This window comes from Erythrolamprus reginae, chromosome 1 (genome assembly GCF_031021105.1).
Source record: "Erythrolamprus reginae isolate rEryReg1 chromosome 1, rEryReg1.hap1, whole genome shotgun sequence".
In the NCBI taxonomy this organism is placed as follows: domain Eukaryota; kingdom Metazoa; phylum Chordata; class Lepidosauria; order Squamata; family Dipsadidae; genus Erythrolamprus; species Erythrolamprus reginae.
The window spans coordinates 31,739,800-31,811,888 of NC_091950.1; the positions used below are offsets into that span (position 1 = coordinate 31,739,800).

Sequence of the window (72,089 nt, forward strand, 5' to 3'; positions counted from 1 at the left end):
GTTTTATCTTAGGATGGATATATGTTTATCCCAGGCATGTTTAAATTCAGTTACTGTGGATTTACCAACCACGTCTGCTGGAAGTTTGTTCCAAGGATCTACTACTCTTTCAGTGAAATAATATTTCCTCACGTTGCTTTTGATCTTTCCCCCAACTAACTTCAGATTGTGTCCCCTTGTTCTTGTGTTCACTTTCCTATTAAAAACACTTCTCTCCTGAACCTTATTTAACCCTTTAACATATTTAAATGTTTCGATCATGTCCCCCCTTTTCCTTCTGTCCTCCAGACTATACAGATTGAGTTCATTAAGTCTTTCCTGATGCATTTTATGCTTAAGACCTTCCACCATTCTTGTAGCCCGTCTTTGGACCCGTTCAATTTTGTCAATATCTTTTTGTAGGTGAGGTCTCCAGAACTGAACACAGTATTCCAAATGTGGTCTCACCAGCGCTCTATATAAGGGGATCACAATCTCCCTCTTCCTGCTTGTTATACCTCTAGCTATGCAGCCAAGCATCCTACTTGCTTTTCCTACTGCCCGACCACACTGCTCATCCATTTTGAGACTGTCAGAAATCACTACCCCTAAATCCTTCTCTTCTGAAGTTTTTGCTAACACAGAACTCCCAATGCAATACTCAGATTGAGGATTCTGTTTATATCTGTTTATATAAACAGAAAAACAGAAACAGCTCCCTTTTTAAATGTGAAAGGTATTTTCTGGTACACACAAGGCACAGGTTAAATGCAATCCAATTGCTCACCCAATAACTGGGAAATTGAGTCCAATTCTAAAGTCCAGAGAGTCCATACACAATCTTGAACAGCACAAAAACCACGATCTTGATGAAACAATGAATCAGATCAGGTTGCACTTTTATCTGTAGCACTAATTACAGCAGCCCCACCCAACCACAGGTGGCCTCATTTTCTCTTGTAATAATCCTTCAGTTGTTGTCTCCTATGTATCACTATGCATGCGTGGATGTGTCATTAATTCTTGTTCAGAATCCAAGGATGATACAGATGATTGATCTCCTCCTGGGCTGTCTGCCAAACTCCCCTCTTCCCTGTCACTCATGCTTCCTTGATCAGAGGAGATTTCGTCGGCAGATTCCATCGGGAGCAAAACAGGCCTGCGGCATATGGATGTTTCCCCCACATCCACCTGCACATTCCTTGGGGCAGGAGCTGGGCCAGAGCTAACCACTACACTATCATACATGGTGGACTTGTCGAATGGCCAAAAAGTTTTAGAGTAAAATTAAAAATTATTTAGAACAAATAACCAATTTACAAATTCCTCTGAAACCAGAACTATACATGCTCAGAATTATTAGGCAAAAAATATCAAAAGAAGGTCGATACTTAATAATACATATAATCACTGCAGCCAGAATTACCTTTGGGCAAACATCAAGTAATATCCCATCAACATTAAATAAAATTTATGAAATCGCTGAGATGAATAAAATGACAATGGAAATTCAAAAAAAAAAGACAACACAGAATTCTACCAAACTTGGAATAGATGGTACAATTGGATTAACCAAAAAAATACTTTCTAGGGGAAAAATTGCTTCTTCTGGTCAGGGAACAAATTAAGTTATTAAGGAGAGGTACCACTGTATTTTGTATTGGGTGGGGTTTTTTGTTTGTTTCAAGGCTAAACAAAAACTTTCACAAAAACTGTTAGAAATAAATCTTTCCAAGTTTGTTTCTGAGCTCAGAATGAAGAACAAAGGGAATTAGCTACAATATTTTTTTGGTCTGTAACACATACTGTACTTTTCCAGCCCCAGCCCCACCCAAAGTGGATGGAAATGTCCGTGCATCTTATAAAGGGAATATTGAGGCGGGGAGGGGGATTTGGTGCGGCACTGATCAGCTGTTCTAGGTGATGAACAGGCCATGGTGGAGGTGAATGGACTGTGGCAAACGGACCATGGTGAATGGACTACAGAGGCAACAAACAGGCTATGGCGGCAGAGGTAGATTCCCCTCCCCGTCTTCCTCCTCTAAAGCTAATGTGCACCTTATAGTCCGGAGCATCTTAGCCCACAAAAAATACAATACTTGGAAGAGGTTAAGTTTATTTCTGAGGGTACAATTGACTTCATCTGAGAGAGCCATGGTGAACCCTCCCTAGAAAGGAAAGTCTTGTCTTTGTCCTTTGAAAGCATCCCTGCTTACCCTCTAGGAATTCCAACAAAGTGAACTTAGTTGAGGTTCTTCTAAAGACAGGCACCCTGCTGTGTTGTGGTTTCTGTTTATTCAGCATCTTTGTGGTAAGGATATTTTATTATTTAAGAAGCAGGATCCAATCTGGGTTGGTCACTGGGACCAGGTTTTTTTCTTTCCAACTTTCAGGCTCTTGCCGAGTCACAACTTTACGGGACTTCTGCGTGGGCTTTGGACTGTTCTGTGCATGGTATTTATATAGCATTATAGCATTTAGACTTATGTACCACTTCATAGTGCTTTTACAGCCCTCTCTAAGTGGTTTACTTAGCATATTGCTCCCAACAATCTGGGTCCTTATTTTACCCACCTAGGAAGGATGGAAGGCTGAGTCAGCCTTGAGCCAGTGGTGTGATTTCAACTGTTGAACTACTTAGCTGAAATAGCCTGCAGTGCTGCATTCTAACCTCTGTGCCATCCCGGCTCAGTGGTCCTATTGTGTGGTTTTTAGATGTAGATTGGGAAGTTGATGGCTGTTGCTTCCTTGTGCTGTCAAGCCCTTGTCTCATAAATATTTGTTAAACTGGGGATAAATAAGCACACCTGTTGATTGATGAGGGGGCCTGTTTCCCAGGCTTCAATCATTTCCCAGCTGTTCTGCCTGCTCCTCTAACAATCTTAGTGTTCTTGTTCATTTATCTGCCTACAGCTTATCACAGGGTCCCCAAACTTTTTACACAGGGGGCCAGTTCACTGTCCTTCAGACTGTTGGAGGGCCGGACTATTAAAAAAAAACCCTATGAACATATCTTATTTTAAAGTAAAAAACAAAATGAGAATGTACTATTTAGAGAGCTGGAAGAAGTCTGAAATTCATATATGTTTATGTTTTGTTTTTAATTTTTTTTCATTAACATCTGATTGTAGGTTTTCTTGGCTTATAGAAAAATGTATAAAGAAAGAAGGAAGCACTTTGGCATAATGGTTAATAAGTTAGAAATATAATAATAATAATAATAATTTATTGGATTTGTATGCCGCCCCTCCCCGCAGACTCGGGGCGGCTAACAACAATAATAAACACAACATGTACAATCCAATAATAAAAAACAACTAAAAACCCCTATTATAAAACCAAACATACACACAAACATACCATGCATAACTTGTATGGAGGGAATTTAATTAAAAGAAAATGAATGTAACTGGATGACAAAATTAGAAAAAAAAACTTTTGCAACTTTTTTGATGATTGATATTAGTTACTAACCAAATACCGCATTTTATTCATAGAAAATTAGATGGAACACTGTGTTGTGTCACTCACCCGCGGGCCGGATAAATGGCCTCAGCGGGCTGCATGCGGCCCCCGGGCTGTAGTTTGGTGACCGCTGGTTTATCAAATACTCCATCAACTCCCCAATCTACATCTAAAAAGCTACACACAACAGGCACCCTATGAATACCACACTCAGAACAGCCCAAAGCCCACAGTGCAGTTCCCTGAGGATGGGCTCCCCCATGAGTCTGAAAGCCTCAGGAGACCCTGGTCTCAGTGACCAACCCAGATTGGATTTTGCAACGCTTTCCTGGGACACACCTTCCTTAAGGGATGTTCAATAGAATAGCTTGGCACTTCTGCCACGTTTTATTTTGTATTTGAATCCATTGCAATATCTCTTTTGTCCTGCACAAGGAAACAACAGCCAACAACTTAAAAGGTCGTTTTTAACCATTTGCCCTTATAAATGATGGGAAGAGTGATTGGCGGCAAGACGTGATTTTCTTCCCATAGATCCTTTCTCATTATAGGCAGTGCAAGGAGCAAATTGCAAGTTCAGTATTTTGCATATTTCTTTTCCCAAGGTCTCTTTCCAGCATGCGAAGAAGAGCTAGCATCAAATGCTTTATTGAAATTCTCATTAAGATAACATTAGGAGGAACCGAAAAGATAGAACAAAGAAATTAGGGAAACACAAGCAATTTTCTCAGTAAGTAGAAATAAATTAGGCTGTGCATCTGGTCTGCTATGTAGTATAGAGGAAGCTGCTTCTAACTTGTGTTTTTCTATCCCTTAAATTTTTAAAAAACATTGTGAGATTTTACGGTAAAAACTGCCTTTGAAGCAATCTGTAATTACCGGGTCAGTGAACTGTTTACAGCCATTAATAATAAATATTGCTAACTCAGCCAGAACTTGCTCCAAAAGTGATAAAGGACATTCCTTCCAAGCTCTTAAAGTATACATCTGTAGGTTTGGGAATATGTAGGGTTACTTAATACATTCTTTAAAAAACAAATGTGCATTTAAGATTTCACTCTGAAAATCAGGATAATAGACCTATTCTCAGTAAAAGTCCAAATGAACAGATCCATTAGAAATACCTGTGGAGTGGCTTTACCTGATTATCTGGGAACAGTTTGGTCCTGTTGAACCCGATGAGATAGACAGGATCCTCAATGCTGTCAGTATCACTATAGGTAGTCCTCAACTTATGATCACAAGCCCAAAATGAAGATGAAGGTTCATTCTTCAAGCTTGTGCATTGATTTCCGAACATTTTGTTACCATCTTCAGCAGAGCTTAAGGGATATCAGCTTTCTTTCTTTATAAGGGCTTATAAAATGAGGGTCTTATGATGGGTCAGTGAGTAGCTTTGGGTCTTATGATAAGATCATATACAGCTGACCTATCACAACATTTGACACACCCACAACTGAAGCCCTTATAAACAGAACACTGACATTCCCTAAACTCTGCTGAAGATGTTACCTAGCCTGGTAACGAAATGTTTGGAAGTGTTCATCCTACTTTATCACTGTCAAATTTTCTTTACTATGTGTTGTGGTTCAGCCTGAGGCTGCTCAGGGACCAGCTGTGTTTCTGCTGGCTCCAAGCCCGGAGGAGGATGACAGCAAAGAGGAGGGGGCTGAGCAGTCGGACAGGGGAGGGGACAGCCAGGAATGGGATGAGGATGAACAGCATGAGAGCCCGGGGGGGGGGGCTCTCCCCAGCCAGTAGCTTGGAATCATTAGGGGATGATGCACAAGCTGTCATTGACAGGCGACAGAGACCTTCAGAGCAAAGAAAGGAGCAGTTAAAGAAATATTATCACCACTGAATTAGAAACAGCTGGGTTTGGGTGTGGTCCTCATCAGCAGGGTTTAAAAGGCAGGCAAGCCCTTGAAGCCATGTGGAGTGTTATCAATTGGAGTTACGGTGTCCTGCTTTGTTCTCGGCGTCTCTGTTCCTGGCTTGTGGCCCAGCAGTTTGGAACACCCGTGGGAGGTGTAGGTCTGCTATCTACAGCCTCGGCTTGGCAGCAAGAATCCTGTATTGCTGCATGGACTTTTGCCTTCGTGGATATATCTGAAGATACAGCAGTTTCCTGTTTGTAAGGACATTTTCTGTTACCTGTGTTTTTCTTGAATTTTATAAACTGCCTTTGCCTTTTACTGGTGTGTTTGGCTTCTCTTTTTGGGTTGGTATTGGCTTCCGGAGTGACCCAGACAGAACACTATGTAAGTTAATATTATTTTATTTTATAATATTATTTCACTGAAAGAGTAGTAGATCCTTGGAACAAACTTCCAGCAGACGTGGTTGGTAAATCCACAGTAACTGAATTTAAACATGCCTGGGATAAACATATATCCATCCTAAGAGAAAATACAGGAAATAGTATAAGGGCAGACTAGATGGACCATGAGGTCTTTTTCTGCCGTCAGACTTCTATGTTTCTATGTTATTTATGCACCTGAAATAACTCCTGTGAGAGCTAGTCACAGGTGTTAAATGTACATAGATTTCCAGAAGTAATATTCATTCGTAAATACAGTACAGTAAAATTATTTTCAGTGGGTTCTCCATGGGAATTTTTTTTTATGAGAATTGATTATTCTGTTACTTACCTTCCTCCCTGTCAGTTGCCTTCAGTGACAATGGCTCACTGTTTTTTGTACTGTATAGTAGTTTTTGACATGTTTTTTAAAAAATTATAATAAGTATGCAGTTGCTGGTGACAGTGTTATCAGTGTGTTATATATTATGTAATGAATATTATTGACTTAGAAAAGGCAGATTTTCAGAAAACCTTATTCCCTTAAATAGAAAGTCCAGAATAGTTATTTTACTACTTTCATTTCTCTAAATTGTTAAGAATGTAATACTACTAGTTTATACATTGATGAGTAGCTGTGTTTACATAATGTATTACTCTAGATTTATTGAACATACCAGACATAAACTAAGCATAGAGTGGACCAATACAATTTCAGTTATATTTTATGTATCCAGTTACATCGTAATTGCCAAATTAAAAAGGTATCAAAAACATTTAAAAGGTACTAAGTAAGTTTAATACAAAAATTTATAAGTAGTGTTGGGCGAACCCAATGAAGTTCAGGTGTGGCAGGTTCAGACGAACTTGTTGGCGGAGTTCGTGTAAGTTCGCCAAACCCGAACCCGAACATTCTGGCCCCGCCCTCCCGTCTTCTGGAAATAAACCCACGGTCCAGGAAGGAGTCTCTGTGACGTCAAAGTCCTGCCCCCGGAATCCCATCGTGGGATTCCCCACTTCCTTTTGGCGCAGCCGCGCCTTTTCCGTAAAAATAAAAGGAGACAGGCGGCTGTGGGCTGCCCTGGGCAATGGGCGCAACAGGGGGAGAGAGCCGCGCCACCTCCGAAGAAGCCATCCCTTCAGGACCCAGCCCCAACTGGAACGAGGAACCGGCTGGAGGAGACGACCCAATGGTGAGTGAACCCATTCCCCCATTCCTCCCTAAGGCGAAGATTAAAGTAATCACCACAGGGGAGAAGGGGGAAGTAAAGGCCCTGCTAGACACAGGATGTTCCAGATGTCTAATCAACAAAGCAGTAGTGCAAAGATTAAAAATCCAAACCAAACCTTTAGCTAAACCCATCCGGTTCCAACAAGTGGATGGTTCCCTCGTAGGCGGGGTGCCAGCCATGCTCCTAACAGAACTAGTTGAGTTACAAATAGGTCGACACCGTGAGTTCCTGCGGTTCATAGTTGTCCCCCAAATGTCAGAAGCCATCATCCTGGGTTTGGTTTGATAAATGGATCCCCACTATAAAGTGGGAGGATGGATATCGCAAGCTTTTCCTCTGCACAGGGACTACTCCTCCCACAGAAAATGACAGGAAAAGTCCTTTCCCCAAGAGAGAGCAGATGGGCCCTCAGTAGCCGCAACGATGAAGGAAAGGACACTGCCAGGTCTCCAAAAGGTACCCCTTGAATACAGAGACTTGGAGAGAGTTTTCAGTGAGGAAGATTGCAATGAATTGCCACCTCACAGACCCACAGACTGTGCAACAGAACTTGAGCCAGGGGCAGATCTCCCAAGACCTAGAATGTATGCAATGTCACCAAGGGAGATGGAAGAGCTGAGAAAGTACATAGACACCAACCTGAGAAGATTCATTCAGCCTGCAAATTCCAAAATAGCAGACCCAGTGCTCTTTAAGTAGAAAAAAGATGGCGGCATTCGTTTGGTAGCAGATTTTCACAATCTAAATGCAGTGTGCGTACAGAACACTTATCCCCTCCCCCTTATGAAGAATCTACTCAATCATCTAGCAAAGGGGAAAATATTCACCAAGCTGGATTTAAGAGAGGCTTATTATCACATCAGAATAAAGGAAGTGGACGAGTGGAAGACAGCTTTTAATTGCCCATTGGGGAGTTTCCAATTCCGTGTCATGCCATTTGGCCTAAAAAAAGCCCCCACGGTATTCATGCAGTACATCAATGAAGTATTACACGTCCACCTTTACGAGGGCGTCCTCGTGTATGTAGATGATATGCTTATCTATATTCAGAACCTCTCTGACCACGTCAAATTGGTGAGGCAAGTCTTGAAAAAACCTTTGGCTGCTAAGCTCTATGTGAAACTTCCCAAATGCGAATTTCACAAAGCTTCAGTAGACTATGTGGGATATTGCATCTCAACCAAAGGCAGAGAGATGGACCCAGCCAAGGTGAAGGCTGTGCTTGACTGGCAAGCTCCCCACACGCGCAAACAACTGCAGAGTTTCTTAGGATTCGCAAACTTCTATCGACAGTTCATTCCAGCTTTTGCTGAAGTTGCTTTGCCTTTAACTGAACTCCTAAAAACTGGGTCCACTCCTACTAAGCCCAAACCTTCTCAGCCAATTAGGTGGACAATGGCGTAGCTAACATGGTTCTGTTAATAAATCAAGCTCTGATTGAGAGAAATGGACTGGGACTTGTTTTATTTCTCAGATGCTATTTAGAACGCTGACACCACCTGAGTGAATGGTTAGAGCGTTTGCTACCACCACCACCACCACCACCTCCCCCCCAACAGCTGTAAAATTCATCTATGTATATATATAATCAGGTATATTTTTATGGAAAAAGTTTGTGTATAGTTTGTGTTCGAATCCTGTCAATGGTATAACTGGTGTTGCCCATCAATAAAATTATTTTTGGCACAGATGTTTTCTGGAAGCCTAAATGCATGTTCCTTCCAAGGGGTGTCACCTTTTGAAAAGCTGAGACATCCAGGTGTATTTTTATGGAAATATTTGTGTGTGTCCTGAGTTCGAATCCTGTCAGCTGGCAGAACTGTGCAGCTGGCCAGGAAAGCAGTTATTTTTGGCACAGATGGTTCCTAGGAGCCTAAATCCATGTTCCTTCCAAGGGATGTCACCTTGGGAAAAGCTGAAATACTTTGCACCAGGCAAATTGGGTTCGGGTTCGGTGAACTTACCCAAACTTTGCCGCAAAGTTAGGCCGAACTCGCCGCACCCAAACTTCGTTGGGTTTGCCCAACACTATTTATAAGCACTGTTGTTGGAACAGAAAATATAGATTCTTTGCTATTACAAACAATACTCTTGACATTTATTGTACATGTATCGGACCAGAATATCTCCAGGACCGCCTTCTGCTGCACGAATCCCAGCGACCGGTTAGGTCCCACAGAGTTGGCCTTCTCCGGGTCCCGTCGACTAAACAATGTCATTTGGCGGGACCCAGAAGAGCCTTCTCTGTGGCGGCCCCGACCCTCTGGAACCAGCTCCCCCCAGATATCAGAGTTGCCCCCATCCTCCTTGCCTTTCGCAAGCTCCTTAAAACCCACCTCTGTCGTCAGGCATGGGAGAATTGAATTTTTTCCCCTTCCCCCTAGGCTTATAGAATTTATACATGGTATGCTTGTTTGTATGAGTGGTTCTCTTAAATTGGGGTTTTTTAGATTACTTTTTAATATTAGATTTGTTACATTGTTTTCTTTATTGTTGTTAGCCGCCCCAAGTCTTTGGAGAGGGGCGGCATACAAATCTAATAAATAAGTAAATAAATAAATAAATGTAACTTCTAAAAACATTATTTTACTTTCATTAAAAACATAATTACCACAGCTACCTTTTTACATAATCATCATATTTTCTTAAAATGAAAGCTAATTTTCTCTATTCTGAACATTTGAGAGAACAGAACTGTGGAACAACTTAATCAAACTCAAAACAGGCTGGAATCAAAACTCAGCTGTTTGCAGATCATTAAAAACATCCGTAGCTATGGAGTTGGGGCCTTGATCAGGTGGCTACGTGGAAAAATATGTATCCTCCTCTTCATCAGACGGTATTTTTTGTTCCACTTCAAAGAGATTCTTCACTCCTGCATCTATTGCAAGATAAGAAAAAAACCCAGGGATGATAGTATCCAAAATAGTCCCATATAACACCATCCTCGGATACAATCCTATATTCAACATAAAAAACTCAACTGATCTTGAAGAAAGTCTATACTGCATGAAAACCCATCCCAAACCAGCAAAGTTAAAAAGAGACTATGGCAAACCATATGCATAGATATTCACAAATCCCAGGAGTTAGGACTGATTAATTTACCGTTTTTACAATTATAGAGAATTACAGAATAGAAATAGAACAGAACAGAATAGCAGAGTTGGAAGGGACCTTGGAGATCTTCAAGTCCAGTGTTTCCCAACCTTTTTTGAGCCGCGGCACATTATTCACAATTACAAAATCCTGGGGAACATTGAGCGGGGGCGGGGGGGCGGGAGGCTAAAAAAGTTTGGACAAAAAAACCCTCTCTTTCGCCCTATTTCTCTCTCCCTCCCTCTTTCTTTCCCTCTCTCTCTCCATCCCTCTTTCTTTCTTCCTTCCTTCCTCTCTTTTTTGCTCTTTCTCTCTCCCTCCTTCCTCTTTCTTGCTTTCTTTCTCTTGCTTTCTCTCTCACACACTCTCTCCCTTGCTTTCTCTCTCTCTCTTGCTTTCTTTCTCTCTCTCTTTCTTTCCTTCTCTCTTTCTCTTTCTCTCTTGCTTTCTTTTTCTCTCTCTTTTTCTCTTTCTTTCTCTCTCTCTTCCTCTTTCATGCTTTCTCTTGCTTTCTCTCACACACACACTCTTTCTCTCTCTCTCTCCCTTGCTTTCTCTCTCTGTCTTGATTTCTTTCTTGCTTTCTCTCTCTCTCTCTTTCTCTCTCGTGCACCACGCCGGCAACAGAGAGAGAAAGAGAGAGAGAGCGGAGAGAGAGTGGAGGGTGGTTTGCCGGTCCCCGGCCCCCTGGATCAGCGGCCCCGCATGGCCCCAGCGCGGACTCCGCCGTCGCCTTCACCTCCGCCTAAGAGGCAGCGGCCACATTCACCCCCTCGCCCTCCCAGGCATCCATGGCGCTCAGCGCCCGGCCACGCGCTGCCTCCACCTCCCGGTACCCTGCCCGAGAACGGGTGGTGGGGCACCACGAAGGGCAGCGCTTGAAGGCCACCATGGCGCCGTTGTCATCACGGCGCAAAGCCACGCAGTCCTGGATCGCTCGCTTCTCCGTCCAGCAAGCCAGCTACCTAGGAAAGCGGCGCACTGTTTAAACGCCCACTTTTCAAACGCGGCGCTTTCATGGGCAGCCGACTTTGCTGGCCGGAGAAGGGAGCGATTCAGGGCTGCGTGGCTTTGTGCCACTTCAAACATTTCTGCGGCTTAGAAGCAACAGTGGCCGGCGCCCTCCCACCGGGCCCCAAAAGCTCACTTGCCATCACCGCCAAGGAAGCACCAGCCAGGCCGGGCTCGCGGCACACCTGACCATGTCCCGCGGCACACTGGTTGGGAAACACTGTTCTAGTCCAACCCTGTTTAGGCAAGAAACCCTATACCAATGGTTATCCAACATCATCTCAAAAGCTTCCAGTGTTGGAGCATTCACAAGAGCAAATTACCTCTGTAACTGGTGGGGGGCAATCTAGCGTTCATAATTATGGATTTCAAATTCTGAATATCTTCACTTAAAATTGAGATTTCCCACCCTGGGAAATATACTTGGGGAAAATACAGGTAGTAAAATTGGGTGCCTAAATCTGGAACCATTAATTAACTCTGCAGTCACTAAACCTCATGAGCTGCTTTGTCTGGTGGCTTCATGTTAAGGCTTGCAAATGAATGGTGCAGAAGATAATATTTTCAAAATTACAAATCCTGAAACATGTCGTGTACATTACTGCATACTGAAATGATGCTCATATATGCAACAGATGGCTTCATTTGTGGACTACTATTTCCAGCCCTTTGTTTGACACAGGCTGTCCTCAGTTTTCAAAAGTTGGTTTAATGATCATTTGAAGTTACGATGGCACTGAAAAAAGTGATTAATGATAGTTTTTCATACCTGGCCATTCTCATGGTCACATAATCAAAATTCAGACGCTTGGCAACTGACTCAATTATGACTGTTGTAGAGTCCTGATCTCATGCAATCACCTTTTGACAAACAAAGTCAATTGGGAAGCCAGATTCACATAACAACTGTGTTAAGATTTAACAACTGTGGTGATTTATTTAATAACTGTGGCAAGAAAGATCGTAAAATAGGGCAAAATTCACTTAACGTCTCTTAACAGAAATGTTGAGCTCAATTGAAGTCATAAGTCGAGGACTACCTGTACTACCCTCACATCCATATCGTGCACAGAAATGTCTTTGAAACCTCTCACAGCAGGAATAGCAATAGCACTTAGACTTATATATCACTTCACAGTGCTTTTACAGCCCCCTAAAAGCGTTTTACAGAGTCAGCCTACTGCCTCCAACAATCTGGGGTCCTCATTTTACCCACTTCAGAAGGATGGAAGGCTGAGTCAACCTTGAGCCTGGTGAGATTTGATCTGCCAAATTGCAGGCAGCTGGCAGACAGCCGTAGTAACCTGTAGTACTGTACTCTAACCACTGTGCCATTACAGCTCTACAATATATAAAGCCAAGACTGTCCTTTCCTTTATTTGGCAATGATAATGAGAAACCTCTAGTGATATCCAACCCCTAGGTCCCATATCTTTTTGGACTGTCAGAAACATTTTAAATGTTGAGCACAAATTACAAATAGGATGCTTGTCTATTCATAAAATATCTGTACCTTTTATTTTGCAATCTGCAGATTTCCAACTTTGTCACATTATTTAAAATTCTTTTTTTAAAGAACTTGGCAGTCATACAGGTAGATGACCAGGATTGGGATCTATGTCCATTGCTAAGCAAGGAGTGATCTGCTGTTAAAATGAGCCAAAATCAATTTCAACGTTTTTGCCATGGTTGTTAAGCAATTCACAGCAGACATTAAGCTTATCATATAGTTGTTGAATGAATTTGGCTCCCCCCCCCCCCCATTGATTGTGTTTGTTGGAAGCTGTCTGGAAAGGTCACAAACAATGGGGGTTTTTCTATTTTCAGATTAAGTATTTCGTCAATCCAGAGTCCAATTATATTCCAATAGATCTGAGCTTTTGTGCATTGCCACCATAAGTGGAAATAGGTGCCTAGTTCTTGGTGACACTTCCAACAATATGGTGAAAGTTTATTATTTAGTTTTGTTAGTTTTATTGGGGTAATGTGCCACCTGTAGAACATTTTAACTAAATTCTCTTTGTAGGACGTGGCTATGGTTAGTTTATAATTTCTGCTCCAGAATGTTTTCTTTTGGGCATTATTAGACAAAATTTGCCTAAATCCCAAATACATTTAATTGTCCATTTAACAACAGCAGCCAGACTAACCTTTGTGCAGTGGTGGAAAAACGAGGAGATACTTCCAAAAGACGCAATAATAAAAAAAATTAAATACTGCGCAGAGATGACGAAACTAACTATACTAGTCAGAAACGAAACATTGGCCACATTTAATAACTGTTGGGATTCTTTCTACAGCTGGTTAGAAAAAACAAAATTGAGAATAACATGCCACAAGATGGATACGATGGATATAAACTCGACCAGTTACAAATCTGGTATATAGCTCTCTTGTACTTTATATAGTAATAAGAGACTTTTGATATATACAGATGGAATATTCACTACTATTCTCTAAAATCTCTACACTTAGATTAATTTAACACTTGCATTTATCTACTTAGATGACTAATCTGAACCATGGTAATGAGCTAATAAAATAGGAATTAGTTCTCGTTTTCAATACAGCTCCCCCGGACATTCGCCAAACCCTTTACCCTTTCTATCTTTTCTATGTTCTCTGTCCTTCCTATCTTTCTGCCTCCTCCTCTGTACCCTCTTCCCACTTACTTCTTTTCCCTCTCCTTTACAAGTTTTTAAGTTTGTACTTTGTAAATTGTTATATTACTCAACTGTTTTCTGTTTTGACTATTCTTTTATGTTTTGTACATTTGTATGATTTGTATAATAAAAAAAAGAAAAAAAAAGAAAAAAAAAAGAAAGGTCACAAACAATGATCACATGACCAAGGATACTGCAATTGAGATAAATATTGGTTGCCAAGGACTGATTTTGGTTTCAGGGTTGACCCTGGGGATGCTATGACTTTCATAAGTGCAAGGACCAGTTGTCACTTTTTTCCGTGCCATTATAATGTTGAACAGTCACCAAATGTATTATTATAAATCGAGGACTAACTGCATTGATGCTGCCATACTGGAGACTCCCACGTTTAATCCTAAATAGCGACCACATAGTATAAACCAAGTGAAACAGGCCTACCTTTAAAAGAAAGGACATTTGTTCTTCGAGATATGGGAGTAGTGCACACTGCCACAGCCTAATGGAAACAAAAGATAACATTACTTTCTGCAAGCAAAGAGCTTGTAGGAAAGCTTCGTGGAAAAACAAACCAGCCACTGAACTGCAGATCAGTCGATAAAACCGTGGAACAGTCATTTTATGCTCCTCTCTAATACTTTTAGGTTACTTTCTCGGGTTCTCGGGTCGCTCGGATCCGGGCGGACCTCGACTCCAATTGTATAGCAGTATCGGCTGACGACTGGGGCTCGTCCTTGTCCATCTGTCTGGGAGGAGTTTGACTTGGTGACACCTGATGAAGTTGACAAGGCCATTGGAGCTGTGAGTTCTGCCACCTGTTTACTGGATCCGTGTCCCTCTTGGTTGGTTTCGGCCAGCAGAGAGGTGACATGGAGCTGAGTCCAGGAGATTGTCAACGCCTCCTTGGGGAGGGTTCCTCTCTGGCTCCTTATAAGGAGGCACTTGTGCGCCCCCTCCTCAAGAAGCCTTCCCTGGACCCAGCCGTGCTTAATAACTACCGTCCAGTCTCCAACTTTCCCTTTATGGGGAACATAAGGTGGTGGCACTCCAACTCCAGCGGTCCTTGGAAGAAGCCAATTATCTAGGCCCTCAGCAGTCTGGATTCAGGCCCGGCTACAGCATGGAAACTTCTTTGGTCACGTTGATGGATGATCTCTGGCGGGCCCGGGGCTTGTCCTGTCCTGGTGCTTCTTGACCTCTCAGCGGCTTTCGATACCATTGGGGTTGAGAGTGGGAGGCACTGTTCTCCCGGTTGGTAGCAGTCAGTGTTAGTGGGGGGAGTCAGAGGTCGACCTCTAGGTCTCTCCCTTGTGGGGTGCCTCAGCGGTCCCCTCCCCCTTGCTATTTAATATCTACATGAAACCGCTGGGTGAGATCATCTAAGGACATGGGGTGAGGTATCATCAGTATGCCGATGATACCCAGTTATACATCTTCACCCCATGTCCAGTCAACAAAGCAGTGGAAGTGATGTGCCTCCTGGAGGCTGTTGGGGTCAAGAAGCACCAGGACAGAGGATAAACCCGTCCCGAGCCCGCCAGAGATCAACGCAACCAAAGCAGTTTCCATGCTGTAACTGGGCCTGAAACCAGACTGTTGAGTGCCTAGATAATCAGCTTCTTCCAAAGACCGCTGGAGCACCACCACCTTCTCAACAACCTTCCCCATAAAGGGAAGGTTGGAGACTGGACGATAATTATTAAGTATAGCTGGGTCCAGGAAAGACTTCTTAAAGGGGGGGGGGCGCACAAGTGCCTCCTTGTACGGAAACAGGAAGGATATGCGCATCTTGCCACCTTGAGCGCCACTTTGTAAGTCTTAATATGAGCTCTTATAAGTGTTCGATCGGATTCGGACTTACTCTTCCTCCTTCGCTTCTCTAGACGTCTCTTTTGGCGTTTCAACTCCCAGAGCTCATTGTTGAACCATGGAGCTCGACAGGGTCTAGTGCCACAGAGAGGTCGCAATGGCGCAATCCGGTCAAGAGCCTCCACTGCAGCCTTGTTCCAGGCCTCAGCAAGAGACTCTGCTGAACTGTGGATGAGTGCATCTGGAATAACCCCAAGCGCCCTCTGAAAGCCCTCTGGGTCCATCAGGCCTCTGGGGCGGAACCTTCTAATGGGTTCCGCCTCCCTGTGGGGAAGGATTGGAGCCAGGAAGTTGAGCCTCAGTAGAAAATGGTCTGACCATGACAAAGGCAACGTTTCTAAGCCCCTTAGTCTCAGACAATTACTCAATTGCTCAGAGAGGAATACCATGTCAGGTGCCTGCCCCCCCTTATGAGTCGGACCCTGTACTACTTGAGTCAGGTCCATGGCTGTCATGGTGGCCATGAACTCCTGCACTAGCCCAGAGGCTTTATCGAGCGACGGCAGCTTAAAGTCTGCCAAGACAATAAGTCTGGGGAATCCCACCGCCAGCCCGGCTACCTCCTCGAGCAGCACAGGCAGGGCTGTTGACACGCAGCTGGGAGGCAGGTACATGAGTAACAAGCACACCTGAACCCCGAAGTCCAACTTCACCAGGAGGGACTCGCAACCCGCAATCTCTGGAGCAACGAGGGTACGCAGGCAAAGGTTCTCCCTGGCTATTATAGCCACTCCTTTCCCCCTTCCCTGGGGTCGGGGCTCGTGCCATACCCGAAACCCGGCTGGGCAAATTTCAGAGAGAGGAACTCCTCCCTCCGGGCCCAGCCAGGTTTCAGTCACACATGCCAGGTCGGCCTCCTCATCCAGGATCAAATCCCGGATGAGGAGAGCTTTATTTACCACCGACCTGGCATTAAGTAGCAGCAGCCTGAGCCCAGGGCCAGAATTACACTCATCACCAGTGCCTTGAGGTGAGTTCATGGAGCCGGAAGAAGGAATCACTACTAAGCAGCGATCCCTCCTTCCCCTGGAACAGCTAGCTCAGTGGCTCCCACCATATCTGCCTCTCCCCAGCAGCACCGGGATGTTCCGACCCTCTGTCCCCCCAGAGGAATGTGCCCCATCCCCTCCTGTATCAGGTGTGCCAAATATTTCATTCGTACCATATCTATTCATCACATCCAAACCATAGTCCCATCCCCCCATCCCCCCCCCATTCAATCGATTCCATTCATAATAATCATAGGCATCCATCATTAACCCCCCCAATAATTAATTTAAAAATAAGTTAATTAAAATACCAGTACAAAATCCCATTTCATTCCACCATCACCCAAGCATATATAATTTAACCTCCTTAAAAATTAACTAAAAACATAAAACATAAGACATAGGAACATAAAACAAAACATAGCATAGGAGTGGTTGATTAGCTTATACAGTGTTCCCTCGATTTTTGCGGGTTCAAACTTCGCAGAAAGTCTATACCAGTTTTTCAAAAATATTAATTAAAAAATACTTTGCGGGTTTTCTCCCTATACCACGGTTTTTCCCCTCCCAATGACGTCATATGTCATCGCCAAACTTTCGTCTGCCTTTAATAAATATTTTTTTAAATAAACTTTAAATAATAAACATGGTGAGTAATAATGGAAAATTGCAATTTAGGGGTTTAAAGTGTTAAGGGAAGGCTTGTGATACTGTTCATAGCCAAAAATAGTGTATTTACTTCCGCATCTCTACTTCGCGGAAATTCGACTTTCGCGGGGAGTCTCGGAACACATCCTCCGTGAAAAGCGAGGGAACACTGTAGTTCTAAAAGAAAAAGAAAAGAAAAAAGAAGCAGCGGCAAGAGGGTGCCCATCTCCAGGCTGATTAAGTTCTTATTAAGAAAGTCCAGTGCCAATAATAAGATAGTCTCTTCAGTGCTGGCCATTGCCACTGACCCACACTCTGTGGTCCTGTCTCTTTACCTTGATAGAATCCCAGGTTCTTCTTTTCCTGTGGCAATCCCGGTTTTCGTCGGTCGCCCTAGTTGCCCTCCAGTAGTGGTTAATCTTATTGGGCGACATCTCCACCCCCCCACCCCCCACCTTCTGGATGGGTGTCAACAAGCTCAAACTCAACCCTGACAAGACAGAGTGGCTGTGGGTTTTGCCTCCCAAGGACAATTCCATCTGTCCGTCCATTACCCTGGGGGGGGGGATCATTGACCCCCTCAGAGAGGGTCCGCAACTTGTTGGTCCTCCTCGATCCACAGCTCACATTAGAGAAACATCTTTCAGCTGTGGCGAGGGGGGCGTTTGCCCAGGTTCGCCTGATGCACCAGTTGTGGCCCTATTTGGACAGGGAGTCATTGCTCACAGTCGCTCATGCCCTCATCACCTCGAGGTTCGATTACTGCAACGCTCCCTACATGGGACTAACTTTGAAAAGTGTTTGGAAAATTCAGATCGTGCAAAATGCAGCCGCGAGAGCTATCGTGAGGCTTCCCAGATTCGCCCACGTTTCTCCAACACTCCATGGCCTGCATTGGCTGCCGATCAGTTTCCGGTCACAATTCAAAGTGTTGGTAATGACCCTTAAAGCCCTACATGGCATTGGACCAGAATACCTCCGGAACCGCCTTCTACCGCACGAATCCCAGCGGCCGATAAGGTGCCATAGAGTTGGCCTTCTCCGGGTCCCGTCGACTAAACAATGTCGTTTGGTGGGCCCCAGGGGAAGAGCCTTTTCTGTGGCGGCCCTGGCCCTGTGAAATTAACTCCCCCCAGAGATTAGAACAGCCCCCACCCTCCTTGTCTTTCGCAAATTACTCAAGACCCACCTATATCGCCAGGCATGGGGGAACTGAGACACCCACCCCAGGCTTTTATATTTTATGTTTGGTATGTATGTGTTGTATGGTTTTAAATGATGGGGTTTTATATGTCTTTTTCTCTTTTAATATTAGATTTGTTTCATTGTTATATTGTTTTTTATTATTGTTGTGAGCCGCCCCGAGTCTTCGGAGAGGGGCGGCATACAAATCTAATAAATTATTATTAATTATTATTATTATTCTATATGCAGGCAGATAAATTATTATTTATTTATTTATTTATTTATTTTTATTATTTAGATTTGTATGCCGCCCCTCTCCGAGGACTCGGGGCGGCTCACAGCAGAGAAAACAAATCATAAATAATCCGAGCAAGTTTAAAACATTTAAGATTTAAAACATTTAAGATTTAAATTTTTATTATTATTCTATATGTATGCTAAAGTTTCTACATTAGGTTAGTGAGTCAGTAGGTAAACGACCAAAAATTATTTTTTCAAGGCTGTGACTAAAGAAAAAATAATAGTTAATGGAAAATGGCTTTACAAAAGGTCTTCAAACTTGGCAACTTTAAGACTTGTGGACTTCAACTCCCAGAATTCTCCAGCCAGCATAGCTAGGAGTAGAAGTTCACAAATCTTAAAAGTTGCCAAGTTTGGGGACTCCTGCTTTACAAATTGTTTTTAGGACGGGGCACCTCAGAACCACAAAGGTCCTCTGAAGAGGTTCATTAAGAAATTTAGTTGGTTCTTGGTTCTGACCACCTCATGTCTTATTTTTTTCCGTTTCCCATTTTTAGCTGTTAATAAAGCTGTTCGCTTCTGAAGTAGCTTTGACAATTATTTTTATTTATTTTTTTTTGGGGGGGGATGTATTGTTACTGAGAAAATAACCAGGACCTATCAATAGTTTTAGATTCCCTCGGAGATCAGAAAAATGCATGAATTATTTTTTTAAAAGATGCAGGAAGCTAATTTGTCTTCTTATATGATAAATGAAAGAAAGGCATTACCGATTTCTTTACATTCGTCCATGTCCGTCCTTTGCTTTTTGTATTTTTTTGCATGTGGAAGACACATCTATCAGAGAGTTCCCTAAAATAAAAACAATTTAAATGGAGAATCTGTCTATGTGAATGTATCTAACTTACTTACCGTGTTTCCCCGATAGTAAGACAGCGTCTTACTTTCTTTTTACCCCCAAAAGCCCCCCTACGTCTTACTTTCGGGGTATGTCTTATATTGGGAAAAAATTGTCAAATTTTTTGTTTTAACCATAAAATTAACATTTATTAACAACCTGAACAGTATTGTAATCACCACTGTCTCTTTCCTTTCTCTCATTCCCTCTTTCTCTCTATCCTTTCTATCTCTCACTCTTTCCTTCTCTCCCTCCCTTTCTCTCTCTTTCCTTTCTCTCATTCCCTCTTTCTCTCTATCCTTTCTACCTCTCACTCTTTCTTTCTCTCCCTCCCTTTCTGTCTCTTTCCTTTCTCTCATTCTCTCTTTGTCTCCTGGGGCTGACTGTGCCTGCCCTGCACCCCCCACCGCGGAGGGAAAGCATTTGGCATCGGCACCCCCCCCTCCACGAGCAGCAAAAGCCTAAGCATCGGAGCCGAAAGGCAAACAGCGCACCCCGCTGCTTAGGCTTTTGCTGCTCCTGGAGGGGGGGGGAGGATTTTCTCTTCCCCGCCCCCCCGGCAGCCAAACGGCGCTGAGGCTTTCGGCATCGGCGCCCACCCCTCCAGAAGCAGCAAAAGCCTAAGCAACTGGGCACGCTGTTTGCCTTTCGGCTCCGTCGTTGAGGCTTTTGCTGCTCGTGGAGGGGAAGGCGCCGATGCCGAAAGGCAAACGGCGTGCCCCTCCGCTTAGGCTTTTGCTGCTCCTGGAGGGGGGGGATCGGCGCCCACCCCTCCAGAAGCAGCAAAAGCCTAAGCGGCGGGGCGCGCCGTTTGCCTTTCGGCGGAAGAGGAGAGGGAGTGGATCGGGCGGGCGGGGGCGCCTTCTACTGCCGGCGCCTCCCCCCCCCGCGGGCTGGCAGGGGGATGGGGACTGTGCGCCCATGGAAAAGGGTGCGCGGGGAGGTATTTTGGGGTCCGAAGGCAAACAAGACAGGAGTTGCCATGGAGAGGACTTTGGAAGTGACGCCGGCTGCTTTATAATAATAAATTTACTCAGCGGTAAGTTCCGCGGTGTCTTTCAGCGCTTCCTTACAAAAATGGGGGTGGGGGAGAAGGAAAGAAACTGGTACAGCAGCCGGCGTCACTTCCAAAGTCCTCTCCAAGCAGAGGATGCTACCTCTCCAAGCAGAGGATGAAACCACAGCCGGCTCCAGCGGAGGCAGAAAGTGACTGCAGCAGCGGCCAGCGGACGCTCGTAGACTGCCGGCGGCGGCAAAAGCAAGCGTAACGTAGAGAGGATCCGGCGGCAATACCCCCCGTGTTTCCCCGAAAGTAAGACATATGTATTACTTTCGGGGTATGGCTTATATTAGCCGACCCCCCTGAAACCCCCGATATGTCTTACAATCGGGGGTGTCTTACTATTGGGGAAACACGGTACTCCCAAGAAGCAAGAACTTTGCTTGTCAGGCTGTAGCACAACTCGCTGCTTATTCTTACCACCCTCCCAAGAATCTGTTGCTTGCTATCCTTTTCAGTATTTCTCTTCCTGCACTTGCCCATCCCAAAACAGCATATTCCAGAATGCTCAAATGTCCACATAATCCAACCTGCACGAGTCAAAAAGAGGGCGGGGAAAATATTTACTGACCCCTCACATCCTGGACACAAACTGTTTCAACTCCTACCCTCAAAACGTCGCTACAGAGCACTGCACACCAAGACAACTAGACACAAGAACAGTTTTTCCCCCGAATGCCATCACTCTACTAAACAAATAATTCCATCAACACTGTCAGACTTTCTACTAAATCTGCACTTCTATTCTACTAGTTTTTCTCATCATTCCTATCACCCATTTCCTCCCATGTTGACTGTATGACTGTAACTTGTTGCTTATATCCTAAGATTTTTATTAATATTGCTTCTTCATTGCTTATTTGACCCCTAGGACAATCATTGCGTGTCGTACCACATGATTCTTGACAAATGTATATTTTATTTTATGTACGCTGAGAGCATATGCACCAAGACAAATTCCTTGTGTGTCCAATCACACTTGGCCAATAACATTCTATTCTATTCTATTCTATTCTCCTTGTTGCTAGACTCAGTCCTATCCTTATTGTTGGAACAGTGTGTGTTATGTGTGAATTTTACATGTCAGCAGTGACCTCAGTGAACCTAGAATGAGCTCTGCTCATAAAAAGGCAGCTACGTTTGACATTCAAAATAATGAATAGAATCTATCCAGAGTACCTACCTATCCATAGATTTCCCCGTGCCAGGGGTGATATGGTCACCTTGGGGTGTCTTCATCCAGGGGAAAATAGCTGAAGTGGGTGTAATAGGACGTCTGTCTTTCGACTGGAAAACATCTCCCTCTGAGGCCACGCATAACTGTGGCAACTACAGATCATATCTTGGTTATCAGCAGAAAGAGAAGGTGTTTGCTGTAAGTTTCCTATATTATCCCCATCCAAGAGCATCTTTCCATTTCATTGCCCCCATTAGAAGATGATGCATGTATTATAAATTATCCATAATTAAAGTGGTGATAGAATTTTTAGTTATTTAGGTGAAAGTAACAGTTTCAATAAATGAAGTGGGCCTTACCAACAGGAAGAGTTACATAGGTAGGGTAATGATTATAAAGTTGTTAGAGTTTTGAGGTTATGAAGATTTTTAAGAAGAAAAGGCCCAGTAGCAGATAGCAAGTTGAGTGAAGGATAAGCAAATAGAAAAGGCAGATGCCTAATCTAATAAGTCTACACGATTAAAGTAGAAAATTGTTTTTTTTTTAATTAAACCTGTTTTTTTTTAAAAAATTCTCAAAGGACCAAAAATTTTCTGCTATAGATGGACTAAATTCCAGTACAAATAACACTTCACGTATAAATAACACTTAGAAAAGCAGAGTAAGGTCATAGGGTGGGTATAATTTTTCTATATTTTCTTTCTTTTGTAGTTTCTTCTACTAGCTACCCACAACTAAGAGTGTATTTGCAACTCTCTGCAATAGCTAGAATCCCAATGAATACCAGATATTTTAGGGAATGTCTGTTGTAAGGATATATTCAACATCTACATGAAACCGCTGGGCGAGATCATCCAAGGACATGGGGTGAGGTATCATCAATATGCGGATGATACCCAGCTTTACATCTCCACCCCATGCCCAGTCAACGAAGCGGTGGAAGTGATGTGCCGGTGCCTGGAGGCTGTTGGGGCCTGGATGGGTGTCAACAGACTCAAGCTCAACCCGGATAAGACGGAGTGGCTGTGGGTTTTGCCTCCCAAGGACAATCCCATCTGTCCGTCCATTACCCTGGGGGGGGAATTATTGACCCCCTCAGAGAGGGTCCGCAACTTGGGCGTCCTCCTCGATCCACAGCTCACATTAGAAAAACATATCTCAGCTGTGGCGAGGGGGGCGTTTGCCCAGGTTCGCCTGGTGCACCAGTTGCGGCCCTATCTGGACCGGGACTCATTACTCACAGTCACTCATGCCCTCATCACCTCGAGGTTCGACTACTGTAATGCTCTCTACATGGGGCTACCGTTGAAAAGTGTTCGGAAACTTCAGATCGTGCAGAATGCAGCTGCGAGAGCAGTCATGGGCTTACCTAGGTATGCCCATGTTTCACCATCACTCCGCAGTCTGCATTGGTTGCCGATCAGTTTCCGGTCACAATTCAAAGTGTTGGTTATGACCTTTAAAGCCCTTCATGGCATTGGACCAGAATATTTCCGAGACCGCCTCCTGCCGCACGAATCCCAGCGACCGATCAGGTCCCACAGAGTGGGCCTTCTCCGGGTCCCGTCAACTAAACAATGTCGGTTGGCGGGCCCCAGGGGAAGAGCCTTCTCTGTGGCGGCACCGGCCCTCTGGAACCAACTCCCCCCGGAGATTAGAACTGCCCCTACTCTTCCTGCCTTCCGTAAACTCCTTAAAACCCACCTTTGCCGTCAGGCATGGGGGAACTGAAACATCTTCCCCTGGGCATGTTTAATTTATATATGGTATGCTTGTGTGTATGTCTGTTAGTATATGGGGTCTTTTAAATCTTTTAATTTTAAATTTGTTAGATTATTTATGATTTGTTTTCACGTGTTGTGAGCCGCCCCGAGTCTTCGGAGAGGGGCGACATACAAATCTAAGTAATAAATAAATAAATAAATAAACAAACAAACAAACAAACAAACAAACAAATAAATAAATATACTTTTTGGACTAATCTCAAGATGTAGTCATAAGCCACAATTCTATAAACATATTTCTGAAGTCCAACACAAAATAAAAAATGGATTTATTTTACACCATCCGAGCCCAGGAAAAGAAAAACAACTTTCCATCTTGTTTTGAACATTTTCTGCATCCTGTCTGATGGAACCCTGGTAGAAATATTCCAATATAAACAGTAGATATATTTACTTTTGTGTCCCTAGGTGTGGAAGCAAAGATGTCATCACGGTTATCCTTGGGCATCTGTTCGAGGAACATCCGCATCTGTTTTCTCCTTTTCAGGGTGCCCACCCTTCCCAATGGCTGTTTATCTATCAGCAAGAATGATACAAACTAATATGGAAATTCTTTTTTTTTTGCAAGAGGATGGAAATTGTAGACAAAGCTTAGAAACCACTTTTTAAAAATCCTGTGGTTTTCATTAATCTGAACTTTTAGATTGGAATTTTGTTCACTCCCTACACTAACTGTGTTTAAACACTACCCCAACAAACACCATTTTAAATACATAGTTTTGTGCATAGCCACCTTTTCCAGCAAGCGAACAATAATACACACAAACACCTCAATATTACCTGAGCATCTTTGCCCCAAATTCTGAAAATTTCTCCCGCTATTTTCAGGTAGAAATTCCAAAAGAACCGTTGTACCTACCTGAACGGTCTTCTCGATGCACTGGAAGGGGAGTCCAACATGGGTAATTCTCTAGTCCTATTGGTAGAGACTGAGTTTAAATTAACATATTAACTAGGCACTGTCCCTTGCCTGCCCCCATGAGCTCAGTTTTAAAAAATGAAAGGTAGTATGAATCAACAATAAATTTATTTGAAACAAACATAGAACTTAGAATAACTAGAAATTCCGAACCCAGAGTCCCTGAATCAAACACAATGCTGGGTGGGTTTGGACTCTCCTTCCAGTGCATCAAGAAGACCATTCAGGTAGGTACAATGGTTCTTCTCCACTGCATCTGGAAGGAAAGTCCAACATGGGATATACCCAAGTTCAAGTTCCATGGGCGGGAGACTGCAGATTCAGGGTCGTTGGAGAGGAGCACACCCTATGCAATACTCGTCTCCCAAATGATACCTCTGCAGAAGCGTAAGAGTCTATAATGACGGATAAACGTAGACGGTGCGGCCTAAGTCGCTGCCCGGCATATTTCGTCAATGGATGCCTGAGTTGTCCAAGCCGCTGATGTGGCCGCACTGCAGGTAGAATGTGCGGTGACTCCTTAGGGAGGAGCATGAACCTTTGCCTTATAAGCCTCACAGATACAATCCCGAATCCAGCGGCTGATGGACCGTGGTGATACCCCAAGTCCCATTGTCTGCTGTGAAAAGGATGTCTCCAATTTCCTGAATGGTTCCGTCCTTTTGATGTATATATTTACTGCTCGTCTAACGTCCACCTTGTGCCACCTGAGCTCTGCAGGGTGGTTTCCATGTGTGCAAAAACCAGGCAGCACAAGTTCTTGCTTTCTGTGAAAAAGCGAGTTAATTTTTGGTATAAAAGCTGGATCTAAACGTAGAACGAGCCTGTCCAGGAGGAACAAGCAAAGGTCCGGATGTACAGACAAGGCTGATAGGTCAGAGACCCTCCGGGCTGAAGTTATTGCGAAGAGGAAGGCCATCTTAATGTACAGAAGTCTAATAGAGATTGATCTCAGGGGTTCAAATGGGGGCCCAGTGAGAGCCTTCAGTACAAGTGATAAGTCCAAGGTCGGAAATCTATGTACTGGAGGGGATTGCTTGTTTGAAGCACCCCGGAGGAAATCTCTCACCCATGGATAGTAAGCCAAGGACTGGTACTCCTCCATTCGAACCACGGTTGAAAGTGCCGCCACTTGCCTCCTCAGGGTGTTTGGGGCTAAGCCCCGCTCGAGGCCAGCTTGCAAGAATTCAAGCACGGGAATCACCAAAGCTGTTTCCGGATTTATCTCCTTGTTGCTGCAGAATGTGCAGAAGGCCGACCATGTCGCCTGATATATCCTTGACATAGACGGGCGACGGGCAGCTTGCATTGTGAAGATGATCTTGTCAGGCAACTGATGACCTCTCAGCCTGTTCCTCTCAAATGCCAGATGGCTAACTGGAGCCATTGAGGGTCAGGTGATAAATGGACTCCTGGCTGAGGGAGATGTCCCTGTCCGGAATCCTCCATGGGGGGGGGGGGGATACAGACAGTGTCACTAGATTTGAGAACCACAGGCGTCGGGGCCAGTGAGGTGCCACCAGTAGTATTTCCGCCCGCTCCTCCAGTATTTTGTCAATGACTTTCTGTATAAGATTTGTTGGCGGAAAGGCATATAAGAGGCTGCGTGGGCAACTGGAGAATAGGGCATTGATTTTCTCCGCTCCGGGTGATGGAAACCGGGTGTAGAATCTGGGGATCTTGAGGTGGGTCACAAACAGGTCCACCAGCGGAGTGTCGAAGCGAAGAGTGATCTCCTGAAACAGCTGTGGGTCCAACCACCACTCTGTCGAATCCAGAATAGCTCTGCTCAGCCAGTTGGCTTGGAAATTGTTGGTAACGGCGATGTGCTCCACAGACAAGGAGGCTAAGTTGTTTTCGGCCCAATCAAACTACTTAAGACCCACCTATACGGCCAGACATGGGGGATTTGAGACACCTTTCCCCCAGGCTTATTATAATTTATGTTTGGTATGTATGTGCAGTTTGGTTTTTAATTATGATAGGGTTTTTAGGGTTTTTTTAATATTAGATTTGTGCCAGTATAATATTGTTTTTATCGTTGCTGTGGTCTTCAGAGAGGGGCGGCATACAAATCTAATAAATTATTATTATTATTATTATTATTATTATTATTAATGGAGGCCCCGCGTGACATAAAATTGTAAAGCCTCCTCTTGAGTCCCGATGCTGATCTGCACAGGCAAGGTGTGAAAATGGATGGGCCCAGGCAACAACACCCGACCATCAATGGTTTCAATAGTCAACGAAGGGTTCACAGAACACAATGGCAACGAATGTCCCTGTGCAAACTCCTCATCCAGGAAATTCGTGGTGGCCCCCGAATCCACAAGGGCAAGAGCAGAAATCGATTGAGTACGCTGATCTACCAGGAGCTTGACATTAATCGTGAGATGACGGTACGTTCCGGGGTTGTTATCCGAAGAATCCTTAACCGATGAAATGCCAGCCCGATCTAGCATTGCCACCAAGGCAGGCCACCCTCGTTTCCCGACTGCACATCCGGCGGGGAAACCAGAGGCATGGGGACAGCCATCAAGGAATCCGGAAATATGGTGGGAACATGAGTTGATGACTCTGGGAGCTGTCCTGCAAGAGGCGGCGTGGCAACAGGAGTACTGGGAGGATTCGAAACTGCGGCAGCAACCGTGCTCCTTCGTTTGCAGGGACAGGCATTCGTGAAATGACCTGCCCCCACCGCAATAGAAGCACTGGCTTGTTGCACATCGCTGTGCTCTCTCCTCCGGGGACAAACAGGGTCGCATGAAGTTCACTTCCATGGGCTCCCCGGCAAGGGCATGATACGCTAGACGAAGAGGCAGAGCAGGCAGGAAGCGACGGGGTACAGGAACTGGGGTCGGCATGGGCATAGCAGACACCCCCCACCGTGGAGCAGGCACTGGCTTGACGCCTGAAATGCAGGGGGAAGGACCGCCCAGCCCGGCACACCTCTTGAGCCAGCAGCCAAGCCTCAATGGCCAAACAATGCTGCTCCAGCTCATCCAGGGTGCCCGGCAGGGCCTTGTGCACCAGCTCATCAAGCATAGTCTCTGACAAGCCATCCTGAAACGCCTCCATCAAGGAGGCCTCATTCCACTGCAACTGTCCACTGAGGCTACGATAGTCACTTAAATATTCCACTAATGGGCACGAACCTTGTGGCCGTCTGCTCCCGCACTGGATCTGAAAATTGCCGGCCCAACTGGGCGCAAAAGGCAGTGTAATCGTGCATTATAGGATCATCTCTATAGGGCATGAGTGACTGTGAGCAATGACTCCCTGTCCAGAGATCATCCATCAACGCGACCAAAGCAGTTTCTGTGCTGTAACTGGGCCTGAAACCCGACTGTTGACGCCCTAGATAATCGGCTTCTTCCAAGGACCGCTGGAGTTGGAGCGCCACCACCTTCTCAACAACCTTCCCCATAAAGGGAACGTTGAAGACTGGACAGTAGTTATTAAGCACGGCTGGGTCCAGGGAAGGCTTTTTGAGGAAGGGGGCGCACAAGTGCTTCCTTATAAGGAGCCGGGAAGGACCCCCTCCCCAAGGAGGCGGTGACAATCTCCTGAACTCAGCTCCGTGTCACCTCTCGACTGGCCGAAACCAACCAAGAGGGACACGGATCCAGTAAACAGGTGGCAGAACTCACAGCTCCAATGGCCTTGTCCACTTCATCAGGTGTCACCAGATCAAACTCCTCCCAGACAGATGGACAAAGACGTTTAGCCCCAGTCGCCTCGACTGACTCATTGTCAGCCGATACTGCTATACAATTGGAGTCGAGTTCCGCTCAGAGTCGATTTCCCTCTTGTCTTGGGGTTGTCATGGTTAAGGGTGCATGATCCTCAGGTGGTGTGGTCGCAGAACATCGTCACGTTTCCCAGTTTACAATGTGAACATCATCACGTTTGTGCCTCACAAGGGCCCATTATCCCCCGCAGCAGTGTTACCCAAGGGTCGCACTGAGTTTGCGGATGTCTTTAATGAAAGAGGCGGAACGCATGCCGCCACATTGCCCTTATGATTGTGCCATAGAACTGTTACCCGATGCCAAGTTGCCAGCTGGTCGTTTGTACTCTATGTCGGAACCTGAACTAGTGGCCCTCAAGGAGTTCATAGATAAAAATCTGGCGAAAGGGTTCATCAGGCCATCAACCTCCCCATTGTCAGCGCCCGTCTTGTTTGTGAAAAAAAAGACTGGGGACTTACATCTGTGTTGTGATTACAGGCGCATGAACGCCATTTTGGTGTGCAATCGCCATCCCTTGCCACTGATTCTGGAATTAATGGAACGTTTACGAGCTGCCACTGTTTTTTCCAAGATCGACCTACGCAGCGCTTACAATTTGGTTCGTATAAGGCCAGGGGATGAGTGGAAAACAGCATTTGGCACCCGATACGGGCATTTTAAGTATACAGGGATGTCCTTTGGACTCACCAATGCCCCGGCTGTTTTCCAGCATTTGATGAACGATGTATTCAGGGACATGTTAGACCATTTTGTGGTCATATATCTGGATGACATTTTGGTGTACTGCTTCTCCAAGTCCAGTCATTTGGGACATTTGCGACAGGTTCTGCTCCGGTTGAGAGAGCATCGTTTATATGCTAAGCTGGAGAAGTGTCAGTTTCTGCAGACCACCATAGAATTTTTATGTCATGTCATTTCTCCAGGGGGCATAGTCATGGACCCGGGCAAGGTGTCAGCACTAAAAACCTGGTAACCCCCAAAGAGAGTCAAGGATGTGCAGAGGTTGTTGGGGTTTGCAAACTACTATCACACATTCATACGAGGGTTTGCCCAGTTGACCGCGCCTTTCACCCGGTTGTTGCAAAAACAGAATTACCCATGTTGGACTCTCCTTTCCACTGGAGGAAAAAACGCAAACCCTTTATTAATCTTCAAACAGGAAAATACTTGCCTAATTTTGCAAAATTCAAGTGCACTTCTAAACAAATAAGAAAAATGCTATGCCTTTACTGAAAGTTTACATAGACTCCCACCCTTCCATTCTTCCAGAACAGGAATCTTGACAGGTGTCTGGCTTTGCATGGAAAAAGACAGGGAAGAGGTCAGGACCTGTACCTAGTTCTTCCTTTTTCCTAGGCTTGGAGGTCTTGCGTGGGTCCCGTTTCTTCCCTTTCTGTTCTGCCAGGTATTTTTCTTGGCATTCTTCAGCAGATCGTGTTCTCACAGTCTTTGCCACATCCATCCAGAAACCACTTTTTTGGGGGGGGAAAGATGCCACTGCCCTATAAAAACGTGAAGGATTCGGTCAATTACATTATGTTATAACTTTGGTGCTGATCGTATGAAAGCTAGACACTATAAAATCTAAAAGGGGAGGTAGAAGAGAGAAGGAAAAAAAATCAGGAATTTGAAAAAAAAAAGTGGGAGTTGTATATGAGGAAAATCATTTATAGGATTGGGTAGGGCCCACAGTCATTCAGGCCCCCATCACCTCCCATTTTGATTATTGCAACGCACTCTACATGGGGTTATCCTTGAAGAGTGTTCGGAGACTACAGATAGTCCAGAATGCAGCCGAGCGAGCCATTATGGTCCTACTTCAGTACACCCATATAACACCAAAGCTTTGCGAGCTGCACTGGCTACCGATTAGTCCAGTGGTTCTCAACCTGGGGGTCGGGACTCCCTTGGGGGTCGAACGACCATTTCACAGGGGTCGCCTGAGACCATGGGAAAAGACAAATTTCCCATGGTGTTAGGAACTAAAGCTTCTATTCTGGCGCATTGGAAGATATTTTTACAATCCGGCCAATCAGGCGTTTACAGTAGGGATCTCCCTCTGACCTTCCTGCCAATCAGCTTAAAGCTCTGTTGGGAGAATTGGCTCTAGGCTTATGATTGGGGGTCATCACAACATGAAGAACTGTATTAAGTGGTCGCAGCATTAGAAAGGTTGAGAACCACTGGATTAGTCTCTGGTCACAATTCAAGGTGTTGGTTATTACCTATAAAGCCCTGCATGTCTTAGGACCAGACTATTTCCGGGACCGCCTCCTGCCGCATATTTCCCAGAGACCAATAAGATCTGAGGGTTGGCCTTCTCCAGGTCCTGTTGATTAAACAATGCAGGTTGGGGGGCTGCGGGGGAGGGCCTTCTCTGTGGCTGCCCCGGCTCTATAGAGCCAACTTCCCACCCTCCGCCCCCGATGACCGCACTGCTTCCATCTTACTGGTCTTCTGAAAGGCAGTGAAGACCCGGCTTTGTCGGCAGACCTGGGGGACCGTGAATACTATCTGTCACAGACAAATTGTATTGATTGGATAGGTATACAGTGATCCCCCGAGTTTCGCGATCTCGAGCTTCGCTAAACGCTATATCGCGATTTTTCCACCCGGAAGTAAAAACACCATCTGCGCATGCGCGCCCTTTTTTTCTATGGCCACGCATGCGTAGATGGTGGAGTTTGCATTCCCCGCCGGGCAGATCAGCTGCTGGGCGGCTTCCCTGGGTCTTCCCCCTCTTGCTGGCGGGAGGGCGAGCGGCGGGCATCAGCGAGGAGCCGGGGTTTCCCCTTTGCGTGGGCGGCCGGTAAGACCCCAGCGCCGCTTCCCAGCTGAGTCCTGAAGCCAAACGCGGAAGTTCGCCTTTGCCGTTTGGCTTCAGGACTCAGCTGGGAAGCGGCGCGAGCGAACGGCGTGGGCAGGCGAAGGGCGGGCGCGCGGGCAGGCAGGCGGCGGGCGGACAAGCGGCGGGTGCGGCATCAGTGAGGAGCCGGGGTTTCCCCTTTGCGTGGGCGGCCGGTAAGACCCCAGCGCCGCTTCCCAGCTGAGTCCTGAAGCCAAACGCGGAAGTTCGCCTTTGCCGTTTGGCTTCAGGACTCAGCTGGGAAGCGGCGCGAGCGAACGGCGTGGGCGGGCGAGCGGCGGGCAGGCAGGCGGCGGACAAGCGGCAGGCAGACAAGCGGCGGGCGCGGCAGCAGCGAGGAGCCGAAGATCAGTGTTTCCCCTTTGCGTGGGCGGCGGGGAAACCCCAATCTTCGGCTCCTCGCTGCTGCGACGGAAGTAAAAACACCATCTGCGCATGCGCAGATGGTGTTTTTACTTCCGTGCCGCTACATCGCGAGTTATCGATTATCGCAAGGGGTCTTGGAACGGAATCCTCGCGATAATCGGGGGATCACTGTATACAGTATGTTCTGTTGATTGAATTGCTGTGGGTTTTTATAGGATTTTGTTTTATTATTTTAATGTGTTTAGTATTAATATTGACTTCTTCCATTATTGTATTATATTGTGTTTTTATATTGTTGTAAGCCGCCTTGAGTCCTATGGGATTAGGCGGCATAGAAGTCAAATAAATAAAATAATAAATTAGAAAAATAAAGCTTTCAAATTACTTTGTTTACTAATATGGAATCATATTGTATTATCCTTGCATTAGGAGAGCTCTGTAGGGCACAGCTTTACAAAAAGCATCTTACAGCATAAGGAAAAATTATGGTCCGACCATCCCTACTTGCCTGTACAACATTTGCAATTCTTCTTCAGTCCAGCTTTCATTAGTGTCTGAATGAGCCTCCACAACTTTCTTTAACTTGCTTCGGTTGTATGGCTTTTGGGTCATAGGGAAGGCTTTTGGATTAGTTGAAATGTGACCATTTGTTATCTTGGTAGGTATGGTTATCTTATTTTCTTTCACAGGGAATTCCTCTATGTTGTTTTCACTTTCACTGTCTGATGCAATAACATTCTTTCTGGCTCTCTTGAACTTCTGTGATTTTTGTCTATTCCTGCTCGCTAACTCAGAACTGGTACTCAAGTCAAGAGGAGAGCTCTTGTTACTTAATTCTTCCAGCGTGTCCTCCTGGACAAAGTAAGGATATTTTGTCTTTCTGCTCTGAGAAGGTGCAACGAAATTCTCTGTACTTTTTTGCTCACGTGATGGATCTTGGGTATTATTACGCTCCTTGTTGAACGTTTGTCTTCTGAAAGAAGGCAGGGTTTTCCTTTTAATACATGGGATATCTTCACTAGATTCATCTTCACTTGTGCAAAGAACACTTTCCACAACTTTCTCAATTTGTTGGTGTTGTTTCAATGAATTTAATGGGCAGTTCGAAGTGTCTAATTCTACACCAGCCACGTTTCTTTCATAGCAAGCAATGCTTCCATAGTCCTTCGTCACATTTTGCTCATTTCTTGGTCTTCTGTTGGAGTGCTGCTTTTCTTGCATTGTTATCTTTTTCAGAGGTGAAAGCATAACAGTGGCTCTCTTCTTGTGAATATCTTCAATGATTAATTCAAAGTCATTTTCTTCAGTGTCTGAAATAAGGTTTTGTGATTGTTGCTTCAAATTACATTTGGTTTTCCTGGTTATATTCTCAGATTTCATTTCAGTTTTTCCTAGGTAAAAATTAGTTTTGGAAATAAAAGTGAGCTTAGGTTCTAAATCAATGAAATTATAATACTATAATAATAATTTATTAGATTTCTATGCCGCCCCTCTCCGAAAACTCGGGGCGGCTCACAACAACAATAAACAATGCAGTACAAATCCAATAATTAAAACTAAAGCTGAAAACCCACTATAAATTAAAAACAGTCAATACTACCCAGTCATAACCACACACAAATCATACTGGCCAAAAAGGGGATACATCAATAACCCCGTGCCTGGCGACATAGATAGGTCTTCAGAGTCTTGCGGAAAGCGAGGAGGGTGGAGGCAGTTCGAATCTCCGGAGGGAGTTGATTCCAGAAGAATCAAGGCTCTTCCCCTAGGTTCCATCAGATGACATTATTTAGTCAACGGGACTCGGAGAAGGCCAACTCTGTGGGACCTAATCAGTCGCTGGGATTCGTGTGGCAGAAAGCGGTCTTGTAGGTATTCTGGTCCGATGCCATGTAGGGCTTTAAAGGTCATTGCCAACACTTTGAATTGTGTCCGGAAACTAATCAGCAACCAGTGCAGGCCATGGAGTGTTGACGAGATGTGGGTGAATCTGGGAAGCCCCATGATAGCTTTCGCGGCCACATTCTACACGATCTGAAGTTTCCGAACACTCTTCAGAGGTAGCCCCATGTAGAGAGCTTTGTAGTAGTCAAACCTTGAGGTGATGAGGGCATGAGTGACTGTGAGCAGAGACTCCCTGTGCAAATAGGGCCGCAACTGGTGCACCAGGCGAACCTGGGCAAACGCCCTCCTCACCGAAAGATGGTGTTTTAAAGTTAGCTGTCGATCAAGGAGGACGCCCAAGTTGCAAACCCTCTCCGAGGGGGTCAATAATCCCCCCCCCCGGGTAATGGACGAACAGATGGGATTGTTCTTGGGAGGGAAACCCCACAGCCACTCTATCTTGTCGGGGTTGGGTTTGAGCCTGTTGACACCCATCCAGACTCTAACAGCCTCCAGGCACCGGCACATCACTTCCACTGCTTCGCCGATTGGACAGGGGGTGGAGATGTACAATTGGGTATCATCACCGTACTGATGATACCTCACCCCATGCCCTTGGATGATCTCACCCAGCGGTTTCACGTATTGAATAGCAGGGAAGAGAGGACCGACCCATGAGGAACCCCACAAGGGAGAAACCTAGAAGTCGACCTCTGACACCCCCCCCACACACACACACACACAAACACCAACTGCAACCGGCCGGAGATGTAGGAGGAGAACCACCATAAAACAGTGCCTCCCACTCCCAACTCTTCCAGCCGGCGCAGAAGGATACCATGGTCGATGGTATCAAAAGCCGCTGAGAGGTCAAGAAGCACCAAGATAGAGGATAAACCCCTATCCTAGGCCCGCCAGAGATCAATCAGTGCACAACCAAAGCAGTTTCTGTGCTGTAGCCAGGCCTGAATCCTAGATAATTGGCTTCTTCCAAGGACCGCTGGAGCCATAAAGGGAAGGTTGGAGACTGGACGGTAGTTATTAAGTACGGCTGGATCCACGGAAGGCTTCCTGAGGAGGGGGCGCACGGGTGCTTCCTTGTAGGGAGACGGGAAGGACCCCCGCCAGAGAAGCTTTGACAATCTCCTGGACCCAGCTCCATGTCACCTCCCTGCTGGCCGAGACCAACCAGGAGGGACACAGGTCCAGTAAACAGGTGGCGGAACTCACAGCTCCAATGGCCTTGTCCACTTCATCAGGTGTCACCAGGTCAAACTCCTCCCAGACAAGGATGGGCCCCCGTCACCTCAACTGACTCATTGTCAGATGACACTGCAGTCCAATTGGAGTCAAGGTCGATCTGAATCTGAGCGATTTTATCAGCGAAAAACACGTTAAAGTCCTCAGCACTGCCCTGTAAAGGCTCCCCAACTCCCTGATTTAGAAGGGAGCGGGTCACCCTAAACAGGGTGGCTGGGCGGGGTTCCATTGATGCAATCAACGCATGCATCTTGCCGCTTTGAGTGCCACTTTGTAAGTCTTAATATAAGCTCTTACAAATGTTCGATCGGATTCAGATTTACTTTTCCTTCACCACTTCTCTAGACGTCTCTTCTGGTGTTTCAATACCTGGAGTTCTTCGGTAAACCAAGGAGCTCTCCAGAGTCTAGTGCCACAGAGAGGTCGCAACAGCGCAATCCGGTCAAGAGCCTCCGCCGCAGCCTTGTTCCAGGACACAGCTAGAGATTCTGCCAAACTGTGTATGAGTGAATCTGGTAAAACCCCAAGCGCCCTCTGAAAGCCCTCTGGGTCAATCACGCCTCTGGGGCGGAACCATCTAATCAGTTCCGCCTCCCTGCGGGGAAGGACTGGAGCCTTGAAGTCAAGCAGTAGCAGAAAATGGTCTGACCATGACAAGGACAGAACTTCTAAGCCCCTTAATATCAGACCATCACTCAGCTGCTCCGAAAGAAATATCATGTCAGGTGCGTGCCCCCCGTTGTGAGTAGGACCCTGAACTACTTGGGTCAGGTCCATGGCTGCCATGGTGGCCATGAACTCCTGCGCTAACCCAGAGGATTCACCGAGCGATGGCAGATTAAAGTTCCCCAAGACCACAGGTCCAGGGAACTCCACCATCAGCCCGGCTTCCTCCTCGAGCAGCGCAGGCAGGGCTGTTGACACACAGCTGGGAGGCAGGTATGTGAGCAACAAGCCCACCTAAATCCCTAGGTCCAACTTCACAAAGAGGGACTCACATCCCGCAATCTCAGGAGCCGCGAGTCTGCATAGGCCAAAAGTCTCCTTAGCTATAATAGCCACTCCTCCCCCCTCTTTCCCTGGGGTCATGGCTGGTGCCATATCTGAAACCCAGCTGGGTATATTTGCGAGAGAGGAGCTCCTCCCTTTGGGCCTAGCCAGGTCTCAATCACACATACCAGGTCGATCTCCTCCTCCAGAATCATTCAAGGCAGCTGACAGGATTAAAAACAGCAAAAGCAAAACAAAACATTTTAAAAATAAAAAGCATAACAAAATCCTGCACTAAAATTAACCATTAAAACCATAACAAAAGATATGTGTCTTTTAAAAATCAATAATTTCAAAAATAAAGTGAATTAAAATATTATCTACCTTTTGCTTGGTTAAAAGTCACTTCTTTATGATTTTTGAAAGGGTTCTCATCATTTTTCTTTTGAAATTTGGTAGCAGGGTGTGTGCTGTTAATTGCCTTGAGGAACAAAAGAACTAATATAAAGAAACATAATTTCAAAAAATGCAATTTCATTCTGTACTAGTCAAATTCCACTTTCGTGATTCTGTTCATTTTCTTAAGAACTTACTTTCAAAAGGATTGAGACAAATTGAAATAGATTGCAAGAAATGCAATGAGGATTATCAGGGCATAAAAGTTGTCTTGCAAGTACAAAATAGTATAAGGGCAGACTAGATGGACTATGAGGTCTTTTTCTGCCGTCAATCTTCTATGTTTCTAAGTAAAGATTTCGTCTTGAGAAAAGACAGCTGGGTAATTATAGACAAGCATTCTTCAACCTGAGGTTGTTTCACACTGAAATAGCCAGAAGCAGCAGAGATGGTGAGAGGGGATGGTTTTGTGCATGTGCTCACCCACCAGTTTCCCTGTTTGGAAAACAGGCCGCAGACCTGTTTTAACCTATAAAGTACATTTTTACAGGAACACATTTTCTAACTGACTGTTATAGCACTCCCTAATGTAACACTTCAGAATTTTCTAAAATATACTAAACTATTGGTCTCCCCTTTACTGAATAAATTTTATTTTGATTTCTTGAACTTAGGAGGAGATTAGGGTCAATGGTTTAAATGGTCTTTTCTAGCTTTATGATTTAAGAATTTGAAGTTACACTCTCCGTTCATTTAAAGTTCAAGCTTATGCACTGTAGATTTTAAAAATCTGAATATAGAGTATCTTTCAGGTAACAGTTGCTCCTTTAAAGTAATATACAAGAGTTCAAAATATCAATTTCAGAAATTATTTTTAAAAAATAACACTACTGTAATTAGCATCAAAGTAACAGCAAAAACATCCCGCAGAAGTTATAAGACCTTTAAAACAGTTCCATAGAATTAGCAACTTAGTAATGTTATTGTTTTCTCTTTAAAAAAATTTCATCCTCCCCAAATTATTTGCATGCTATAAATGTGGGACCACTACTGCAAAACTGTACCTGGTCAGACTCTTAATGTCTACAGAGAGAAGTGCTCAAAATGTTTCAAGTCAAAACTTTCTATCTTTTGTATGCACCAGGAATATTCCAGCATTATTATTATTATTATTATTATTATTATTATTATTATTATTATTATTATTATTATTTAGAAAATTAGATCATTTATCTGAAGAATCAGATTCCAAAAGTATCAGGGAATGATACTTTTGATATTACAGACAACTCCGAAATATTTAGGTCATTTGATGTCATGCAAGAATGGCTTTAGCCTTCTGGAACCAAATGGAAGGGGCAAACTAGGAAAGAACTATGCTTTAGTTAAAAATAATAATGGACTGAAACATTTATTCTTTAAAGTCCAAACCCAACATTTTTAGTCCAAAAATTCTGAAACCAAATGTATAATTGAGGCACAACCAACATAATATGTTCTGAATGTTTCTATCCTAGTATGTATGCATTTATGACAAGATTCAGCAGTCTACCTCATTTGAAGGACAAAAACTCTTTTGAAGACAGCAAAGCTCACATTCTGGACAGAGAAGCCCTCTGGTTTGAAAGAGGCCATCTATGTTAAAATTGGGCAGCCCTCTCTCAACAGAGGGAGAGGGATATTTATTGATTGATTGATTTATATTTGAATTTGTATGCTGCCCAATTCCCAAGGGACTCTGGGCAGCTCACAACAAAAAAAAGTAAAACATACAAAGTAATATTAAAACCCCTTAAAGAACAATCTAAAACAATTTAAAAACAACACTTAAAAACAGTTAAAACCATACAAATTATTATTATAAAACCATACATGTCATTAATGGCTGGATCCCGATGGTGTGCCATCAGATCAATGGCCCCAAGCCTGCTGGAAAAGCCAGGTCTTTACAGCTTTCCAGAAAACCAGTAGCATGGGGGTAGTCTGGATCTCAGGAGGTAAATGGTTCCAGAGAGCTGGAGCAGCAATAGAGAAAGCCCTCCTCCACGGGCCCGCCAGCCAACAGTTTAGCTGACGGGACCCGGAGAAGGCCAACCCTGTGGGCCCTTATCGGTCACTGGGAGCTATGCGGTAGAAGGCAGTCTCAAAGATAGTCTGTCCTTAAGCCATGTAGGGCTTTAAAGGTAATGACCAACAACTTGAATTGCATCCAGAGACAAATTGGGGCGAGTGCAGTCCACAGAGAATTGGTGTAATGTGGGTGCATCCATAGCAGGTCACGCGGCTGCATTCTGGACCAGCTGTATTCTCCAAACACTATTCAGGGGTAGCCCCATGTAGAGTGTGTCGCAATAATCTAAGTGTGAGGTGATAAAGGCATGAATGACCATGAGAAAAGCCTCCTGATTAAGTATGGTCGCAATTGGTGTACTAAGCAAACCTATGCAAAGGTCCCCTTGGCCACAGCTGTCAGATAATAATGATAATAATAATAATAATAATAATAATAATAATAATAATTTATTGGATTTGTATGCCGCCCCTCTCCGTAGACTCGGGGCAGCAAACAACAATAATAAACACAACATGTACAATCCAATAATAAAAAACAACTAAAAACCCCTATTATAAAACCAAACATACACACAAACATACCATGCATAACTTGTAATGGCCTAGGGGGAAGAGCTATCTCAACTCCCTCATACCTGGCAGTATAAATGAGTCTTGAGTAGTTTATGAAAGACAGGGAGGGTGGGGGCAGTTCTAATCTCCAGGGGGAGTTGGTTCCAGAGGGCCGGGGCCGCCACAGAGAAGGCTCTTCCCCTGGGGCCCGCCAAACAACATTGTTTAGTCGACGGGACCCAGAGAAGGCCAACTCTGTGGGACCTTATCGGTCGCTGGGATTCGTGCAGTAGCAGGCGATTCCGGAGGTAATCTGGTCCATTGCCATGCAGGGCTTTAAGATGTTGGTCTAATCCTAGCTGTGAGTCTAGGACACCCAAATTTCAAACCTGTTCTCCCCCATCTCTCTCTCTGTGATTTTTTTTTTGTCGAGTCACCCTGGTATGCCCAAGTATGGGAAAAGCATACAGCTTCCTTTTTGCCAAGATACGGCTGGCTGATGAGAGCAAATAAGCTCAAAATAGATCTATATTAGTTTCTCTTTCATTTGCTTTATCAACAAAAATATGTTACATATATAACACTACCTATCTCCACATTGCTCTTTCAACAGCCTCCAGAAAGTTCCATACTCTTTTGCACCCCTGGTTCAAGTGACCATGAGGATAGAGAAATCCCCAAGTGGCCTCAAGGACTCTCAGAGAACTAATGATGACCTTCGGCATGCACTAACAATCAGATGACTGCAATGAACATAAATCAGTCCATTGCCCACTCCATTCCATTCAGTTCAGTCAGAACTGAAGAAGCACTAGAGGAAAAAAACCAACAAAGTCCAGTTGCCACCTTCGGATTACTCAACAGATTATTCAGGGTTGATATTCCTGGAGGCGTCTGTAATATGGTAAATGATTTAGCTTTACTAGATAAATGGTCAAAACAATAGAAACTGCAGTTTAATGTTTCCAAATGTAAAATAATGCACTTGGGGAAAAGGAATCCTCAATCTGAGTATTGTATTGGCAGTTCTGTGTTAGCAAAAACTTCAGGAGAGAAGGATTTAGGGGTAGTGATTTCTGACAGTCTCAAAATGGGTGAGCAGTGTGGTCGGGCGGTAGGAAAAGCAAGTAGGATGCTTGACTGCATAGCTAGAGGTATAACAAGCAGGAAGAGGGAGACTGTGATCCCGCTATATAGAGCGCTGGTGAGACCACATTTGGAATACTGTGTTCAGTTCTGGAGACCTCACCTACAAAAAGATATTGACAAAATTGAATGGGTCCAAAGACGGGCTACAAGAATGGTGGAAGGTCTTAAGCATAAAACGTATCCGGAAAGACTTAATTAACTCAATCTGTATAGTCTGGAGGACAGAAGGAAAAGGGGGGACATGATCGAAACATTTAAATATGTTAAAGGGTTAAATAAGGTTCAGGAGGGAAGTGTTTTTAATAGGAAAGTGAACATAAGAACAAGGGGACACAATCTGAAGTTAGTTGGGGGGAAGATCAAAAGCAACATGAGAAAATATTATTTTACTGAAAGAGTAGTAGATCCTTGGAACAAACTTCCAGCAGACGTGGTAGATAAATCCACAGTAACTGAATTTAAACATGCCTGGGATAAATATATATCCATCCTAAGATAAAATACAGGAAATAGTATAAGGACAGACTAGATGGACCATGAGGTCTTTTTCTGCCGTCAAACTTCTATGTTTCCTTTAGGCTCAGGGAAAGTACAATCATTTCCTAGTTAAATTGTACACTGGATTTTTCAATCCATAATATTCTCAACTTGTAGAAATCCAAAATATCTACAAGCACCTGCTTAAAATTTCTATTACAGGGTGTCCAGGAGGAAACATTTTGAAATCCCGATATTTCCCTGACATTTCCCTGTAACTTGTGATCTAGTTTAGGTGTGGTCGTAGATGACATCATGCCAAATGGCTAAGCCGTGGAGAAATATCGATAGCTGAGGAAGCAAGTTGTTGCCACAATTATGCTCATTTTTGCTTGACTCTGCCAGGCAGCGCGATCCGTTTTTTTTTTCAACATGATTTTTCCCTGTCTTTTAAACATTTTTATAGTTTATTTTTCCCCCTGATTTATTCCGTTTTTTTCACAACTTTCCTGATATTTCCCAAACCGCCGATTTCCCTGATAATTCCTGATTTCCCAGTTTTCCAGGTTTGCTGGACACCCTATATTACTATCATTACTCCACGATAATAATTTACAAATAGTGAGATAAAATAAATCTTACAGGTGATAAGTAGTTGGCGCCTCCTTTGTTTATGGTGACATTTAATTCATGATCTCGATGCATCCTTTCCCCACACCAGTACAGCATTGGTGGCTTAACACATCGCCCGCTACGGGTGAAACTTTTCTCACTGTCATTCAGTAAGTCAATTGTTTTCATCTGCATACCTATTAAAGAAAAGAAACACACACACAAATATTCTTCAACAGCAACAAATTTCTGCCTGTAACAAGGCAAATTGACTTTAAAGTAAACTTTATGTTTACTTTAAATGTAAATATGAAGCACCCTCATAAATGATCCAAAGAAAAGATGAAGTAACCTTGCTGAGCATTTAATTCTCTTTACTCAATTTTTATTATCTTAAGATAACCGGAGTCTACAGAAACAAGTTATTGGTAATGGAAATATTTTTGTGGAGTTTTTTAGAAAAACATTTATTATTATTATTTATTATTTCTTGGATTTGTATGCCGCCCCTCTCCGCAGACTCGGGGCGGCTAACAACAGCAGTAAAACAGTACAATAAAATCCAATACTAAAAAAACAGTTAAAAACCCATTATATAAAAACCAATCATACATACAAACATACCATACATAAAATTGTGAAGGCCTAGGGGGAAAGTGTATCTTAGTTCCCCCATGCCTGGCGGCAGAGGTGGGTTTTAAGCAGCTTACGAAAGGCAAGGAGGGTGGGGGCAATTCTAATCTCTGGGGGGAGTTGGTTCCAGAGGGTCGGGGCCGCCACAGAGAAGGCTGTTCCTCTGGGTCCCGCCAAGCGACATTGTTTGGTTGACGGGACCCGGAGAAGACCCACTCTGTGGGACCTAGTTGGTCGCTGGGATTCATGCGGCAGAAGGCGGTCCCTGAGATATTCTGGTCCGGTGCCATGAAGGGCTTTATAGGTCATAACCAACACTTTGAATTGTGACCGGAAACTGATCGGCAACCAATGCAGACTGCGGAGTGTTGGAGTAACATGGGCATATTTGGGAAAGCCCATGATTGCTCTCGCAGCTGCATTCTGTCCCGGGCCCGCCAGAGATCATCCATCAACGTGACCAAAGCTGTAACCGGGCCTGAATCCAGACTGTTGAGGACCTAGATAATCGGCTTCTGTAATATGAAAGGCTATTTCCTGCCATACAACTTACTTCCATTTGAACATTAGGTTAATCTAGATATATCATGTTTTGCCCGAAAATAAGATCCAGTCTTATTTTCTTTTGGGCCTGAAAATAAGCGGGAGATGTCTTACCCGCTTACCTTAAGACCACCACAGCCAGGCTTCCCCTCCCCCGACACCTGTCGTGTCACTGCCCAATTTCTGTGGCTACTTGCGACCACTTGCAGCTAGATGTCACGTAGCTAACTGCACTGGTGCCACCCTGTGATGTGTCATATCATTGTTCATGCGACTAGTGACAATGGCGTGATGTGTCACACAACCTCCTGCCACAAGTGGCAGCACTGCTGTGATGCACTACATGGCATCCAGCCATGAGAGGCCACAGAAGTCGGACAGCGGCACAACAGATGTTCTGGCATGCAAAGCCTGGCTGCGGCAGTCCTAAAGCAGATGAGGGTCACGTGGGGCCTCGTGCAGCTCTAACCCCCACCCTAGCTTGATTTTTACAAATCCCCCTCGCCCCACTCATACCACCAGACGGTGGGATGGAGTGGGCGGAGTCGTTATAAGGGCTCATTTGGGGGGTAGGGTTTATTTAGTCTTAGTAAAGGTTAATTTGTGGGGGTAAGGCTGTGAGCTGCTCCGAGTCCTCGGAGAGGGGCGGCATACAAATCTAATATACAGTGATACCTTGTCTTACAAACTTAATTGGTTCCGGGACGAGGTTCTTAAGGTGAAAAGTTTGTAAGACGAAACAATGTTTCCCATAGGAATCAATGGAAAAGCGATTAATGTGTGCAAGCCCAAAATTCACCCCTTTTGCCAGCCAAAGCGCCCGTTTTTGCACTGCTGGGATTCTCCTGAGGTTCCCCTCCATAGGAAACCCCACCTCCGGACTTGTGTTTTTGCAATGCTGCAGGGGAATCCCAGCATCGCAAAAACAAGTGCTTCGCTGGCAACGGAAGTCCAGAGGTGGGGTTTCCCATGGAGAGGAACCTCAGGGGAATCCCAGCAGCGCAAAAACGGGTGCTTCTCTGGCAACGGAAGTCTGGAGGCGGGACATCCCAGCGGCGACGGTGAGTTTGTAAGGTGAAAATAGTTTGTAAGAAGAGGCAAAAAATCTTAAACCACGGGTTTGTATCTCGAAAAGTTTGTATGACGAGGCATTTGTAAGATGAGGTATCACTGCATTATTATTATTATTATTATTATTATTATTATTATTATTTTTAGGTGCACATGTAAATCAAAGGTGGGTCTTATTTTGGGGGTAGCTATTTCACAACTCATGGAATACATTCTCATCATTGCATATGGAGCATAGTATTAACAGGGTTTTTGGATTAATTGGGCTAATACACTCTTTCCTCATTAAGAAACAAGTCTGCTAAATCGGAAGTGAAATGCTTACTAAGCAAGCGTGACTGAGGAAGAGAAAGAAAGACACATACTACAAAGATCACTGGTTGCTACCATCTCATTTAGGTATGGTGTGCCAGCATTATTTTCACTTTAGCATGCAGTCGTCAGATGCAAAATCTAGTTATAAGTGCTCACAATTTTTATTACTGTTTCCCATAGTGAACAAAAGTAAATTTCATAGGAAATTACTAGGGCTAGGAACATCATAAATATAACAGTATTTTTTGAAAAGACCGAAATATTCCCCAAACACAGAAAATAACATGCATACCAGGTATTTTATCATTTTGCAGAGGTAATGCATCATACGTTATGTTTTTCATTTCACGTTTTCTCTTAATATTTTGTGGCAGATCCAGTTCTTTTGAGTATTTGTTTGTTTTTTCGCCATCACTTACAGAAAATGCTCTCTCTTCTTTCCTAAAGAGTTAAAGGTTTGCATAAGTACCATAGTATTAATCGCCTCAATCTTATAAGATTTCATATTTTCTTTAAACTGTTTAAACACTGGTAGGGGTAATTATGCTGCTGCAGCAGCTTTTTCCTGAAGTGGTTGGATCAGATACAAGGAATTAGGTGAAGCCTGAGATGCCTGTCCAGAACCCCAATTGTTCTAGAACAGAGGTCCCCAACCGCCGGTCCGCGGACCGGGACCGGCCCGTTGGGGCTTTTCAGCCGGTCCGCGGCGCCAGGGCCCCCTCGGCCTTTCCGCACCACCAGCAGCGCTCCCCCCGCCAGCCAGCCAAGCCCCGCGCCCGCCGGAACCGGCTCCTCGCTCTCCCCCGCCGCCCGCCGCGTTTGCAGGAGGTGGGGAGGGTTGGGCGGCCCGCCAAGGCCAGGAGGGACGCCGCTGCCCCCCCTTCCCTCTCTCCGCCCGCCGCTGCGCCTCCTTGACGCCGAGAGGAAATGCCGGCAAAGGCTTTCCTCAGCGGAGGCCGGCGAAGGTGATATTGAATGTCGGGGGAGAACGAGCGGTTGCACGCGCTCCCTATCTCCCTGCTAGCCCACTCGGAATATTCAAAATAAGAAAAGCCTTTGCCGGCGAAGGCTTTTCTTATTTTGAATATTCCGAGTGGGCTAGCAGGGGGATAGGGAGCGCGTGCAACCGCTCGTTCTCCCCCGACATTCAATATCACCTTCGCCGGCCCCGCCTCTCCTGCAAACCCCCTTGCTGAGAGCCCGGGGCGAAAGTGCTCTCGCAAAGGTGAGGCGGGCAGGGCGTGCGCGCGTCATCGCTGAGAAGAACGGAGAACGAGAGTGAGTGATAGCAACAGACAGCAAGATAGAGAGAAAGTGAGAAAGAGAGAGTGAGAAAGGGGGGGAGAGAAAGAGATAGCAAGAGAGAGAACAAGAGAGAGAAAGAGCGTGAGAAAGAAAACAAGAAAGAGTGAGAGAGAGAGAAAGCAAAAGAGACAGAAAGAAAACAAGAGAGAGAAAGTGAGAAGAAGAGAAAGAGGGGGAGAGAGAGAGAAAGAGAGAGGGGGGAGAGAGAGAAAGAGAGGGAGAGGGAGAAAGAGAGAGGGAGAGGGGGGAGAGATAGCAAGAGAGGGAGAGAGGGAAAGGGGGAGAGAGGGAAAGGGGGAGAGAGGGGGGAGAGAAAGAGAGAGGGAGAGAGAGAGGAGATAAAGGAAGAGGAGAGAGAGAAAGGAAGAGAAAGAAAGAAAGAGGGATAGAAAGAGAGAGAGAGTGAGAGATGCTCAGTGAGCCTTTCTTTGAAGTTGCCTTTCTTTCTTTCTCTTTCTTGCTTTGTTTCTTGCTCTTTTTCTTTCTCTCTTTTACCTTCCCTTCCTCTATTTCTTCTTTTCTTTCTCCTTCCTACCTTCTTCCCTTACTCTCCCCTTTCATAAGTTTCCTTGCTTCCTTCCTCTGTTCCTGTCCCTTCCCCCTTTCTTTCTTTCTTTCTTTCCTTCCCTTCCTCCCTCCATTTCTTGCTTTCCTTTTCCTTCCTCCCTTCTTTCCTCCCTCATTCCCTTCTTTCACTCCTTCCTCTCTTACTCTCCCCTTTCACACCTTTCCTTGCTTCCTTTGCACCCTTCTTTTGTTCCTGTCCCTTCCCTCTTTCCTTCCTTCCTTCCCACCCTCCGTCCATTCATTCACCCATTCCTCTCTTGATCGCCCCTTTTACGGCGCCGCTGACAGCTAGCTCCCCCCCCCCCCACCGGGCCATGGAAAACTGGTCTAGCTTAAAGCCGGTCCCTGGTGCAAAAAAGGTTGGGGACCTCTGTTCTAGAAGGCTGTCTTTAATAGAAAATGACAATTTCAGTAACCCCAAGCTCTGCTTTCATCCATTTCTCCATAGAGAAACATCTTTGTTTCCAAGATCTCTGCCTAAAGTAGCTAGGGAAGGCAAAACCAGGATATAAACTTTTCAAGTGGAATCTTCTTTTTTCAAAAAAGAAACAACTTTTATGGAAGAATTCTACACAAAAATAAAATCATTCAGAGAAGGAAAAGAGGAAAAACAGAGGAAATGAAAAAGGGGGAAAAAAGAATAAGGTGGCTTATTTTTGTTATTTCAAAAAGACATGGATAGCCAGTCTTTCCATTGAGGCATTATCGATTGCAATTTGAGGAACTATCGGTAGAAATACTCTAGAACTGTGATAGTGAACTTTTTCTTCCTCGGGTGCCGAAAGAGCATGCACGCATGCTAGCACGCATGCTATCACGCATGTATGAGTTGCCTCCAGAAGTTGTGAATGCTCCAACTCCAGTTTTAAAGAAGAGATTAGATAACCATTTGTCTGAAGTGAAGTGGTGTAGGGTTTCCTGGCTAAGCAGGGGGTTGGACTAGAAGACTTCCAAGGTCCCTTCCAACTACGTTAAATTATAATTACCCTAATTATGTGCTACTACAGACTAAATACACAGTATAAATAAATGTTGTAGACATTTTGCAAAGTTTTTCTTAAATATTTCGAAGATTGAAAAATTATTACCAACAATCACAGCTATCACAACGACTCAAAAACGTAACCATTTTCAGTGACACTGACCTTTTCATATAAAGAAGCAAATCATCAACAAGCATTTTCCAATTTCTTGGGATTCCTCTCTGAAACTTCTTTATGAATGTAGGTGGTATTCCTGTTTGAAACAAAGGTATAGCCTTTGGACAGTTGTTATGTTTTAGAAGGGTGCTTATACTAATTTTTCAAACCTTTGGAGGAGATCAAAACAGAGATAATCTACAGGATTACAAAATCTTAGGAAAATTCCTAAATCTGTATTATACCTTCTCTCTCTTTTTGTAATGCTTTATTTTTATGCAAATGTTATATTGGAAAGTTCTAGATAGAGCAAAGTTATGCATTGTAGAAATTGTGATATCTAACATTCTACTCAAGCTGCTGCTATCACACAATCGGCATTATTAAATCGCAAAAGAAAGAATATAGCTTAGTAGCTTAGATCATATTGGGCAAAATGCATAAATGAGAGCACAGATTTCTGTACCCCCTGCTAATTAGAATGGCAAAGTGCTCCCTTTTATGAGTGTTTCAATTATCCATCATCATTTTACAGTCACATTAAATAAATGTGGCAACAGGTATATTAAAGATACTGTCCTTCCTGCTAATACTGTTAGTTATTCAAGCTATCATTTGAAACAAATTAATATTTAGCAGTGTGGTATAGTATTAAACCTTATATGACAAGCACAGATCAGAAAGATCACTTAATACTAGATCAATACTACCTCTTATATGTGTTAACCTATTTCAGCCTGAGCAGGTGCCTCATGGCTCCTAATGTAGAACTCAACTCAATTACTAGAGACTGACAGTTTGAGTAATAGGTCAGCATAAACAGCTGGAAAAGAAGCAGCAAAGTAGAAGCCATTTTCACAAGAAGCTTATAAAAATTCTAGGCTGCCATTCTGGTTTTACTTTTCTCTTACCTTCTTTCTTCATGCTAACTGCATCAATACACCCTTGTAACATGTAGATACTTCCTTTCAAGGTTTTGACTTGATTGCTTGCAATGCGTTCTACAATTACATTGCTATGCCAGAAGACATCGCCTATATCTCTAAAATAAAAAGGTCATAGAATCATAATTGGAAAAGAATCTTACCATTATACTTCCTTAGAATCCCAGCTTGAAAAGTGACGTGAGCCCCTTATAATTTATTTCTCCCACTTCCTAATGTATGTGTTTTATATTGTGAATTGTGTATCTTGCTATGTGGATAAGACAGACATGTCACGTATTTTCCTAATGAAGAAATATTTGCAAGCATTTTGTGAATTTGTTATAAAGGACTTAAAGCCTTTGTTAATTGTTCTATTTAACTGGTACAAGCTGGACCAGACCAAATAAATTTTGATAAATACACAAGTCTATTCAAAATGTAGGTAATATCTAGAATGAATTCAATTTACTCTTGGAAACTTAAATTGTAAGCCACATTATGCGTTCAAGATTAAACCGAAAAATAGACTGGAAATAAAAGAAATACATGAGGGAATTTACTTAATATTCAAAGCCACTCAATCATTTGCATTACAATACCCAGCAAAAATTACTACAATTCAATACCTAAGCCCATCTTTTTCCTTTTACAAAGTGTAGGTTACAAAGGAAAAGAGTGAGGAGCTGGACATCAAGTTTAAAAAAATAATAATATGGGAGGAGATAACTTCATCCAGAGTATGGGTAATCCCTAGGTTACGAGCGTTCCCTTAGGGGGAATTTAATACAAGACTAATGCAAGGAACATCCATGACAATGATTTAAAACCATGTAGACATATTTGAACAAAACTGAAAAGCAGTCACTTACTTCCGTAATCCTTCCAGACCCACCGCAGTATTATCATTGATCACTCTGATTACCCATTTAGTGATAGATATCATCTCTTTTTCCTTTGAAAACTAAATTAGAAAAAACAGGGAATAATTTTGGCCATAATTATTATTTATTTTATTTATTTATTTATTCAATTTTTATGCCGCCCTTCTCCTTAGACTCAGGGCGGCTTACAACATCTTAGCAATAGCACTTCTTAACAGAGCCAGGCTATTGCCCCCACAATCCGGGTCCTCATTTTACCCACCTCGGAAGGATGGAAGGCTGAGTCAACCTTGAGCCGGTGATGAGATTTGAACCGCTGACCTTCAGATCTACAAGTCAGCTTCAGTGGTCTGCAGTACAGCACTCTACCTGCTGTGCCACCCCGGCTCTTTTGCACCTGACTGCAAAATCATATAATGTATATCGACAGTTCAATGACATTCTCAGATTTATATTTGTGATCACTACTTAAATTCAAACTGTGTACATTTTAAGATTTGAATCTAAATATTAAGTATTTTCTTCTGAATTTATGAAGAAAAGAACTTTCATGGCTAGTGTGATAATGTACCCTTTATATCATATGTAAGTTATACCACTCAAGCAAATATTTGTAGAGAATGATATGCACAACACTATAGGTGCCCGTTTATGTATCTTGTTACGATTATAAACAATTGCAAAGTAGGGATTGAATCCAGGAAAATCTTGAACTTTACAGATTTAATTTATCTGAAATTCTAAAAGTTTCTGAAATTATTCTGAGATTCTGAAAGAAATGGAAACTCCATTATTATATTACAGAAATTTAAAACCAGGGCTTTTTAAAAAAGAAAAGCATGTTATTTTTTAAAAATAAAAATTGCAGGGATATAGTATTTCTCTGGGTCTTTTATTCTATCTCTGATCTTCACAGAAGTATAAACAAATGGACTTGCCTTTTTTTAGGGAGATGGGCAGCCTATTAATAAAAAAATATAAATAAAAAATAAATAAGATGCTAATAGCTTCCAGAATTTTTTAAATAAGTATAATTATTTAGAGAGCTTTTTTCAGATTTATGACCCTTCAAAATTATTCTTCCATAAAAAAATACCATCTAAAAGCAATATGGAAATAAATGATAAGCTAAATTAAGCTGCAATTAGGGCTGTGAATATAATCTATTGTCCACAGCTGCCAAGTGATGCCAAGAAAAGAAGCTATTTTAGATTAGCAAAACAGTTGCTTACTCATTTGCTTCAATATTCAAAAATACCTTTTTGAAACAAAACCTGAATTTTTGTGCAAGTCTATGGATTTCCATTTTTCAAAGTAGCTACCCTGTTTTCACATCCCCTTATAATAAGCCAACTGGGCTTTTGAGTGCAGGGTAATAAGGCTAAGCACTTATTTCAGGATTCATAAAGGTAACAGAAAATATCCTGGTGAACCACTTATGATGCATACTGATTACACATTTTATTTATTGGATTTATTTATTTATTGGATTTGTATGCCGCCCCTCTCCAGGGACTCAGGGCGGCTAACAGCAACAATAAAGCAGTGTACAACAGTAGTCTGATGTTAGAAACAATTAAAAACCCATTAATATAAAAAACCAAACATACATACATACATACCATGCATAGAATTGTAAAGGCCTAGGGGGAAGAGGGTCTCAATTCCCCCATGCCTGACGGCAGAGGTGGGTTTTAAGCAGCTTACGAAAGGCAAGGAGGGTGGGGGCAATTCTAATCTTTGGGGGGAATTGGTTCCAGAGGGCCGGGGCCGCCACAGAGAAGGCTCTTCCCCTGGGTCCCGCCAAGCGACATTTTGATGTGATAGGGGGAAAATGTAACACAAGAAAGATAGTTGTGGTGCCCCCTTTAGTTATGTTCAATTGTGACATGCTTTGCTCTTCCTGCCAGCTAGGATAAAAATAGATAAAATAAAAGATCCTACCTTTTCATTTGTGCCTGTGTCAGGTTCATCCAAGAGCGTCTTGGTAGCAGGCTGTTGTTTCCTTGGTATATACGCTTTTGGAGTAGCAAAAATTGTATCATACAAGTGTTGGGAAGGTTTTTGTGGTAAAACACTTAAATTTTCTTCTGCTTTTTGGCCATAAATATATTTGGATGGAGTCATGCCTGCTTCTTCTTGAAGTTTTCCATATGCTCTTTCCTTCAAGAATTCTCTAGATTTAATGTGATCATCACTCACAATCACAGGATTAGAGATTATTGTAAAAGTATTATTGGCCAATTCACCAGGTTCCACAATAATCTCTTTCTGGCTAACAGTAGCACTTACACGTTCTTTATTAAAATTATTACATTTTTTTGTTGGGCAGGATGTGATTAAAGGTTGCTTTGCTGTAGGTAAAGGAAAGACATTTTAAATTTAATACGGTGAAACATTTCCTACAGAAAATATTCTCTTCATAACTATTGTTTCAGGATGAGTTGTTATACCTAAATCATTTTTTCCTCAGTCATGCTAACTTCTTAGAAAATAATTTCTTCTCAATAACAAGAAAAAGACACAACTCTTTTCACTAAGAGTTATGGATAGTCAACTAGAATAGTCTGATTGAAGACTAATAAATAAATAAACTGCAACATAATTATTATGGAGATGGAGACATACTGAAGCTCCCAAAATTGTGGAATGGATTGTGAAGATGCCAGAATTGGCAGAAACTGCAAAACCAAGTTATTTGAGGACCCGGATTCTGGGGGCAATATGCTGCTCTCTTAAAAAGTGCTGTTGCTAACATGTTGTAAGCTGCCCTGAGTCTAAGGTGAAGGGCGGCATAAAAATCTAATAAATCTAATAAATTTGGTAAAGGACAGAACAACCAATACTTTTTAGTGGGAATTTTGCTGAAAATAGAAAAAAGCAAAGGGAAGCAATTCGAAAACAATTAAATAAGGGGTGAAAGAGATTTCTGTAATATCAAGAGGGAGGAGTCATAATGAGTTTGTTTATAAGTTATAAAACCTGTAACTTGCTTACTACAGTAGTACCTCTACTTACGAACTTAATTCATTCCCTGACCAGGTTCTTAGGTAGAAAAGTTTGTAAGAAGAAGCAATTTTTCTCATAGGAATCAATATAAAAGCAAATGATGTGTGTGATTAGGGAAACCACAGGGAGGGTAGAGGCCCTGTTTCCTCCCAGGAGATTCCTAGAGAGGCCCACGGAGGCTTCTCCCCGCCTTTTCCGGCCCTGTTTCCTCCCAGGAGATTCCTAGAGATGCCCCACAGAGGCTTTTCCATGCCTTTAACAGTTCCTAAGAGGCAAAACAAATCTTGAACACCCGGTTCTTATCTAGAAAAGTTCATAAGTAGAGGCGTTTGTAGGTAGAAGTACCACTGTACAGTGGTACCTCATGATACGAACCCCTCGTCTTACGAACAACCCGAGATACGAACCCGGGGTTCAGAAATTTTTTGCCTCTTCTTACGAACTTTTTCCTTCTTACGAACCCACCGCCGCCGCCACCGAGAAGCCCCGCCGGGGCGCTTTTCAGCATCCTCCTGAACCCGAACACCAAACCCGAACTTCCGGGTTCGGCGTTCGGGAGGCCGCTGAGAAGCCCCGCGGCTGTTTCAAAAGACGACAGCCGGGCGGCGGGGCTTCTCGGTGGCCTCCCGAACATTGAACCAGGAAGTTCGGCAAAAGTTTGGGTTCGGGAGTCCGCTGAAAAGCCCCGCCACCCGGCTGTCACCTTTTAAAACAGCCGGGGGGCTTCTCGGCAGCCTCCCGAACGCCGGACCTGGAAGTTCGGCAAATTTTCGGGTTCAGGAGGACGCTGAGAAGCCCCCCAGCTGTTTTAAAAGGTGACAGCCAGTCGGCGGGGCTTCTCAGCGGCCTCCCGAACCCGAACTTTTGCCGAACTTCCGGGTTCGGCGTTCGGGAGGCCGCCGAGAAGCCCCACCGCCCAGCTGTCACCTTTTGAAACAGCCAGGGGGGCTTCTTGGCAGCCTCCCGAACGCCGAACTCGGAAGTTCGGGTTTGGCGTTCGGGAGGCCGCCGAGAAGCCCACCGGCTGTTTCAAAAGGTGACAGCCGGGCGGCGGCGTTTTTTTGCGTTTTTTTTTCATTGCACGGATTAATTGATTTTACATTGTTTCCTATGGGAAACAATGTTTCGTCTTACGAACTTTTCGTTTTACGAACCACCCCCGGGAACCAATTAGGTTCTTAAGACGAGGTATTACTGTATTTGTTTCTTTAACTATTTTATTTTCTTCTTAATATTTCTTTACATTTATATTTTACCTATGTAAAAGTCTTAATAAAATGATGATGATGATGATGAGCTAGCTAGCTAACTATTGTGTGTGTGTGTTAACGTGTGTTATCAATAACGAAGAGCTTGCTGAATGGTGCACATGCTATTTTATGACTATTTCTGCTTACTTACCTATTTAATCTATTTACATGCTACTTATCTCACTGACAAGCGACTCTGGGTGGCTTTACAAGCATAAAAAATGGTTACAAAACACAAAAACATTAAATATTAAATAAATCAAAATGAAATAAGTTAAAAATCAGAACCAGAAAATTATGGGGCAAATGTTTGAAAAAAAAAACTAAAGGCAAATGATGAGTAAATGATTAAAAGCAACTACAAATTATTTGGCAGCCTGCTATGTTTAGCTATTATAAACAGAATATTCTATCGTTTACCAGAAAATTATGTTACGACAAGATTGCAGGAAGAAAAATTGAAGACTCAGCTTTCCATCCTTCCGAGGTGGGTAAAATGAGGACCCGGATGGTTGGGGCAATAGGCTGCCAGCCATGCCTTTGTTAAAAAAAGTACTATTGCTAACATGTTGTAAGCCGCCCTGAGTCTAAGGAGAAGGGCGGCATAAAAAATCAAATAAATAAATATGAATAAATTCCAAAACAAAAATATATGCAAAACTTCTGATCATCTAAGAAATGTATTACCTTTCTGCAACCAATCTTTCTGCAACCTCTGTTTTGCACGGGAGAAGAACTTGTTGGGGGATTCCAGATATGGAGGACTTATTACTGTAGTATATAGATTTTTGTTCACTGCAGTAAAATCTGCCACTGAAACTGAAAGGACAAAACACATTGATGAAGTTTTCCATACCTGGTAGATTGAAAGATAACCTTTTAGAAAACATGGAATTTAATATTTGCATGGCAATATACAACTAATGTAACAGACAAGCGTTATCACTGAGGAAGTTCAGACGTGGTTCTGCAAGTTCTCAGGGGTGACCAATACATACTGTAATTTTTGGAGTATAAGACGCTCTATAAAAAAATAGGGAAAATTGAAAAATTCTGCCTCTGCCTAACCAGCATCCATCAGTATTCATCTGGCTAGTTAGTGTGTGAGTCCTGTCAGTGTGTGAGAACAAACTCATTCTTTTACTCCATATGCAACCTTTCATAATTTTAATTTGTTTTTATGTTTGTTTTTTATTTGTATTTCTTACTATATTAGCCACTTAGAATCACCCTGAACGAGATGAGTGGCTTACAAATTCAATCAATCCTGAAGATGAGTCTAGATGAGTCTAAATTAATAAGGCAGGGAGTAGGTTGACCAATTTTTATCACTGCTGGGTAGTGGCCCTATCTCAAACATCTAAGTATGATACTAAAATAAATTGGGAAGACATTATATAACCAACCTGTTTTTACATTGGATTCTTCAGGAAAATCCTCATTCAGCTTTGTCTTTTGTTTATCTTTAACTATAGGTATTTTTTCTGATTTTTGTAGAAAGGAAGGTTCCATTTCAGGAATAAGAATAGAATCTTTAGTACAGTTTGGGTCCAACAACTTAGCTTCTGAAGGCTTGTTTTTTTCTTTCAGAAGAGCTGCTCTTTGCTTCATTCTTAAGAAGATTTTTGTTGGAGAGTCAAGGCATAATGGTTCACAAGCTTTACGTTTTTGAACGGCACTCCTTGTCAGTGGCTTATTTTTCTGAGATGAAGAAATCATTCCCTGGATTCCTTCAGATGACGCCTTTATTTCACTGATGTCAAAGAATTCTTGTGTATGCAGATTGTGAGACATTAAAGTAGACTGGAAAATATGTATTCCGTGCTCTTGCTCTTGGCTCGAGCAAATATTCTGGCAAGTAAAAACCACTGAAGAGGGAATTTTAGCTGAATCCAAAGTACAATTCATCTGGAATTTTACAAAATCCTTTAAAGGTGTACCATCAGGGATATTATGTAAAGAAACTGCTTTCAATGACATTATTTCTTTCCTGTTAAAGGGGAAAAAAATGTTAATATTCTTCAATTGTCTAAAACTACAGCACCTGGAAATACAAAATATCTTCATTATAAATGCTTTTTCATTCAAAAAAAAGTCTTATATCTGCAAATACCATCTGTATCCCTTTACATTTTTACTTTTAAAAGGTGTTATAAAGTAACAAAAATAATCTCTGATATCCCATGCTAAATGCATCTAAATACCCTAAATTATTTAATACTTAAATTATAAATTAGATATACAGTACTGTATAATGACACTATGTTAACACTATATACAATTTAAAACCCTAGTGTAATTTTGAAAATGTAATTATAAAACATAGAAAGGGGTGGCATACAAGTCTAATAAATAATAATAATAAAATAATAATAGCCATTTTTTTCCTGATAATATAAAGCTGTTACATCATAGAAATTGCACCAGAATGATATGAGATTCAGCAGTCTATAGAAGTGTTGAATATATAATGTATGATGTAACACTGGCATGTCCAACATGAGACCAATGGATAGCTTGTAATGCGGCCCCACAAGATTGTAAACTTTTATATATATTTACAATTATATTATATACAACTATATTGTATATATTTACATGCAGCCCAAAAAATTCCTCTTCATTCAATGAAGCCCACACAAGCCAAAAGGTTGGATAGCTGTGATGTAAAGCAGTGTTTTCAAACTTGGCATTCTGGAGTTGAAGTCCACAAGTTGCCAAGTGTGGGGACCCCTGATGTAAAGAATACTAATTTTGTCTGCAAAATTCAAGAAAATTAACAGATATGTGTATTTTACCAGCATAAACAATTCATCAGGCACTTCAGCAAACCCAAATGAAGTCAATTATTGCCATTAAAAGAGTTAAAGAATGGAAATGGAAATTGACTGGTCACATAGCAAGAGCAACTTATGAAAGGTGGACCAAGGCAGTCATAGAATGGATCCCACTTGATAAAAAGCATCAAAACAGAATAACCGAGTTGGAAGAGACGTTGTAGGTCATCTAGTTCAACCCCTCCCCCAAGCAGAGACAGTACACATCGCAACGGGCCTAAAGGAAGTCCGGAGGCTTCAGTGAGGCTTTTATGCATGCAAGGAGGTGGTTATGCACACATGAGCGGGAGAGGACATTGCATTATAGATTCAAACACGCGCGCCCTTTTGGCACCCGTGCAAAAAAATGTTTGTCATTACTGCCCTACACCATTTCTGACAGATTCAGTCTCTTCTTGAAAGCTTCCAGTGATGAAGCTCCCATAACTTCAGCTGTTCCATGGGTTGATTGTTCTCACTGTCGGGAAATTTCTCCTTCGTTCTAGGTTGCTTCTCTCCTTGATCAGTTTCCATCCACGGCTTGTTCTGCCCTCAGGTGCTTTGGAGAATAGCTTGACTCCCTCTTCTTTGTGGCAACCCCTGAGATATTGGACGATGCGTTCCCAAAATCTAACCCAGATGGCCGAAAGACGGTCCTATTTTCAGGGGGTTGCCTTAAAGTCCCCGGAGGCAGCCATCTCCAACCGGGTGTCCTGCAGGCTTATGGAAGCTTCGACTCCTTAACTTAACCAGCACCAAATTGAGGAAATAATAAAAAACAGTTTGAAATAACATTTTTTTTTTAAAAAAAAAAGAACCCACCAGAGGATATTCCCGCCAATACAATAAGAGAAATAGTAGCCTTCTCATCCGGAGCTCGGGAGGGAAAGAAAAAAAAAGGCTTTCTTTGTTGTGGAAGCAAAATCTTCTCCCACTCAACCCCCCCACCCACCTCACCCAGTAGCCACTTCTCCGCCCTACCTTCTCTCTCCCTCCTTTTTCATTCCTTCGACCGCCGCCCGTCAGATCGCCGCGAGATTTGAATTCCTCACGCGCTGCGCTCCCTGATCTCTGATTGGTCGAAGAGCAAGGAAGGCTTGCTGACGTCATTAGGAGTCGCCTCCCCCGCGTGGCTTGGGGGGACATTTTGGAGGCTGGCAAAGACTGTCAGGCGAATGGCGGTTCGGGGGCGAACCTTAAAATACAGTATATATTTAGCGCCTAGTCCGCAAGGATCAAATGAAGAGTGGAAGCCAGCCTGCAATCCGCACCAAATGTTATATTTTCTGTCATATTATTTTCACTAATGTTATATCCAGTTAGCTGAGACCTGTGTATGGTTTGTTAGTTATCCGATAGTTCACTGTTTATTTCATTAGCAATGATTGAGCCGCGCGATTCGCCCTTTGATAAAAAGCTGATATGGCCAATAGTGCAACGAAATAATTGTATCTGTGAAGGATCCTTGGCAGCTCTCTGAAGTTGCATTGTTTTGTTGCAATCGTTTTATTTCATTGGGGACCCAGATTGTTGAGGGCAATATGCTGATTTTAAACTGCATAGAGAGGGCTGAAAAGGACTCTTTATGGAGATTCTCATCCATCCAGGTCATGGTTATCCCAAAGGTGCTTTTTTCAAGAGGCAACTGGACTTTCTGGTTTTTCTTTGAAGACGTTTTGCTGCTCATCCAAAAAGCAAAAGGCAAAACATCTTCAAAGAAAAAAACAAAGTCCAGTTGCATCTTGAAAAAAGCACCTTTGGGATAAGTCTAAATGCTATGCTATTACCCAAACTAGGTAATATCATAATTTGAATAATGAAACGTCTGCAAGAAAATAACATAATCCTGAAAGCACCAAGTAACCCTCCTTTCAACCTGAGCTATGATCCCTATGGATCATGGTATCTGCATAAACATTCTTATAAAATTTCAGTAGTACATATAGATTCCATTGTGGCCGGCAGGTCATGCCTTGTCCTTGAGGGTGGGGGAATACAAATTCGAATGGCACTGTCTTTATATGCTTAATTTATTAGGTTTTGTATCTCTGTGGAGCGCTTTGCCTATGAATAGCTTGCAACTGGCAATGCTTTTATGTTACACAAATGGAGCTGTCCAGTTGTTGTTAATAACAACAACAACAACAACAACAACAACAACAAAGTTGGAAGGGACCTTGGAAATCTTCTAGTTCAACCCCCTGCTTAGGCAGGAAACCTTATACTACTTCAAACAAATGGCTATCTAACATCTTAAAAACTTCCAGTGTTGGAGCATCCACAACTTCTGGAGGCAAGCTGTTCCACTAATTAATTGTTACCTAGTTTCCATTCACAGAGAGTGTTTCCACTCACAGGGACTTTGGCTTATGTAAAAACTTCCCTGGGTGATTTCCTATTAATGGGATGATGCAAGTCAGCTCTTGTCAAGGGGAACTTTTTCCCTACTTTTGGAAATGGTGTTTTGTTTGCTATTTTAGAAAAAGAGTAGCATCTTATACTATGAAAAATATGGTAATTTGATCTTACTTATTTGCAGGTGAAATTTATCTTAAATTCAAGGCCACCTCCCTTCCTGGAATACACAGCTTATCAGATACAGTATAGTGATACTGCAAAAAGGACACTTGAACACAGATATGAAAGTTTAGGTTCACACAGAGGTTAAAACTGGCATTCAAATGTAGGGTTTCTTAATTATTTGTGCTCAGCTATATAAAATTTTCTAACCCCTCTGTGAACCAGAGTCTTCAATGTATATGCTTGAATGGCTTTGTTTTAAACCTAATTAGACAAGTATATTGTACAAGTCCTTAACAGTTGTAAACATTAATGGACTGATAAAAACAACATGTTCCAGGCTTTTGATCAGCTAAGTTCAAAATATGTCCCCCTCTACAGTACACCCTTGGCCTTATTGAACCAGTTATACTTATTTTCTGGTCATTAGCTGTAACTGAGTTTAAGTCATATTATTTTAACCTTCATAAATGGTTAGTTCCTGAATGCATCTAAAAATTGTGGCTTAACTATTACAATTGCACAAATTATTTTTCTGGTTCTATTACAGTTTTACCATTGTTTTATGTATCCCCTTGGATGTCCATATATACTTCTCCTTTGCAAATGAGAAAAAATAAGCAGGATTTTTCCTTCTGTCTTACAGATGGTACCCACCCAAAGCAGTTTATCAGGCAGAGTTAATGGAAGATATGTTTGTTCATATAATTAGCTACAGAGGACAAGATAAAATTACACTGTAGGGAATGCCAGCCATGCCTCTAGCTCTTATGACAGACTAATGACAGTCTGTTCATTTGAATTCACTTTAGTAGATTATTCAAACATGTTGGTAAAATGTATTTGCCCCATTTGAAGCCCTTTTCTATTGAAGTAAAACATTTAAATAGTAAATCTCAAATCACATTGCTGGGCAATAGTGGAGAATATCTGTAGCCCTGATGTAAGATGAGAGTGAAGGTTCGTTCTGCAAACTTGTGAGTTGATTTCCAAATGTTTTGTTATCAGGCAAGGTAATATATTACATAGCCTGGTACGAAACATTCACAAACCGACCCACAAGCTTGGAGAATGAACCTTCACTCTCAAAGACTTTTAGATTCAGAAATGGTATGTGTTCTTCTTAACTTGCTGCCTTTAGATATTTAACAGATTAACAGAGTTGGAAGGGATTTCCCCAATTTGCTTCCAGCTGGGAAGCAATCACTAATGCTGAGAAGAAATAGACATGGAAGCAACTGCCAGAAAAAAAGATCCTTTAATTTCAGGAGGGCAAAAAAAAAAAAAGTAATAATACATTCCTGGTTTGCATTCCTGGTTTGCAAGCAAACTTGAAAGTGTGATTGACTTTCTTATTCTTAATTCCTCCTTGAAACTCCTGCATCTTGATGGGTTTTAATGTGTTTCTGGTTTTTGTTTTCCTGATTTCGGGGTTCATCTTGGTTCCAGGTCTTTTGTTTTTTTCTGTCCTAGGAGTTACAGTAGACCCCCGCTCGTTGCGAGGGTTCCGTTCCAGGACCCCCCGCAACGAGCGGGTTTTCGCGAAGTAGCGCTGCGGAAGTAAAAACACCATCTGCGCATGTGCAGATGGCGTTTTTACTCCCACAGCGCTAGCGAGGAGCCGAAGATTGGGGGCGGGGCGGCTGTTTGCCGCCGGCATGGAGGGCTTCCTAGCAGCCCCCCAAACCCGGGTTGGGGGTCCGGGGGGCGCTGGCTCTCGGCGCTTTCGAGCTGAGTCCGGGAGCGAATTCGCTTCCGGACTCAGCTCAAAACCGCCGATAGCAAGCGGCAAGGAACGGCTTGTCTCGGTGCTTTCGAGCTGACCGGACTCAGCTCGAAAGCGCCGAGACAAGCCGTTCCTTGCCGCTTGCTATCGGCGGTTTTGAGCTGAGTCCGGAAGCGAATTCGCTCCCGGACTCAGCTCAAAAGCGGCGAGAATGAACGGCGTGGGCGGGCGAAGGGCGGGCGGCAGCGAGGAGTTTGCATGGGCGGTGGGGAAACTCCTCGCTGACGCCAGCAAGAGGGGGAAGACCCAGGGAAGCCACTGCCATCTACGCATGCGTGCCCGGCACGCATGCGTAGATGGTATTTTTGACTTCCGGGTTGAAAAATAGCGAAGTACCCTGTTCGCAATGGTTGGGGACGCAATAAACGGGGGATCACTGTATTCCTGTCAGGGAGGCAGGTAAAATGAAATTTCAGTTTACCTTGGATTTATATTTTTAGCCTGATCCCCCTTATCTTCATGGTTCTACTTAAGTGTTCCTTTCAGCTGGTGCTTTTGCCTGGGGTTTTCTTAAAGGGGGAAGGGCTGGCTTGAGTTTCTTGGCACTTTTTTCTGGGGTTTCTGGTGCTGTGAGGTTTCTGGCACTGTCCTTTTAGGATATACTTCCCATAGGACCTTGTAGGTCATCTAGTCTCATTCCCCTGCCCAAGCAGGAGACCCTACACACCATTTCTGACAGATGGCAATCCAGTCTCTTCTTAAAAGCTTCCAGTGATGAAGATAAACAAACATACTCCGTGGCCTGCATTGGCTGCCGATCAGTTTCTGGTCACAATTCAAAGTGTTGGTCATGACCTTTAAAGCCCTACATGGCATTGGACCAGAGTACCTCCGGAACCACCTGCTACCGCACGAATCCCAGCGGCCGATAAGGTCCCACAGAGTTGGCCTTCTCCGGGTCCCGTCGACTAAACAATGTCATCTGGCGGGCCCCAGGGGAAGAGCCTTCTCTGTGGCGGCCCCGGCCCTCTGGAATCAACTCCCCCTGGAGATTAGAACTGCTCCCACCCTCCTTGTCTTTCGTAAAATACTTAAGACCCACCTATACCGCCAAGCATGGGGGATTTGAGACACCTTTCCCCCAGGCTTATTATAATTTATGTTTGGTATGTATGTGCTGTTTGGTTTTTTTAATTATGATAGGGTTTTTAGTTTTTTTTAAATATTAGATTTGTGCCAATATAATATTGTTTTTATTGTTGTTGTGAGCCGCCCCGAGTCTTCGGGGAGGGGCGGCATACAAATCTAATAAATTATTATTAAATTATTATTATACAAACTTGCCAGTTCTCCGAACTACTCAAAATTTCTGCTACCGGTTTTCCAGAACCTGTCATAAATGCTGAATTTTACCCCAGTACTGGCCTCTGGAACTGCCCCATTGCTTTACATTCGATCTACTTTTATCTTATACTGATTAGTTCACTGGAAAAGAAAGCCACTCTCTAGCAGCCCTCCACCCATTGTCTTGCTGCAGTCCTTGGACAACCTGCAATGTCTCTGTTTCACCATGCTTCTTGACCTGTATATAAGTTTCTCATGAGGACAATGAGATGTTCTGAGATTCCTATTTTTCTAAGTGCGTTCCACAGCTTGATATGATCAATACAACGGAAAGCCTTTCTATAATTGATTCCTTCTTTTTAATATTCTTTGGCTTTCTCAGTTATTAAGTGTCCATCAAAGATAATGCCTCACATTCCTTGGCCTTTTCTCAAGCTAGCTTGAACATCTGGCATCTCTATTTTCATGTAGGGCTCTAATCTGTGTTGGATGATCCTAAGCATTATTTAAAGGTAAAGGGTAAAGGTTTCATTTAGTCATGCAAAATTAATAATAATAATAATAATAATAATAATAATAATAATAATTTATTGGATTTGTATGCTGCCTCTCTCCGAGGACTCGGAGTGGCTCACAACAGTAATACAATACACAAATCCAATGTTAAAAGCAAAAACATTTTTAAAACCCTTAATTAAAAACAATCATACAACCCAAACAAACTATACATAAAACAGAGTAGCCGAAGGGAATCAATTTCCCCATGTCTGGCAGCAAAGGTGGGTTTGCAGGAATCTGCAAAAGGCAAGGAAGGTGAGGGCAGTCCTGATCTCTGGGGGGAATTGATTGCAGAGGGTCGGGGCCACCAAAGAGAAGGCTCTTCCCCTGGCTCCCGCCAAACAGCGTTGTTTTATCAATGGGACCCGGAGAAGGCCAACTCTGTGGGACCTAATCAGTTGCTGGGATTCGTGTGGCAGAAGGCGGTCCCAAAAGTATTCTGATCTAATGCCAAGAAGAAAATTAAGGAGAGTTTACAAAACATTTTTTTAATTTTTTGCTTTATTTTGCCTCCTGTGTATGCCCAGAAGCACAATCTCATGAGGGGACACACGTGAGAGAGCATAGCGATTGTGTGTGTGTGCGATTTGTCATGATGTGCGTGCAGCACACCGGTATTCAGGTAAGAACAACACACCCCTGACTAAGAACCCCTCATTTCAACCTGGAGCTACAAATATTCTCCTTTATTAAAAGTTTCACAGACCCTCAGTTCTTCTTCAGTAGCATGTTGGGTGCCATCAAAACTCACAGGACCATCCGCTAGCAGTGTATAATCAATCATATTTTCTACCAATGTATTTTCTTTGTAAAAATAGAGTGACTTGTCATTACCTTCTTCCACAGTATGACTGCCTTGTCATTAAGTGATCATTTGGCTCCCATCTTTACCTGAATATTCGATAAATCGCTAGAAAAGGTCTATGTTTCTCCTTGCTTAAAATGCTCTATTATCATCCCAGTGCTGGAGAGGAACCATGGAACTGAACGACCACAGACCAGTCACTCTAAAATCTGTAGTTATGAAAACCTTTGAAAGGCTTGTAAGTTCCCACTTAAAAACCATCACGATCCACTCTTAGACCCCTGCAATTTGCATATTGAGCAAATAGATTGACAGATGATGCTGTATGTTATATGTAATGCATTACATCCTACAAATCTTGAATCTCCAAAGACCTATGCAAGGGTCCTCTTTGTAGATTTTAGTTCAGCATTCAATACCATCATTCCAGACACTCTTCTAACTAAGCTGAACCAGCTAGTGGTACATGAACACACTTGTAAGTGGATCACAAGCTTCCTAACAGACAGGAAGTAGCAGGTGAAGCTAAGCAGAATCACATCACAATTAGCACAGGACCCCCCCAAGGCTGTTTGCTCTTTTTACTTCTCCTCTCTATATACCATCTCTAACCATTCATCTGTTAAACTGCTGAAATTCGTAGATGACATAACTGATTGGCCTCATTCGAGACCATGATGAAGCCACATACAGATAGGAGGTTGAACAACTAATCTTCTAGTGTAACCAGAACAATTTGGAACTAAACACACTCAAAACCATAGAAATGGTGGTACACTTTAGGAGAAACCCGCCCATACTTCCATTCTTACCATACTAGACAACAGAGTATCAACAGTAGAGACCTTCAAATTTCTAGGTTCTACCATATCACAAGATCTAAAATGGACACTTAACATAAAAAACATCATCAAAAAGGCACAACAAAGAATGTTCTTTCTACGCCAACTCAGAAAGCTGAAACTGCCCAAGGAGCTGCTGATACAGTTCTACAGAGGAAGTATTGAGCCTGTCATCTGCACCTTTATAACTGTCTGGTTTGGTTCTGCATCCCAACAAGACAGATATAGACTTCAGAGGATAATTAGAACTGCAGAAAAAATAATTGTATTGGCTGACGATTGGTTTCTGGACACAATTCAAATTGTTGGTTATGACCTATAAAGCCCTCCATGGCATAGGACCAGACTATCTCTGAGACCACCTTCTGCCGCATGAATCCCAGTGACCGACGAGGTCCCACAGAGTTGGTCTCCTTAGGGTTCCGTCGATCAAACAATGTCAGCTGGCGGGACCTAGGGGAAGAGCCTTCTCTGTGGCGGCCCCAGCCCTCTGGAATCAGCTCCCCCCAGAGATTCACACTGCTCCCACTCTCCTTGCCTTCCGCAAGAGTTTAAAAACACATCTTTGCCACCAGGCCTGGGGACATTAGACCTTCCTCTGTCCAGCAAATGTTGTTAGTGTGATTGCTGAATGAATAAAAATGAATGTTTTTAAAGTTAGAATTTTAAGAACTTTTTAGTATATTAATTGGATAACTGTTGTTGTGATTCAGACTGAGGCTCCTCAGGGACCGGCTGGATCTCTGCCGGATCCATGCCCAGAGGAGGAGGACAGTGAACAGGAGGGGGAGAACCAGGCAGACAGGGGAGAGGAAAGTCAGGAAGAGGAGGAGGGAGAGCAGCCTGAGACCCCCGGGGGGGGGGGCTCTCCCCAGCTAGTAGCCTGGATTCATTGGATGAAGACGCACAGGCTATAATAGACATGAGGCAGTGACGAGCAGCTCAAAGACGGGGCCAATTAGAAAGGTATTTCCATCCCTGAATTGGCAACAGCTGGGTTTGGGTGTGGTTCTCCTCAGCAGGGTTGAAAAGGCAGGCCCGCCCTTACAGTCTTGTGGAGAGTTATCAACTGGGAGTCCTGTGACCTTGCTTCGATTCTCGGCGTCTCTGATCTTGGCTTGTGGCCTAGAAGTCTGGAAGACTTGGGGGGAGGCGTGGGTTTTATTATCTCTAGCGTTGTTTTTGCCAGCAAGAATCCTGTTTTATTGCCTGGCCTTCGTGAAACCTCTGTGAAGCTTCATAGTGTTCCTGTCTGTAAGAACAGTTTTTGTTACCTGTGTTTGCTTTGAATTATATAAACTGCCTTTGCTTTTTACCAGTGTGTCTGGCTACTCTTTTTGGTTGGTGTTGGCGTCTGGGGGGACCCAGACAGAACAACTGTACTGTTGTGTTTCACTATATATTGTGAGCTGCCCCGAGTCCACGGAGAGGGGAGGCTTACAAGTCCAATAAATAAATAAATAAGTAAGTAAGTAAGTAAGTAAGTAAGTAAGTAAGTAAGTAAGTAAGTAAGTAAGTAAATAAATGGCTGCCAACCTGCTTTCCATTGAGGATCTGTACACTGCACGAGTCAAAAAGAGGGCTGTGAAAATACTTACTGTCCCTTCACATCCTGGACACAAACCGCTGAATTCCCCCATCATCTTCCTCCATCACTGCTATAGTATACATACTTCTTGTTTTAGCATCGGACCAAAACACCTCCGGGACCACCTTCTGCCGCACGAATCCCAGCGACCGGTTAGGTCCCACAGAGTTGGCCTTCTCTGGGTCCCGTCGACGAAACAATGTTGTTTGGCGGGACCCAGAAGAAGAGCCTTCTCTGTGGCGGCCCCGACCCTCTGGAACCAGCTCCCCCCGGAGATTAGAACTGCCCCCACCCTCCTTGCTTTTTGTAAAGTTCTTAAGACCCATCTCTGCCATCAGGCATGGGGGAACTGAGACATCTCCCCCAGGCGTATACAGTTTATACATGGTATGTTTGTGTGTATGTTTGCTTTTAATAATGGGGTTTTTAGTGTTTTTTAAATTATTAGATTTGTTCTTACTTTGTTCTTGTTATTGTTGTGAGCTGCCCCGAGTCTATGGAGAGGAGCGGCGTACAAATATAATAAATAATAATAAAATAATAATAATAATACCTGGAGTGACCTTCAAATCTTAGCTGACTCTGCTGTGAATATATATAGCTCGTTCTTTACTCATCCATCCCAGAAATACACCCTAAACACACACACACAGAGCAAGGCAGCAGTATTCAAACATTTTAAATCAATCTGTTAATAGACTTAAGCCTTTTGCTAATCAGAACTTTATAAAGTTCTTTGCTTTGATCTTATCTGTAAGACTATCTATCAGCAAAAGCACAATTTGCATCTGATTGCTTCACATCACAAATAAAATTCTGATTTTACAGAAAAATCAGAGTTCACTCTCTTTTTTAGCGACAGGCATTTTGGAATATATTACAGACATCAATTTGTGCTGCCCTGGAATACTTTTATGGTTATTTCCTGAGAGAAAGTACAGCATTAACTTGAGAAAATTGCTGACACTAGATGTCAGAAAGGTGTACGTTTCATTAAAGTAACATGGATGTTAGCCCCTGGTAAAATTGTTCTCTTTCTTCATGAGTTCATTTCAACTGCTTTAAAATTTAGTTAAAACAATAAAGAAAAATTAAAAAACCCCTCCTAAATTCAAGAAGAGGGCCAGGTTGGTATAATGGCTAAAGTGCCGGGGTGGGATAGAAACTCGAAACTCTGAGTTTTAGCCCTGCCTTAGGTACAAAGCTAGCTGGATGACATTGCGCTATTTAATCCTGGGCACAAACTGCTTCAACTCCTACCAGTGTTCCCTCTAATTTTTTTTTGGGGTGAGCGGAAAAGTATAGTGTCTGAGCGGCAGTCCCTTTGGGACTGGGCGGCATATAAGTATAAATAAATAAATAAACAAACAAACAAATAAATAAATAATAAATAATAAATAAATAATAAATAAACAAACAAACAAACAAATAAATAAAGTGTGGGCGTGCGCTATCATACATGAGCGAGCTCTTGAATCCATAATTCTATCCTTTCTATGTCTCCCTCCCTCTTTCCTCCCTCCCTCTTTCCTTTCTATCTCTCCCTCCCTCTTTCCTCCCTCCCTCTTTCCTTTGTATCTCTCCCTCCCTCTTTCCTTTGTATCTCTCCCTCCCTATTTCCTTTGTATCTCTCCCTCCCTCTTTCCTTTGTATCTCTCCCTCCCTCTTTCCTCCCTCCCTCTTTCCTTTGTATATCTCCCTGCCTCATTCCTTTGTATCTCTCCCTCCCTCCCTCTTTCCTTTGTATCTCTCCCTGCCTCTTTCCTTTGTATCTCTCCCTCCCTCTTTCCTTTCTATCTTTCTCTCCCCCTGCCTTTCTCCAAGCCCTTCCTTTTCCCTCTCCCTATCTAACTACCCCCCTCTCCCACCTTTCTATCTCTCCCTCCCCCTTTCTCTCTCCCTTCCTTCATCTTTCTTTCCCTCTCTCTCTCCATCCCTCTTCCTTTCTCTCTTCCTTCTTTCCTCTCTTTTTTGTTCTTTCTCTCTCCCTCCTTCCCTCCCTCTATGTCTTTCCCTCTCCCTCCTTCCCCCTCTCTTTCTCTCTCTCTTGCTTTCTTTCCCTCTCTTTCTCTCTTGCTTTCTTTCTCTCTCATTCTCTCTCCCCTCCTTTTTCTCTCTCTCTCACCACGCCGGCAACAGAGAGAAAAAGAAAGAGAGAGAGAGAGAGCTGGAGAGAGAGTGGAGGGCGCCATTGTCTTCACCTCCGCCCGCCGGCTCTGCAGCTAAGAGGCAGCAGCAGCCCCCTCGCCCTCCCAGGCGTCTCCAGCACCCCGGCCACGGGCCGCTTCCCGTTAGCCCGGCCAACTTTTCCCTGCTGCCGGAGCTGTTTTCTCTTCATGGCGCAAAGGATCGCTCGCTTCTCCGGCCAGCAAGCCAGCTGCCCGGAAAAGCATCGCGCTTTTTCAATGCGTGGCGCTTTCCTGGGCAGATGGCTTTGCTGACCGGAGAAGCGAGCAATCCTGGAGTCCGGGACTGGGTGGCTTTGTGCAATGAAGAGAAAACAGCTCCGGCAGCAGGGAAAAGTCGGCCGTTTTCTCTTCATGGCGCAAAGCCACACAGTCCCGGACTCCCGGATTGCTCACCCCAAGGCAGAAGGCGGCGGCAGAGGAGAGTGGGCAGATCGCGCCCCAAGGCAGAAGGCGGCGGCGGAGGAGAGTGGGCAGATCGCACCCCAAAGCAGGAGGCAGCAGCAGAGGAGAGTGGGCAGATTGCGCCCCAAGGCAGGAGGCGGCAGAGGAGGAGAGGGGGCGGATCGGGCGGGCAATGGGGCAGGGCAGAGAAGCCAGGGGCGCGTTTGGCCGGAGGCACCGTGGGGAGGCAGGGGCGGCCGCGGCTCCCTTTACTCCTACTGCCACACCTCCCCGCCCCCACCCCCCCACGGGCTGGCAGGGGGATGGGGAGCGCGCGCCCGTGGAAAAGGGTGCGCGGGGGGTATTTGGGGGTGCGCGCCTGCTCACGGGCACAGCTTATGGGGAACGGTGACTCCTGCCCTCTAAATGACGTTATAGAGCACTGCACATCAGAACAACTAGACACAAGAACAGTTTTCCCCCCGAATGCCATCCCTCTGCTAAACAAATAATTCCCTCGACAGTGTCAACATATTTATTAAGTCTGCACTACTATTAATCTCATCGTTCCCATCACCCATCTCCTCCCACTAATGACTGTATGACTGTAACTTTGTTGCTTGTATCCTTACAATTTATATTGATTGGTTTCTAATATGATTGGATTACTTATATGTACCTAGACTATCATTAAGTGTTGTACCACATCATTCTTGACAAATGTATCTTTTTCTTTTATGTAGGCTGAGAGCATATGCACCAAGACAAAGTCCTTGTGTGTCCAATCACACTTGGTCAATAAAATTCTATTCTATTCTATTCTATTCTATTCCAAATGGTCAGAGGGCCAGACTATTTACGAGACCTCCTCCTCCCTCATACGGTCATACCTCACTGCGGCCAGTTAGACCTGGCTTTTCCGGCAGGCCTGGAATTAGGATTGACTGTAAGTATGTATGGGTTTTTTTTATGGTATTATTGTTTTTACTGCATTGTTGATTTTCTTTTTTTGTATTTCTATTGCTTTTTTACTACTATTGTACTTATGATTGTTGTTAGCCTCTCTGAGTCCATTTTGGAGTTAGTGGCATATAAATACAACCAACCAACCAACCAACCAACCAACCAATCAATCAATCAATCAATCTCGTATTGTATTGATCCCAGCGACTAGTTAGGTCCCACAGAATGGGCCTTCTCCGGGTCCCGTCAACTAAACAATGTCATTTGGCGGGATCCAGGGAAAGAGCCTTCTCTGTGGCAGCCCCGGCCCTCTGGAACCAACTCCCCCCAGAGATTAGAATAGCCCCCACCCTTCTTGCCTTTCATAAGCTCCTTAAAACCCACCTCTGTCATCAGGCATGGGGGAACTGAGATACTCTTTCCCCCTAGGCTTCTACAATTTATGTATGGTATGTTTGATTATGTATGGTATGTATGATTGGTTTTTAAACTAAGGTTTTTTAGCTGTTTTAGTATTGGATTGTCGCATGTTGTTTTTACCACTGTTGTTAGCCGCCCCGAGTCTACGGAGAGGGGCGGCATACAAATCCAATAAGTAAGTAAGTAAGTAAGTAAGTAAGTAAGTAAGTAAGTAAGTAAGTTAGTAAGTAAGTAAATAAATAGTATTGTATTGTATTGTATCTTTTAAATCTTTAAATATTTTAATGTTATTTGGATTATTTATGATTTGTTCTATCTTGTTGTGAGCCGCCCCGAGTCTTCGGAGAGGGGCAGCATACAAATCTAAATAATAAATAAATAATAAAATAAATTGTATTGTATTGTATTGTATTCTATTCTATTCTCAGCCGTAGTAAGGAGACAATGGCAATCCATTGAAATCCATTGAAATGTTGCCAAGAAACCTGGAATGACCTGTTCAGATTATCTTGAAGACAAAGAGGTTAGAATGCAGTAATTGCAGGCTAACTCTGCTCTCACTGCCAGGAATTGGATTCCTTCCATCCTGACGTGCTCAAAGTTGGCTGAGCCTTCCATCCTTCTGAAGTCAGTAAAAGGAGGACTCTGAATGTTTGGGGCAATATGCTGATATTTGTAAACCACTTAAAAAGGGCTGTAAAGCACTGTGAAGCAGTATACAGTATAAGTCCAAGTATTATTGTTATGGCTAAAAAAGGGAAAAATATTCTAGGGAAGCCAGAATACCCTGGTTCTGCCTATAGACATGACACCCATAGTTCCCTCTAAGCTGAGCAGTGAGCAATCGCTCACTTAAAAATCATCATCAACTCAGAGTTTTCCAAACCTGCCCAGAAGCCGAGAGGGAAAGAGTGAGAGGGAAGGAGAGAGAGAGGAAGAGAGAGAAACAGATAGAAAAAAGAGAGGAAGGAAAAGAGAAAGAAAAAGAATTGGAGTAAGGAAGAGAGAAAGAAAATCAAAATCTAGTTTGAAACTAGCTCAAGTATTTAAGTGGCATTTTGATATTGATAGAGTTGCCCTATTATGAGCTCACTGTTATAGACACACAGTACAGTATTTTATTTTGAAATTCTCTGAGGCAAAACAGGGTGGGTTTTTTATTTGTTTGTTTGTTTGTTTGTTTGTTTATTTATTATTTCTGTGCCGCCCAGTCCCAAAGGGACTGCCGCTCAGACACTATACTTTTCCGCCCACCCCCCCATAAAAATTAGAGGGAACACTGATGACACCTGTTCCTGTCTATTTTGTTTCATCACTCCAGCCCTCTTCCTCTCCCAACTGTTAAGTGCTGGTCCTTTCCCTCCTCCACACACTTGCCACATCTTCTTCTTCAAGAGCCATTCGTAAGGCATGTCTGTACAAGGAGGAATGGTCCCTTATTCCAATCTTCTATGTGCATGTTATTTCTGTATAATTGCAAACAAGGAAGAAAGAAAAAAAGGGTATGGATCTCAAAGGAGTATTCAAGCAAAGAATTGAGTGCATAATATAACGTGCCATAAAAAGTATTTTTATTTGCAACAAGCTAATAGATAGAATGGAAGGAGGTATTTTGCGCCTCCACCACTAGATGGAGATCTTCTCCTTTCCTAGTTGGATTCCTTTCCTATTCATCTTCAGACTTTGAGGATCAGAAAGACACTATGGGGAATCTACAGAATGTTCATAATACTAAAAGTTGGGTTTACACAACAGGTGAAACTAGACTAAAAGGGCACTGGGTAAACGTGGGTAGTTCAGCATTTTGTGGGAGCCCAGGGTTGTGGTATAACAATACTATGTCCAATGAGCTAGCAGATAAAAATAAATATTTTTTCATTCAGCAGCAATTGGTTGTGTGATCTGCCTCCCAGTATTGTTGCACTTTGTGTTGTTTATTGTATTTCATCTTTTTATCAGAGATGTTTTAAATTGTACTTTTCCCACGTAAGCCTCTGAGAGTCTTTTCTTTGCTATGTATAGCAATATGTATTCAAATAAGTGCTGTATTTTTAGGAGTATAAGATGCACAGTGAAGGGCTACCAAAATTTTTACTACCACACTGTTAGTGTGGTTTATGCAGGACGCCCTGCATTTTCTTTCAACATCTTTCAGTTCAAATTGGGTGCTCTGGGGTGGAGTTCTATTTTCGCTACCCCACTGCGTTCTCTCCCCCCCTCCCCGGTCCGGGCAGTAGCCCACCCCTGAAAATGCACCTTTCCCCCCCCCCCAAAAAAAATAGGGTGGAAATGTTGGTGCGTCTTATACAGCTAATACAGCCATTTTTGGCCTTCCGAAGCCCCACCCCTTTGTCCCATTTTTGCGATAAATGGGGTTCGGGAGGCCTGCAGTATGCTCCTAGGGACTGAGAGAAAGTAAAAATACTGTACCCCTATTTTTTGCAAAAAAAATGGGCCATTTTTCATAAACATTTTTTTTTTCATAAAAACGTCATTTTTGACTTTCCCCAACCCCCAGGAGCTCTCTGCAGGCCTCCCAAACCCTCTGCCTACCACCTTTTTGCAAAAAACGAGTGAAAAACAGGCCATTTTTTGCAAATAAGGGCATTTTTGCCTTGCCCCAACCCCTAGGAACACTCTTCAGGCATCTCAAACCCTCTGCCCACTCCAATTTTCAAACGGGTGAAAAATGGGTCCTTTTTTTGCAAAAAAACAGGGTGCCCGGAGGGTTTGGAAGGCTTGCAGAGTGGTCCTCGGGGCCAAGGAGGACAAAAACTTTTTTTCTTACTTACCTCTTGGAAATCTTGGTGTGTCTTATACACCAGTGCATCTTATAGTCTGAAAAATATGGTAAAATACCGTAAATAACAATAGTGTGATGGTTATGATAGTTATGCATAATACATGTCCATTTCTTATTAGTTTAATATATGTTGTTGTCTTATATTTTGTTGTTATATGTTGTTGTCTTATATTTAATATATGCTGTTGTCCTTGCACCTTTTGTACATATAGGACACTGTATTTCCTACATATTTTAAAACATTGAATGGTCAGGCTTAGGAACCTATGTTGTTGTGGTAGTTATCTTGGGTTTCAGAGCCCAATGACTTATGTATACTGTCCCTAGGGTGAAATAATACCGGTTCAGCCAGTTCAGGTATACCAGTAGTGGAAGCTGCTGGTGCTTCGAAAAACTGGTAACAGCAGCAGCATGAGGCTCCACCCACCTGCCCAGATACCACCATTTTCTTTTTTTAGCCCTCTACGCATGTGCAAAGTCTTTGGAAAATCACATGCTTCCAAGCCAGTAGGGAAAGTAAATAGATTTCACAGCTGCACTGTGCATAAAAGAACCTTTGACAATTTCCTTATTTTGGAACTTCCTAACATGAATACCAACT

The 72,089-nt window shown here is 43.4% G+C and overlaps 1 protein-coding gene across 2 annotated transcripts; it reads right to left on the reverse strand.

Annotated features, from left to right (window-relative positions):
• Nucleotides 1-9,541: 9,541 nt before the first annotated feature.
• MIS18BP1 (MIS18 binding protein 1) lies at nucleotides 9,542-56,522 on the reverse strand. Of its 2 annotated transcripts, XM_070748775.1 has the most exons (17): nucleotides 56,331-56,522; nucleotides 53,940-54,523; nucleotides 53,221-53,352; nucleotides 50,219-50,628; nucleotides 48,263-48,354; nucleotides 47,379-47,509; nucleotides 46,474-46,564; nucleotides 43,749-43,897; nucleotides 40,925-41,091; nucleotides 36,020-36,116; nucleotides 32,010-32,892; nucleotides 29,605-29,771; nucleotides 23,993-24,114; nucleotides 21,821-21,966; nucleotides 19,450-19,531; nucleotides 14,190-14,247; nucleotides 9,542-9,856 (listed from the first exon to the last, which is right to left on the reverse strand). In XM_070748775.1, exons 1-17 carry the CDS (start codon nucleotides 56,351-56,353, stop codon nucleotides 9,777-9,779), a joined length of 3,414 nt encoding a protein of 1,137 aa, XP_070604876.1. In that variant the 5' UTR covers nucleotides 56,354-56,522; the 3' UTR covers nucleotides 9,542-9,776. The 2 variants fall into 2 exon arrangements, with proteins under 2 accessions (XP_070604876.1, XP_070604884.1); XM_070748783.1 differs by lacking the exons at nucleotides 19,450-19,531; nucleotides 21,821-21,966.
• Nucleotides 56,523-72,089: the final 15,567 nt, after the last annotated feature.

Excerpts from the sequence above, each read along its gene's own strand:
- MIS18BP1 (XM_070748775.1), bottom strand. The coding sequence starts at position 56,353 with ATGAAAAAGGAGGGAGAGAGAAG. Across the intron at positions 53,353-53,939 it reads AGAATCCAATGTAAAAACAG|TTTCAGTGGCAGATTTTACT; the intron begins GTTGGTTATATA and ends TTGTCCTTTCAG. Across the intron at positions 48,355-50,218 it reads ACACAGGCACAAATGAAAAG|TTTTCAAAGGAAAAAGAGAT; the intron begins GTAGGATCTTTT and ends TTTCTAATTTAG.